This window comes from Gossypium hirsutum, chromosome D01, assembly GCF_007990345.1.
Source record: "Gossypium hirsutum isolate 1008001.06 chromosome D01, Gossypium_hirsutum_v2.1, whole genome shotgun sequence".
Taxonomy (NCBI): domain Eukaryota; kingdom Viridiplantae; phylum Streptophyta; class Magnoliopsida; order Malvales; family Malvaceae; genus Gossypium; species Gossypium hirsutum.
Genome location: NC_053437.1, coordinates 48,894,161 through 48,966,249, shown reverse-complemented (window position 1 = coordinate 48,966,249; position 72,089 = coordinate 48,894,161). Strand labels below are relative to the sequence as shown.

General features: G+C 31.7%; 1 protein-coding gene and 2 long non-coding RNA genes across 3 annotated transcripts; 1 reads left to right on the top strand and 2 right to left on the bottom strand.

The window, feature by feature from the left end:
- Positions 1-11,260: 11,260 nt before the first annotated feature.
- LOC107921498 (L10-interacting MYB domain-containing protein-like) lies at positions 11,261-11,680 on the bottom strand. The gene is made up of 2 exons (XM_016851342.1): positions 11,495-11,680; positions 11,261-11,407 (listed from the first exon to the last, which is right to left on the bottom strand). The coding sequence occupies exons 1-2, from the start codon at positions 11,678-11,680 to the stop codon at positions 11,261-11,263; spliced, it is 333 nt and encodes a 110-aa protein (XP_016706831.1).
- A 36,008-nt stretch (positions 11,681-47,688) lies between these two features.
- Positions 47,689-49,635, top strand: LOC107921923 (uncharacterized). Its single transcript, XR_001691144.2, has 3 exons — positions 47,689-47,729; positions 48,166-48,239; positions 49,482-49,635. It is a non-coding gene; the product is annotated as an uncharacterized lncRNA (long non-coding RNA).
- A 17,545-nt stretch (positions 49,636-67,180) lies between these two features.
- Positions 67,181-71,739, bottom strand: LOC107921466 (uncharacterized). Its single transcript, XR_005909485.1, has 3 exons — positions 71,652-71,739; positions 69,761-69,832; positions 67,181-67,370 (listed from the first exon to the last, which is right to left on the bottom strand). It is a non-coding gene; the product is annotated as an uncharacterized lncRNA (long non-coding RNA).
- Between the last annotated feature and the right edge of the window lie 350 nt (positions 71,740-72,089).

Sequence of the window (72,089 nt, the reverse complement as noted above, 5' to 3'; positions counted from 1 at the left end):
TTCCAATACTTTGTTTAATAATTCATACTAATCTATAAGAAATATCATGAATTTAGCAACTAATGGTCACTTAATGACCATCCAAACAACTGATAAAGTCATGGAATGCAAAGTCTCCTAATAATCTTTCAATCCCTGACATTCGAAATTCATATATCTTTCAATTCTCCCAATAAAATTGAAATTCGATTCCATATTATTTTTTCCCTAGGGACCTCAAACTATCATTATATACTAATTAATTTTATAATTTTCATCTCATACAATTAGGTCCCTAATAATCCATCAAAAGTTTCTTAACAATTACTTAAATTAAATTAATCACAACTTCACCCACTACATTACTAACATAATTTTCATCTAACTTAAACTTAATCAACTAATTAATTCATAATTTTAACTTAATCCTTCTACTCCCTCCAATGGTAACTTGAATCAACTTTAACAATTGAACAATCTAGCTTATGGTTCAACTTTACTAAGCTAAATAGATTAGAAATCTATGAAAATTTTAAAAGGAAAACTTATATACCTTGATCAATTTTGGCCGCTTATGGAGGATGAGCTTAACTCTTTCATTCTTCTGTACTCACGGTTATGGGAGAAAATGATAAAAATGTTATCATTTTTCTACTATCACACATATTTGTTCTTAGTTTAATATAATATAATAATAGTAAATTTAATCAATAGTCATTATCTTCATAGTCTTAAGATAGTGGAAAATGATGGCTTTTATTTATTCAAGCCATTAAACATATTTAAATATGGGCAAATTGCCTTTTTGATCCTTGGTTTAATTGCATATTAAGGGCTTGATGAAATTCTCAATCTAATTTCACTAGTTGATGTCACTTACAACTTAGTCCCTGTACTATACTAAATAATGTGCTTAATTAATTTAATAATTAATTATATATTGAATTATTCAGTTAATTTTTTAAACTGACTTGACTTAGGTTGTTCGATCTTGAAACCGAATTTCTCGACAGTATCATAAAACATGTCGTTACATCAATGTTCGACTCATAACACTCCATATCCTTGATATCCCTTTGACTCCCCATCATTTGTAACCCCCCAAATCCGACCTAAAAGTTACGGGTGAATTCAAAAGATTACATTGTCCACCGAATGGCCTAGTAAAACTATCAGAGTTTATAAAATAGTCTTGTTAAATCATTTATTTATTTTAATAGAAAATCTTGGTGTATTTCCAAAAAAATACAATTCCTTTCAAAAATTGATTGACTTTAATGATTACTTTGTAAAAGTTGATTTTCAATGTTATATGTTTTTTAAATCTCAGTTACATAAAGAAAAATTAAAAATAGTTTTAATGATGAAAAACCAGAATTTATGCATAATTAATTCAAAATCCATGTTTCAAAATCTTAAAATCAAATTAAATTTCATGCATGCCAAATGAACCCCAAAACTTAAGTCTCATGCCACAGTTTAAATAAAACAATACAGTTCCAAATGATAGAAATTATAATAATAAGTCTAAAATACTTTTATAAAAAAATTAACTATCCGAGCCGAGACCTTCTAGATGTCAAGTTTGCATCCTAACCTTATGGGTTATCTGTAAAGATTAGAATTAAAGGGGTGAGCTTAAGAAGCTTGATGTGAGTCCAACCATAAGAAAATCGATATAAAACAATAAACAAAGCATACGAAATAACAATTCTTAGAATAATCACAATCGTATAGCAATTCACAATATCAATTTTTTTTCCAGATCAACACATCATTATAATGTTTTAGATTTCACAATTTTTTATGCACATGCTTATGAATGACATCCTTCATAAAGGCATATTTGTAGCTTTTATCATATCTTTCATAAAGGCACATTTGATGAACCCAAATATGTTTCATGTTTCACTCATTTTGTTTGGCATGTAAGCGTCCAAGACCTTCCCATGGTATCCAAATAATTGCCTCAACCATCTCCAGTTCAATCTCTTCGAAAGGTTATTAAAAAAATTTGTCACACAATTTTTCATTATCCTTTTGTAAATTCCTTAAGCCATTGAATTGGGTTCCCACACTTAGCTTTCTATGCAATAAAGGTATTAGATTGGAAAAAACTCAATGTTTATGTCGTTGGTGCAATTCAAGTATTGAGAATGCCAAGCATTTTTTTCTAAGTTGTTTGTCTATAACTCTAATTTAGTATATGTTTATGAGATGGTGGAAAATCAGTTGTGTTGTCCAAACTCTCTCATTGTTTTCCTTCTCAATTTTTGGGAGTCTTGATTTGAAAACATAACGAAAAAATGGTAGTTATTATGTTGTGCAACGTTGATGTGACCTATTTGGTTAGTAAGAAATGAGCTTACTTTTAGCAAAAAAAATGACAAGTGGAGAATTTGTCGTGTCATCACAACGTCCCTCGTCGTGACGCCACCTCGAATCATAACGTCAGTGTCCTACATGTCGTGACGTCGTGCCTATTTCACCTCTATCTTTGTTAAGTGCCTACAAAATTTTCCATAAATGCGAGGCACTCCCCACAAATATCCACCTTAACTCGTAATTATCATACATTCTTCTGCAGGCCCTGTCACGGACTGAACTCGATCTTTGCATAATGTCAACCAAGCCAAACCGTTCTCGAATTTGAAAACGAAAGGCTCCTAGTCTTCAATTCAAGGTTGTATAATGCAACCAGGGCTAATGATACATAAAAAATGTGTCCTTCACAACAGGAGAGAAAACATCGATGAAATCAACTCCCTCTACTTAACTGTCACCCTTTGCAACCAACCTTACTTTAAACACTTTGCTTTATCCAAAAAAACTACAATATGAAACCTGTGATTCCATCGAACTTCTCAATATCGAAATTCGTTATCGTCATCCCGAAACGGGTTGATTACGAAAACATAAACTTACTCTGATACCAGTTTGTTGGGGATCGACCCGTATAAACAACGAACTAGAAAAGGTAGAGAAGATCGAACACAGATTTTACATGAAAAACTCTTCCAAAGAGGATAAAAACCATGAGCAAAGGAGGCTTCAACTTTTCACTAAATAAGTAAACAAACAAGAGTGCAGTATGGAGAAAATAAACTTAAATATACTAAATGTACAAACCCAAACCATTAAAACAAAGCCCTAACTCTCATAAAGTTCTCTCAAAGGTGGTATAAAATTCTCTCCATAATTACCACAAAAACTCTCACCAAAACTCATCTAAGACTACATCTTGTCACCCCAAAAGAAAAACCCTATAATACTACATCTTTAATTGCCTTATCGAAACAGGGATACAAGACCCCTTTAAATAGGCTAAGTTTAAAGGGCTAAAATGACTAAAATATCTCTAAAGTAATTAGAGTTCGATTGGAAGAAGAAGTCCTACTTAGTTATCAAAACGCGACTATATTACTTGAAAAATACGTCACGTCGTCGTGACGTCCCATGCATGCTCGTCACGACATCGCCCTCTCCGTCAATTGGAGAACTCGTCACAATGTCCCGACGTCCCTCAATGTGATGTCGTCCCTTGTCACGACGTCGGTGTCCTCCATGTTGTGACATCGTGACTATTTCGCCTCTGTATTTGTTACGTGTGTGTAAATTGTCCGATAAATGCAACGCACTCCCCACATTAACACAATAATCTTAACTGAAATCTCATAACACTCATTCAGGAAGTTAATAGCAATAGAAGTAATACTCAAATGTAGTTGTGACAAAAAACAAATACTTAACATAATTGGTATGATTAAGAAGATTTATAGAAACGGATAAATAAACAAATAAAGATAACTGAAATTACTTTCATAAACAATAATAAAATATTAGTTAAAATACATAATGAAAAATATAACATTTTCAATCTTTGAATAAGATAATATTCATCAATATTATTTTTATAACTTAATAAAATTAAATTTAGATAAGAAACTCAAAAAAAGAAAAGAAAAATCTTACCTTAAAATTAAAAAAAAAAATCAAACTTTGCATCCGTTTCAACACATAACCACTAAGATAAGAAAGAAGCCTCCAACTATCCTAAAGACCAATTGGTTAAGAGATTTGTATTGACATCTTAAGGTGTAGCAACATTAACCCATTTCTCACAATTTGTGATGTATCAAAAATAAAAACAATTTTTTCAGTACCAAAATAGAATAGAAGTGAACCATAAAATCACAACCACTCACCCATAGTTGACAGAGTGAACACAATTTTCAAATGTATATAAAGTAAACAAAACATGTAAAACTCTAGGTATTCTTGTATGTTTTAGAAAAATTAAATTAAGTTAATAAAATTTATTTGAAAATATGTACAAGTTTTTCTTTTTCCATTTCATTAAAGGACCTATTTTGACTTTGATTTTCTTTAAAAATACAACTATATCACTATTTGACTTAAAAATTCTTTTTTTTATAATTTCATTAAAAATCTATTTTGACCTTAAATTTTTTAAATACCAATTCTACCCCTATTTACTTTTAATGACTCCAAACAAGAGTTGATTTTATATTATACTAGGAATATAGATCAAGATTTTAATAAATTAATAAAAAGACTTTTTATACCGTAAAATTTGTGCTTTAAGGATATATCTATGAAAATAAAAAAAACCCTCATAAAATTTTTTAATAACAAAAATAATCACATTATATTGTTAGGCAATATGATACTCTTAATATGTTATTTCTTTGCTCTAAATTAATTTATGTAAAACTATTAAATTTCTTAAATTGGAAAAATCAAGTAAATAAATGTATATAATTAAAAATCACATATAGATATAATAAATTAAAAATAAAAAAATTCTTATATAATTTTTATTTAATTAAAAAAGGTAAAACAATACCACTTTTAAAAAAAGAGCTAAAGTATTTTAACTTAAATATTCCTAAAATTATTTTAATTTAAAAAACCGAAATATCATATTTCATTTAAGGAATATGTTTCTAATCTAATTAATTATTAAATAATAATGTCAAATTTTAAACTCATTATTCTTTAATTTCAATTATAAATACTTAAACTAACTTTTTTTATTTTAAAATGGAGTTTGAAACATATTACTCATAATTAGATTTAAGAAATTATATGAATTTATGTAATTAAAAAAATCAAATTAATACCTATAAAATATACCACAAACCAAAACAACTCTTAATACCAAACTTACCCTTAATAGTTAAGATGGAAGTTGAAGTATATACAAAATGATAATTGTCACTTTTAAAAAACTTAACACTCTCATTTTAGTTTGATTAATATATACTTAAAGTCAAAAATCAAAATATTTATGATATTTGAATCTTGAAATTATTTAAAATTATTAATGAGATGAAATATGAAAGGAAATGTGCAATTATGGTATAAATGCTAGAGTTACTATATTTAAAAAGAAACCAAAAATTAGTGTTTTAGGGCATGTGCTTAAGGTTTTTTCAAAACTAATATTTTTTTTTGTGCCAAAATGAGTAATTTTTGTCAAATATAAGTATTATATTGAAAAAAAAAGAAACATAAGTACCACATTAAAAATTATCAAACTCATATATCAAATAATGTATTAAGCTTTTAATTAATTATGTAATTTTAATAATTATTACAAAATGACTATAAACTCGCATAGGTGATAGGAAAGAAAAAAACAACTTATAATATCTTCAGGCCACAATAAGATTTTAAGTTGTCATTGAGAATGAGTATTACAATTAAGTTATGAAGAAGAATTGTAACACCCCTTAATCCGTCAAGGTAAATTTGGCATATAACAATGAACTAGACAGATTGCCTAATAGGCTAGGGTGTTACTAGAGGATTCAAACCTTTTTTAAAGATATTTATGAAGATATCCTTTTTAGTTAAAAACTATTATCATTCTTTTGTTTTGAAACACTTCCTTAAAGAAAATAATAGGAATTGTAAAAGAAAGATCTATTATTTTACATTGTCCAGTTTGGTGTATACATATAAGTGATGAGTTCATAAACAACAAGTTAAGGAAATTTTGGCGTACACTTTCAGAGAAAAGGGAAATTCTTTCAAAACAGAGACAGTGTAAACGACGGGGATAATTACATAAGTTGAGAACAAAACGAATCTATACGCCACTCGCCAAAATAGCCATGCATGATACAAAAACAAACAAGTGGCTCACTCGCAAGCGCAACTCTAGCGTAGTCCTCTTCAACTGATTTTTCCTCTACTATTAAACAACTGGGAAAAAAAAGTAACGGAGTAAGTTCGTTTGAACTTAGTGAGTTCCAAAAATGGACGTAAATAATTTACAAAGATACTGCTAATCAACAAGAATCTATACCCATAAGAAAAACAGTCTTATTCATGAGACCATGTGTACAGACACAAAACATCAATAATACAATCTACAGTTCATTGGCGAAAACACTTTGCCAATTTAAATATAGCACACATAGTATACGGGCATTTCCTGTCCACCAACTCATGCGTATCTCTCACAATCATGCTTGTTTAAAAATGACCCTTCCTTGTGCCAGCCTCGAACCCATAACCCAGAATTCAGAATCATAAATCAATCATATTCATTCTTTGTTAAGTTGAACACATGTTCTCCCACAAGACTAGGCCACGATCTGACAGTACGGTTTGCAATATAGCTAACCTATCGGAGGCACCAAAAACATATTTCCTTTCCATATTTTCACATATCACAATTTATTTGGTACTGGGCTGTGCAACAAGGAGGGTGTTTTTACATCAACAATGGTTATACTCACACATACAACACTGGTTTATTACGCACGCATCCAAACACAACACATCGACTCGTTTACAGTAGAGACAACTTACTATACACAACCTACATATCATGGAAGTATCATAACTCAAAGGAAGTAAGAAGGAACTCACCAGCAAGGTTCAGAATAGAATCTATTCTACTGGTTCTTTACCTCGATTGCTCGGACCTTCACTAGCTTCTTGAGCTAAATAAGAAACAGCTATAACCATCAAACCATTTATCTAATTTAATCATGCATGCACTAATGCAAACGTAAATCCCTTCGACAACAACCCAAGGGCTTTCCAAAAATTACCAATAAGTTGATACTTAACAAGGGTGTTTTGACTAATTACTAGAATCTCCTTCGTCTTCTCTAACAAAGATACCTTAAAATTTTCCAGAGGCGTAGAGAAAAATAAAGGTGAAACATGTCAGCTGTTGACATCCTTATATACCACAGACAGCGGGGACAAAGCTTAGTGGGAGGGTCAGGAAATCACACTATAGCCCTTGAAACCCGAAAATAAACTTGCCTAAAATTTTGAAACTTTATCATCTACCAAACATAACTACTACCACTAATCAGCTTAGTGAGTAATAAAACATTGCTTGCACACTAAAACAAGTCAACTAAACAAATCATTCAACTACCTCAACACATCAAGTTGTCATCTAAATTACTCTAGTTCAACTCCAACTAGGTCTTCAACTAAACTCTGACAATACTCATCGAGCCATCATTTTCATGGAAAACAACTCTAACTATCTTCGAACTAACAAGTTTGTCCAAAATATCTAGGTTTGACGGGTTGTCTCACAAAAGAGTCAGCCAAACCCTAGAGTCAACCAAATGGCTAATTCCAGCGAGGCGTTCCGCAAATAGGCATACTGTTGAATCCACACAATACGCCACACAGACACTTAATGGATAATTCACCAATCTCATCCTTTTTCTATCTTGGCTTACTCAATTATACACCAAACAAGCCGAGCTGACTGTTACAAGAATAACTAAAATTGAGGAGATGTATTATAATAACATTAATTTTTAATGATGATGTTTTTTAGTGTTTTGATTTTGAAATTCCCAAATTGATACGATCTCTATTGTATTCATGGATGTAATAACTTAAAATTCTAATAAAATTATTACTCATAAATTATTTTCAATTAATTTGTTTAACCATTTTAACTTCAAATCATTTTACTAATGTATTTTAAACGACATTAATCCATTGATGACGTAATTATTTTGGAAAAAGTAGTAATGTATTTGTATTGTGCTTATAAATTTTTCATGTGACGTAATAATGCTGTATATAATATTCATATATGTGAATCTTAAGTTATCATGTTTTGGTCAAGTATTTATGTTTTTCAAAAATAATAATTTTAATATTGTATAGATTTTAGTACGTTGGTTATATTGTTTGTATTCTTTCATGTATATACTTCTTTATTTATTTTGGTTGTATGTTTAAGACAATTGGCATTTTTTATTATTTACATGTTATAAAATATTAAATTGAATTTATAATATGGTAAAACATTTATTCAGAATACCAAAAGATATTTACTCTAATTGTACTATTAAATTAATTTGGCATTTAATTTTAAATATTAAAAATACATAAATAATAATAATAACTAAAATTCAGGAGATGCATTATAACAACATTAATCTTTAAAATTCATCCGTAGTATACATGGATGTTATAACCTAAAATTGTAATAAAATTATTAGAGATAGGATTTTTGGAAAGGTGGCAAGAACAATTGCTTTATCAAGCAAGGAAAACAACTATTAACAGTTGATATGTTATAACATATATGCAATTATCCGCGTACCTAACTCTAAGGGCTAGTTTAGTATTACTTTTGAAAAGTATTGCGAAAAAGCAATTTTAACAAGTACTTTTGAAAATTTTGGTTTAGATTTAAGTGCTTAGTATTGTTGTCAAAAAAGTACTTTTGAAAAATAAAATGTTCATTTTAGGCATGGTATTATAAAGTAACAAATATACATTTAAATAATGTTCAAATTAATTAATATTATGATATTTTGACAATAATATAAAAAATAATTTATTTTAACTTGTTGTTAATATTTTAATATATGAAATATAAATTTTAAATATTTTTAAGCAATTAATGTTAATTATTTATGAAACTTAATTAGAATATATAAATTATCTTTTAAATATTTAAATATAACCATTAAATATTTGTAATTACATATTAACACATTTGTATTATTTTTAATTAATTATTTTAACACATTTGTGTTATTTTATTTTAAAATGTAATTTGAATATATAACCCATATTAGATATTAATATAATATAGAAAACATAAACCTAACAAATTAAAATATTACATGTATTTAGATTAAAGTTTCAAAAAGGGGTAATATTTATATACCAAATATAAATTTTACAAATTTTACATTAGCATTTGAAATTAAAATTGAATTCTTTAAACTAGAAGCTATAGCATCTCTTGTTAATTCTATTTCAAAACTACTTGAATTGTTTGATTCACCATCATCATCATCACTTTCTCCATCATGCACATCTTCTGGATCAATAATATTCTCATACGCCCTATTAAATTTTTTTATTCCATAAAATCTGCATCATTTCAACCAACATGTTTTTCGATAAAATTGGGTATCGTCATTGTAGCAACAACGACCATCATTTGCTTTTCAAAATTATAACTTGACATATCCTTAAAATGACCCATTTTTTTCAAAACACCAAAAGTTCATTCAACCACACTACGTAATGATGAATGTGAATGATTGAATATCTCTTCTTTACCAGATATAAGTCTACCTCTATGAAAGTTAGGTAAATGATATCATTGTCCTATATATGGTCCAATATAACCTTTCATTTAAGGATATCTAAAATTAACAAGATAATATTTTCCTACATGTCATAATATGATAAACAATTAATTCCAAGAGTTGTTTATTTGTTTAAATTATCAATTAAAGAACTTATACTGTATTATTTAAAAAAGAAATAAATGGAATATCTTACCATTTGGTGGGTGGGGAAATTTGTATTCTAGATCTCAATTTGCATCAAGAAATATTCTAGTGTCATGCGCCGGTCCTTTCCATCCAGCCATAACAAAGGTGAAACACATATTAAAATCACATACTGTCATAACATTCTGAGTCGTGAGACATTTTCTTCCAATGTAGGGAATTTGTTCATTTGGTGGAAGAATAGCAGCAATGTGAGTACCATCAATTACACCTATGCAATCTTGAACAAATAGTCATATTAGTCTCATGCATATTTTTAATCGAAAAAAATATTAGAATATAATAATATTAAATTTTAACCTTAAAATGCAACATATATCTAGAATCATTACATATTTGTTCGGGTATTGAGCTAAAAAACGATCATCGGGTGCAATTAGATCAATGGTCATCCTTAAAACTTTCTTAAGCACAATTGTAAAGTATCGACTTATTGTTGCTCCAAAACCTTTGAAATCTTTCTCGACATTGGGAAACTTTTGCAACGGTGCCCAAGATGTACAAAAATTTCCTAACATTTCACGAGAAGATATGTGTCTTGAAATTTTCAAATTGTATCTTGTCTCCAAAACTCTCACCAAACTTGTGAATACAATTTTTTACATTCTAAAATTAACCATACAATGTGATCCATGACCGTCAAGAATCTCTCGGATCCATGCCTCACATAATTTTTTTGAATCCATACATGATTACTTCAATATATACTTCTCATAATATAATTGCACAGAAGAAGATGCAACAAAAAGTAATTGGTTAAAACATTCCATGTGTTGTAAAATCTCTTTCTTCTCCCTTTCATCATCATTTTCATCACCGCTCGAATTGTCAACCATACTCATCACCTTTGAACAAATTTTATATCCAAAATCAAATATAAAAAACTATCGATAAAACTAGATTACACATAAATAAGTAGAACATAAATTCAATATCCAAAAACCAAACATAAACAACTATTGATGAAACTAGTTTAGCATTGTTGTTTAGTCACATAGTAGATATCTCTAGACCCTAGAAAATTTTCAACTCTCCTCTATTTCCATCTTTAGCCACCAATCTCTAATCTTGGGATTAATTGATAAAAACATAATTCGTTTGTCCTTATTGAGTACTAATTTTAGTGAGAAAAAGTATAGCGAACTAGCTTCAGGAACTTCCTCTGACATGCTATCAAGTAGTTTGCTTGTGGAATACCATATGGATCCATAGCAGGAGTCAAATTACATGTGGCTTGACTCATATTGTCAGATGCATTGCATAATTTTTCAATTTGACCGGATAATCTTGCAACCCTTCCAATTTGCTTTGAGGATTTCTTCCTTCCAATTTTAAAATGAGAAGTAGATATGTGAGGTGTTTTTCCTTTTTAACCGTTTCCATTAATGTGAACATCATTTCTCACATTTTCTTCCTTATTCTTTTTAGGTATGTCATTGTCAACATCCTCAAAAAAATTCACTATGGAGTGTATCAGAAGAAGGTGCCCATGTTTTATCACCAGTTGCAACTACCCTCATGAACATCTCGTCCAACTTCCCTTCAAATTCAGGATCAATGGCCAATGTTCTAAATTTTTGAGCTTTATGCAAAATCTACATATAAATTGGAAATTTAATAAGAAATTATCAATAACCTTATAAATAAGAAAAAAACAAAAATGTTAAGAATTATTAATGTACCTTTAACCTACTCTCACACCAATCATCCGATGCATAAACAGTTCTTTTTATATGATTCCACCATAGTCCAGTATCTTCACTTTTAAGTTTCTTCCAAGCCTTCCATTCTTTTTTCAAGGCATCCCACCTATTTTTAAATTGTCTTTGTGAATAAGCCTTGCCTTTTTCTTTCTCAAAGTTGGTCATTATTTTCAGTCATCCATCTTTTATGAAATGAGTATCAGGTATATTGTCTTTCAATATCTCTTTAATACAAATGTCATAGAATATGTCTGTCAATATCTTATTGTAACACCCCGTACCCGAGACCGTTGCCGGAGTCGGACACGAGGGGTTCACAGACTAAGTTCGCTTACTATTGCAGTCCATTTTAAAATTTTTCCAGGCAGTCGGCTAACTGCGTCACTGTCACCTTAAAAATCATATCTTGAGTTTCACAACTCGAAAATCAGTTTCGTGATTTTTCCCTGAAACTAGACTCATATGCCCATCTACATATTTTTTTCTAGAATTTTTGGTTGGGCCAATTAATACAGTTTATTAGTCAAATTCTCCCATGTTACAAGGATCGACTACACTGACCTTTGCGCATTACGACTTGGATATCTCCCTGCACAGAGCTTCAATACTGATGCCGTTTGTTTCTATAGAAACTAGACTCAGAGAGGAATCTATACATATATGGCATGACTCCTAATTATCTCTGGTTAATTTGTAATGAATTTCCAAATTCGGAACAGGGAGTCCAGAACCCGTTCTGGCCCTGTCTCACGAGAACCTGAATATCTCTTAACATACTGTCCATATGATCGTTTCGTTACCTTCCTATGAAAATAGATTCATTAAGGTTCGTTTACATAACTTATTCATTATTTAATTCCAATCCTACTATTTTTAGTGATTTTCCAAATCTACATCACTGCTGCTGCCAGCATCTGCCTTTAAGGTAGACTTTACCTACTTCATAGTTTCCATGATTCAACTAGCCCTTTTAGCATAAATAGCACAAATTATGATAGTGATTAACCATTCCATACCAAATGATTATAACATTATGCTCAAACATATATAAGCCATTTTCGCATGGCTATATACATTAACCAAAATATTCCTCCGCCACTAGTCTATTTTATACATGCCATAAGATAATCCAAAACATAGCAGTACCAAACAGTGGATAGTGATAGTGTGACTAGTTGCTGACGATCCCCGAGCCTGTAGCTTCGCAATGAGATCTATAAAACAGAGGAAACAGAGTAAACGGAGTAAGCATTACAATGCTTAGTAAGTTTTAAGCAGTGTCAACAGATAACAATCAAATTATAACATAGTTGTTCGTATTTTTATTTCACTCTTCCTTCGGGCATACCATCCCTTTACCGAATACGCACATCTCATAGATTACTCTCATATGCATCACATAACTACCTTATGATTTAGTGCAAATCAAGCTCACATATAAACTTGGAGTACATACCTGTTTAACCTTTCGCATTGAATATATTTATAAGCAATTCTTATTACGAAGTCTTACCCGGACATAATCTCCACACGAAGTTATCGGGTCTTACCCGGACAAAATCCCCACACGTAGTCATCGGGTCTTTAGAGCTCGGATATAGTACGAGCACGAAGCTTACGGACATTAATCAGTGATAATATTCTCGCATAAAGCCTGCGGGGTTTTAACCCGGATATAGTACTGACACAAATGCCCTTCGGGACTTATCACATTTATACACTTTCACATCCATCACGTTGGCCACTCGGCCCTGTCACATATATATACTTTCACATTCATCACATCGGCCATTAGGCCCTATCACATATATATACACTTTCACATTCATCACATCGCCATTAGGCCCTATCACATATATATACACTTTCACATACATCACATCGGCCATTAGGCCTTATCACGTATATACACTTTCACATTCATCACATCGGCCATTAGGCCTTATCACGTATATACACTTTCACATTCATCACATCGGCCATTAGGCCTTATCACGTATATACACTTTCACATTCATCACATCGGCCATTAGGCCTTATCACGTATATACACTTTCACATTCATCACATCGGCCATTAGGCCTTATCACGTATATACACTTTCACATTCATCACATCGGCCATTAGGCCTTATCACGTATATACACTTTCACATTCATCACATCGGCCATTACGCCTTATCACATATATACACTTTCACATTCATCACATCGGCCATTACGCCTTATCACCTATATACACTTTCACATTCATCACATCGGCCATTAGGCCTTATCACGTATATACACTTTCACATTCATCACATCGGCCATTAGGCCTTATCACGTATATACACTTTCACATTCATCACATCGGCCATTAGGCCTTATCACATATATATACACTTTCACATTCATCACATCGGCCATTAGGCCTTATCACATATATACACTTTCACGTTCATCACATCGGCCATTAGGCCTTACTATCATTTCATATTCGAATACTCATAAACTTACAATACCACGATTTAGAATTCAAGTATGGGTTTAATCAATAGCTTATGAGCAACTAAAACAAGTTTATCAAGGTTCACAACATAATCTCAAATTCAGCACAAGCTGTTTTTCCTGAGCAATAGTCACTAAATTATTTATAACTGGAGCTACAAAACTCCAACTCACTTTCCGTTAATTTTTCTTGAATATAGACTCGTATATCTTCCATCCATAAAATTTCCAGAATTTTAGGTTTGGCCAATCAATACCAGATTTTTCTTAAAGTTTCCCCTGTTTCACTGTTTGACTAATCTGACCACTCTTCACTACGAATCAAATTTCTCATTTTACAGAATTCGAAATGTGTTGTATTTGATTTCATTTGAAACTAGACTCATTAAGGAGTCTAAGCATATAAATTTTATCTTATAACCATTTTTGTACAATTTATAATGATTTTCTAAATACAGAACAGAGGATTACAGTGTCATTCTGCGCTGTCTCACACAACTTTAAGTATCTCATTATCGGAAATTCCTTTGCTTACACGGTTTCTTTTATAAGAAACTATACTCATTAAGCTTTAATTTCATGTCTCATTCAGCCTCTAATTCAAATCCATATATTTATGGTGATTTTCTAAAGTCACGTTACTGCTGCTGTCCGAAGCAGACTATTTCAAATTACCCTTAAATTCCCAAGCTCAAACACTTAAGAATTTACCATTTGGGCTTAGAACATATCATGGCCACATCATATCTTATTAAATCAACTCATCATGTCCTATTATAATTGAATTTACTCAACGTTTAATCACTTAAAACTTACCTCGGATGTGGTCGAACAATTTCGGCGGCTATTCGATCACTTTTTCCTTTCCCTTGTTGGACGCCTCTCCTTTAGAGTCTTGAGCTTAAACAAATAAATTAACTCATTTAACCGCTTTGCTACATATATTGGTATCCACATTTTAATGATTTTATGACATACGAAACGACATGGTAAAATTTTCATCTTGCTACTTTATGTTCTTAGCTATTCGGCTAATAACCTCATGCAATTACCATACTATCAATAATCTAATCACACATGCATATGCATACTTGGACATTCGGTAATCACCTTTGCTAATTTTAAACTCAACATCACATAAGCTCCCAAGTGATGGCCGAATGCTTCATTTGTTACCCAACTAACCATTCAACAACCTCAACCTCATTACCACCCTTTTATGCCTAATTATCTAAGTCAAGATAAGATCATCAACATGCCTAACTATAGCCGAATGAGCAACATTAATCTATCATTTCTATCTCATTTAACACTTAACATTTACCACATATCGATTCACCAAACTCTCCATCTATTCATGCTCTCATATTCGGTCACCCATACCCATACTAACCATATAACTAATTAATCCTAGGGTTAAACACAAGTGCAATATTGAAGCACCATGGCCGAACCTTCATGAAGTTGCTAAGACCCCTCATTTCTACTCCTCACACACTCTCACATCCAAACCTTTTTATTAAACACTCAAGCTCAATCATCTTCATGCCTCATCACCACAACATCAAAACACCAACCAAGAAAGACAACACCCATGGCCGAATATCATCTCCATCACATAGCAAGATTTAGACCATGGGCTAGGTAGAACTCAAACTAACAACTAAAACATGCATGCATCTCATGGAACATCATCAAACATACCTTAGTCTAGTTACATGCATGGCCGAATCTCTGCAACCTTTCTTCTTCCTTCCTCCTTCAAATTTTCGGCCAAGGTGTTAAAGGATGAACACCCTTTCTTTTTTTTCTTTTCTTTGTCTAGTTACGGCAAAATGGAGGGGGGATGGATGAGACAACTTTGTTTTCATCACCCCTCCCTTTTCATTACTTAATTACTAACCCTTTATTTATTCTTTCTAACATAACACACTAAGCCAACATGTTCCCAACATGTTTCCACCCATAGCATGGCCGGCCACTAGCTCAAATTTTGGGTAATTTGACATGCAAACCCATCATTTTCATAACATGCATTAATAGGCCACTTCACATTTGCCTAGCACATTTCTAATTTTTCTCACATAAGTCCTATTTAATAAAATTCACTTACAATTAACAAAATTCAAACATGAAATTTTCACACATGCATATATACATATAATAGACATAAAATATTATATTCAATTATTTCTGCAACTCGGTTTAGTGGTCCCGAAACCACTTCCCGACTAGGGTCAAATTAGGGGTGTCACAACTCTTCCCCCCTTTAGGGATTTTCGTCCTCGAAAATTTCTACCGATGCATAGTTTAGGATAACGTCCTCTTATTGAATTATATCCATATAAACATTAGCTCATCGATAGCAATTGTAATTCATTACTGATTTCGCATCGATCCATAAAATCATTTTCTTATCTTAAAACAAATACATAAACATTTCTACAAGTATGCACATATATCTCATTTTCTTGATTTCATAAGCAATAATCACTTAACTTAATTCACAAATGCATTTCAAACACATATTGAGCACATATTAACATGTATAATTCACATCATCAACCCACATATTTGTAACGCACATTTTCATTCATGAATAAGCTGTAACCTAACCGAAAGTACACATATACTCAAACATCCCAATAAATATCCTTTATAACTTTATCACATCTCAATATTCAACTAAACTCATTTCCAAAAGAAAAGTCAACTTCCACGTACCTGAACATTTAGTTCATTTAGCACATTCAATCATAGTTAACGTTACCCGTATACAGTAGAATAGGCATAAAGCCTAATATAATACACTGGCATGAGATTTATTCTAGCGCATAACTCGTATATCCAAAATTATCAACATTCATCAAAAATTCTTTCAAACTTTCGAATGTCGAAACTTAATCAAAATAATTTCTTGAACAAGATTAACAAAATAGTGTCCATTCAGCAATAGCACATATAGCTCTTACAATGCCATATCCTAGATATGGTCTTACATATTCTCACATATCGAGCCGATGCCATGTCCCAGACATGGTCTTACACACTATCTCAAATCAATGCCTTCGTCCCAAACGAGGCCTTACATGAACTCCACTTTTCACACTTAGTGCCCACTGACCGATCTCGCACTCATAGTGCTCGGTTAAAGGAATTCGCACACACACAGTGCCTCTAATCATTCACATACATAGTGCTCTTATTCATTCGTTAATACACATTGAAATGACTTAACCAAGTCTATAAACATCATGTATGTACACTTTTAAACATATCATCTCATTTAAATTTGAATTCGTATAGTAATGAGCACTTAAACTTTGCTCAAATTACCGGCACGAAGCCTACTAGACACGAAGGCCCGAATACACGTCACCAGCATGATTACTCTTCGGGACCTAGCCCGGATATAACACCAGCACGAATGCTCTTTGGGGTTTAGCACGGATATATCACTAGCACAAATGCTCTTCGGAACTTAGCCCGGATACATCACTAGCACGAATGCTCCTCGGGACTTAGCCCGGATATATCACTAGCATGAATGCTCTTCGAAACTTAGCCCGGATACATCACTAGCATGAATGCTCTTCGGGACTTAGCCCGGATTTAGTAACTCGCACCAATGCCTTCGGGCTTAGCCCGGAATTAGTATCTCGCACAAATGCCTTCGGATCTTAGTCCGGATATGGTCACTTAGCACAAAGCCTTCGGGACTTAGCCCGGACATCATTCGAATAACCATGCACATTTAACAATAAATCATGACACATTCGTATTTCATTTTCATTAGCAAAACTCAAACACAAGACACTTATCATTCTTGCAATTTCGGCTCAATAGCCACACACAAAGAGCATGATTTTGATTTGCTTAAAACATGATCTAATCAAATCATAATTTAAGCTCTATTACTCAAGGACTTACCCCTTTCCGCTGTCCGAAATTGACTCGGTAAGGTCGCACCCTTAATATAAATAATTGATAGAAAATATATATATAGTGGGTTCGCACACATAGTGCTTAATAATCAACCACGCACACTTAGTGCCATGTATTTTAAACTCGCACACTTAGTGCCATGCATTTCAAGCCCGCACACTTAGTGCCAATCTCACAACCGTGAACCCTTATTGCCCGCACACTTAGTGCCAATCTCACAACCGTGAACACTTATTGCCCGCACACTTAGTGCTGAAAACCAACCACTCTATACGCTTCACTGCCTTTTTACATTCGACAATTTCGTCTCTACATACATATACACATATAGCAATACACATTAGTATATCATTTACATTACTTGAATACAAACACAACATGCTTATCGACCATTCAACTTCCAGTTCCATAGCCACATACAAAAATCACATTTATAGTCATAACACTCTTTCAAAATTGCATCACTTATACCCTTATAATTCAATCCAAATCGAACTTCAAATACGAGTACATGATACGTACCTGATCAACTTAATAATTTAGGCATATCTAAATGAATTTATATCGCAAATTCTCATAGTCAGAAGCTTGCTACAGCTCGATCGGGATCAAGATTCATTACAATACAGCAAACACATTTTAATAGCCAAAAATCATCACACTATCATTTTATCACTTTATGGCATGTATAAATAGACTCACGCGTGCTACGTTAGTCCTAGAATCGACTAAACCGTAGCTCTGATACCAATAAAATTGTAACACCCCGTACCCGAGACCGTTGCCGGAGTCGGACACGAGGGGTTCACAGACTAAGTTCGCTTACTATTGCAGTCCATTTTAAAATTTTTCCAGGCAGTCGGCTAACTGCGTCACTGTCACCTTAAAAATCATATCTTGAGTTTCACAACTCGAAAATCAGTTTCGTGATTTTTCCCTGAAACTAGACTCATATGCCCATCTACATATTTTTTTCTAGAATTTTTGGTTGGGCCAATTAATACAGTTTATTAGTCAAATTCTCCCATGTTACAAGGATCGACTACACTGACCTTTGCGCATTACGACTTGGATATCTCCCTGCACAGAGCTTCAATACTGATGCCGTTTGTTTCTATAGAAACTAGACTCAGAGAGGAATCTATACATATATGGCATGACTCCTAATTATCTCTGGTTAATTTGTAATGAATTTCCAAATTCGGAACAGGGAGTCCAGAACCCGTTCTGGCCCTGTCTCACGAGAACCTGAATATCTCTTAACATACTGTCCATATGATCGTTTCGTTACCTTCCTATGAAAATAGATTCATTAAGGTTCGTTTACATAACTTATTCATTATTTAATTCCAATCCTACTATTTTTAGTGATTTTCCAAATCTACATCACTGCTGCTGCCAGCATCTGCCTTTAAGGTAGACTTTACCTACTTCATAGTTTCCATGATTCAACTAGCCCTTTTAGCATAAATAGCACAAATTATGATAGTGATTAACCATTCCATACCAAATGATTATAACATTATGCTCAAACATATATAAGCCATTTTCGCATGGCTATATACATTAACCAAAATATTCCTCCGCCACTAGTCTATTTTATACATGCCATAAGATAATCCAAAACATAGCAGTACCAAACAGTGGATAGTGATAGTGTGACTAGTTGCTGACGATCCCCGAGCCTGTAGCTTCGCAATGAGATCTATAAAACAGAGGAAACAGAGTAAACGGAGTAAGCATTACAATGCTTAGTAAGTTTTAAGCAGTGTCAACAGATAACAATCAAATTATAACATAGTTGTTCGTATTTTTATTTCACTCTTCCTTCGGGCATACCATCCCTTTACCGAATACGCACATCTCATAGATTGCTCTCGTATGCATCACATAACTACCTTATGATTTAGTGCAAATCAAGCTCACATATAAACTTGGAGTACATACCTGTTTAACCTTTCGCATTGAATATATTTATAAGCAATTCTTATTACGAAGTCTTACCCGGACATAATCTCCACACGAAGTTATCGGGTCTTACCCGGACAAAATCCCCACACGTAGTCATCGGGTCTTTAGAGCTCGGATATAGTACGAGCACGAAGCTTACGGACATTAATCAGTGATAATATTCTCGCATAAAGCCTGCGGGGTTTTAACCCGGATATAGTACTGACACAAATGCCCTTCGGGACTTATCACATTTATACACTTTCACATCCATCACGTTGGCCACTCGGCCCTGTCACATATATATACTTTCACATTCATCACATCGGCCATTAGGCCCTATCACATATATATACACTTTCACATTCATCACATCGGCCATTAGGCCCTATCACATATATACACTTTCACATTCATCACATCGGCCATTAGGCCTTATCACATATATACACTTTCACATTCATCACATCGGCCATTAGGCCTTATCACATATATACACTTTCACATTCATCACGTCGGCCATTAGGCCTTATCACGTATATACACTTTCACATTCATCACATCGGCCATTAGGCCTTATCACATATATATACACTTTCACATTCATCACATCGGCCATTAGGCCTTATCACATATATACACTTTCACGTTCATCACATCGGCCATTAGGCCTTACTATCATTTCATATTCGAATACTCATAAACTTACAATACCACGATTTAGAATTCAAGTATGGGTTTAATCAATAGCTTATGAGCAACTAAAACAAGTTTATCAAGGTTCACAACATAATCTCAAATTCAGCACAAGCTGTTTTTCCTGAGCAATAGTCACTAAATTATTTATAACTGGAGCTACAAAACTCCAAATCACTTTCCGTTAATTTTTCCTGAATATAGACTCGTATATCTTCCATCCATAAAATTTCCAAAATTTTAGGTTTAGCCAATCAATACCAGATTTTCTTAAAGTTTCCCCTGTTTCACTATTTGACTAATCTGACCACTCTTCACTACGAATCAAATTTCTCATTTTATAGAATTAGAAATGTGTTGTATTTGATTTAATTTGAAACTAGACTCATTAAGGAGTCTAAGCATATAAATTTTATCTTATAACCATTTTTGTACAATTTATAATGATTTTCTAAAAACAGAACAGAGGATTACAGTGTCATTCTGCGCTGTCTCACACAACTTTAAGTATCTCATTATCGAAAATTCCTTTGCTTACACGGTTTCTTTTATAAGAAACTAGACTCATTAAGATTTAATTTCATGTCTCATTCAGCCTCTAATTCAAATCCATATATTTATGGTGATTTTCTAAAGTCACGTTACTGCTGCTGTCCGAAGCAGACTATTTCAAATTACCCTTAAATTCCCAAGCTCAAACACTTAAGAACTTACCATTTGGGCTTAGAACATATCATGGCCACATCATATCTTATTAAATCAACTCATCATGTCCTATTATAATTGAATTTACTCAACGTTTAATCACTTAAAACTTACCTCGGATGTGGTCGAACAATTTCGGCGGCTATTCGATCACTTTTTCCTTTCCCTTGTTGGACGCCTCTCCTTTAGAGTCTTGAGCTTAAACAAATAAATTAACTCATTTAACCGCTTTGCTACATATATTGGTATCCACATTTTAATGATTTTATGACATACGAAACGACATGGTAAAATTTTCATCTTCCTACTTTATGTTCTTAGCTATTCGGCTAATAACCTCATGCAATTACCATACTATCAATAATCTAATCACACATGCATATGCATACTTGGACATTCGGTAATCACCTTTGCTAATTTTAAACTCAACATCACATAAGCTCCCAAGTGATGGCCGAATGCTTCATTTGTTACCCAACTAACCATTCAACAACCTCAACCTCATTACCACCCTTTTATGCCTAATTATCTAAGTCAAGATAAGATCTTCAACATGCCTAACTATAGCCGAATGTGCAACATTAATCTATCATTTCTATCTCATTTAACACTTAACATTTACCACATATCGATTCACCAAACTCTCCATCTATTCATGCTCTCATATTCGGTCACCCATACCCATACTAACCATATAACTAATTAATCCTAGGGTTAAACACAAGTGCAATATTGAAGCACCATGGCCGAACCTTCATGAAGTTGCTAAGACCCCTCATTTCTACTCCTCACACACTCTCACATCCAAACCTTTTTATTAAACACTCAAGCTCAATCATCTTCATGCCTCATCACCACAACATCAAAACACCAACCAAGAAAGACAACACCCATGGCCGAATATCATCTCCATCACATAGCAAGATTTAGACCATGGGCTAGGTAGAACTCAAACTAACAACTAAAACATGCATGCATCTCATGGAACATCATCAAACATACCTTAGTCTAGTTACATGCATGGCCGAATCTCTGCAACCTTTCTTCTTCCTTCCTCCTTCAACTATTATATAATAGACATATAATATTATATTCAATTATTTCTGCAACTCGATTTAGCGGTCCCGAAACCACTTCCCGACTAGGGCCAAATTAGGGGTGTCACACTTATCCCACATTGCTTTGACCTTTTCACCAATAACTTCAGTCGCCGAAGTACTCATCTATTGTGTATATAAACATATTCGTTTTAACCAGTAAAACAAACAAGAAAATCATATATAGAGACCAAAGCCATTTACCTCTCAAGGAGAAAGTAAAAAAGGAAAAAGAAAATAAAAAAGCATACCTTGAAGGAACAAAGATAAAAAGATGTATCTTTGAAGAAGAAAGGCAAGTCCTCTTCCAATTTGCACTAGTTACAATGAACATGAGTACTATAAGTATTACATAATATTGCACAATCAATAAAAAGAAATATATTCTCACCAAAAATTTATGTGCAGAATTTATATAAAATTTTATCTTCTACCTGCACTTTGGACACAAATGATCAAAAATTTATGTGTAGAATGTATATAAAATTTTACATAATGTCAATGAAGGCTGTACGAAGAGAATGGCAGAGTAAGAATCGGTGATTTCATAATTAAATGCTTTCACAGAACAAACATCAAATTACATAAATAAAAAGCACAAATATAGGATGCTAAATAGGGTATCAAGGGAATGGAATGGAACATTTGACATGGTGTTTTAGAATAAAGCAGACACAATAAACAAAGTTGTATAAAAGTTGGAATATGAAGAAGCTTTTTTTTCAATGGATCCAAGTAGTCTTATATATAAAATTATTACTAAATCTCTCTCAACTTTCATTTCATTACATGTAAACTTTTTGTCTTCTGTCAAATAAAAAGAAATCTTTAGTGTCAATTATTTTGTTTTCCCTATTTTATTCGATGGCTAAATATAGCATTTAAAACGAGAACAAATATATGAAAAACTTAACATGATTGAGAAAATCTAAATTTTGAGAATTTATAATAAAATATTAAAAGAAAAGCAGGAAGTACCTTGATATAAAGAAGCAACCTGTAGAAGTAGGAAAAATAATGAAAATGAACTAGGGATCTAAATTTAGGCCAATATGAGTTTTGTTGCCTTACTCTATTGTTAATTAAATCTGCCACTACAGTTTAAACCCTGAAACAATGAGTATGTTTTTTTTTTACTTATGGCTTTGGATAAAAGAAGTTTCGTTGGGAAGTAAATGGACTTTGAGCAAATGGGTAATTTAAGCAAACTGCAAAAAAAAAGAAAAAAGAAAACATGAACTTTAAGCAAATGGGTAATTAAGAAAAAAACACAAGGACAAGTTTTTAACAAAATTTCGGATCAAAAAACATACCAAAAACACAAAAAAAAAAGGAAATGAGATTTTGATGATCAATAAGTGTGATAGTAAATCTTCAGCTGCATCTCTTCTATGAATTTTTTTGGTTCTTTCTCTCTCCAAATGAGTTTCTTAGCATTATATTTTTAGATTTAGCAGAAGGACAAAATGAGATAGAAAAAGAAAGTAAAAAGAATAGAAAAAAGTAAACAAGATTGACTCTGGAACGATAAGGTATGTTCCTCTGGAACAAATTGAAGTCAAATACCTGTCACAGAAGGTCTGGGAATTGCTTCTAGGGAAAAAAAAGAGTGGTCCATTGAGTCTAAACAAGCACTTTTAAAGGAAATAATAAGGAGATTCGAGTGTTAAACAAGATTGAAATAGAAGAAGTTTTAATCATTCATGTTCTTTAGAAGTTTCAACATAACATCAAACAAATCTCTAAAAGATACTGATGGGATACAATCCAACAAATCAAAGGAGAAAAAAATAGCAAAAGAATCAAAGTGAAATGGGGAAAAAGGAAAAACCCAACAAAAGAATCAAACTCAACAATCAAATAGAAAACCCGAGAAAATCAAAGGTGAAACGAGAAAGTTAACTTGAAATGGGGAGCAACCAAACTTAGCAGGAACCAAAAAGAGCTTAACTTGAAATGGGGGGAAATGAGAAAGTTAAATGGGGAGTTGAAATGAAAGGATGGTAGAAAGAAAGAGAGGGAGAGAGCAAAAAATACCTTAAAGAAAATGGAAGAAGCAAAGAAAATGAAAGAGAAGGGAAAGTACCGTGACTCGGAGGAGTGAAAAATTAATTAAGCTTTGAAAAGTGTTTTTGGGAGAAAGAAAAGCTAAAAATTTTAGCTTCTCCATTTTGCCAAAAATGCGTTTGAAAAGCCAAAAATTTCAGCCAAAAGTTTCTTATTTAGCATTTTTTTTGCTTCAAAAGTGCTTTTCATGTCAAAAGTGCTTCTAAAAAGCATTACTAAATACAACCTAAATTGCATACGAGAAGAAAACAAGCAAAGAATAGTGAGAGCACGTATTCCCTACCAACGTCAATGTCAGCTAATGTAGTAGCAGTTGCATTAGCACTTCTACTCAGGGACAGATCCAGGATTTTACTTCAAGGGGGTGAAACTTCTAAATTCGAACGACCTTTTTTTTAACATTTTTTTCTTCTTGGATACATTTTTTCTTATCAAAAAAATTAATTTAATGTGTTCTTAAAAAGCATAGACGATTTAACTGCAAAAAAATGAAAAGAAAAAAATCACACTATATAAGATTAAATATTTCTTTATATGCAAAAAGGAATAAATAATACTATACTCAAAATTTCATAAATATCATTATAATTCAAAAAATTAAATTAAAGAAGCTTGGCCTTAGTCCTATTTCTTAATACTAGGTATCTTAAATTGCACCCTCCGTTTTTTCATAAGATCGAACTCATCAATGATAGAATCTGTTGAAAAGTCTCGAGCTATCTCTTTTTCGATGTATGCCACCAAGTAAGTTGAAAGAAAATCATCCTCCATTCTATTGCAAAGTCTTGTCTTCACAATTTTCGTGGCTAAAAATGCTTGTTCAGTTGTTGTAGTAGACATAGGAAGAGTTAGCACAAGATGAATAATTCTATTAGAAAGAGGATACATACTTAACTTATTTGTCTTAGCTAACACTTGACACAACTCAACAACTGTAAGAGCTTTTTGCAACTCCGTGCTTTAATGAGCATCAAGTTGAAAATACTCCAATTGAATCTTCATGTGTAGCTTTTCTTACTTTGTAAAATTTTCCAGATAAAAATCATTCATAAGCTTGCAAATATCTTCCACCCAAAAAGCTTTGTAATTATCGCGTAGATCCAAACCGAAGCTAAGAACAAGTAACTTCACTATCCTATCATTAAAGCAAGAATTAATTTATGTTAGCAATGAATCGATACCAACAATGAATATATTCAAATCGATAGTGATGCTCAATTGTGAAGTTATCTCTCTAGATGCGAGACCAACCTCGACCAGCTTTGTACGAAGCACTTAAATTGGGGACTTCTATCTTATGATCTTTACAAAATAACTTCACTTTCTCAGAAAAACGATCCCACCCATGTTCTTTAAATTTCTGGAGAAGTGTGTTAGTTGATAACACCAGCTGCATCGCGTTTAGTATATCTTGTGATTTATACTGCAATACTTAACAGAGATCATTAGTGATTCCAAGCATCTCAATCATGAAATGCAAGACGAAAACAAATTAAATGGATATCATGCATCATATATTCCACCAACTTCCCTCCTTTGAGTCAAGTTGTCGGACTTGATGATATCTTGTAATACAACACAGATGGAATCAATGTAACAACTCGTTTTTAGTAGTGTCAAAAATAGTGGTTTCGGGACCACAATTCCAACGAGTTATTATTATAATATTTATTATATTTCTACGAGATTATATAAAGGTCGTATTAAATTTTTGTTAAGAAATTTTGAAGTGTAAATGGTTAATTAGGTAAAAAGGACTAATTCGTAAAAGGTGAAAAAGTTTAGTTTTATTAGTTAAAGGGGTCAAATGGCTATGGGAATGAAATTTAATGGACTTTAGTGGTAAATATACCATATTTAAAGTTATTGGATGTGCATGGATAGGTTTTATTGAAATTTTGAATTAGTAATAAGGTTAATATGGTAATTTAGTAAATAAAAGAAAAACAAGTTAATAAAACATAAAATAAAGATGATATCTTCTTCATTTTTGTTTCAAACCCTAAGTTAGCCATTGGATAAGAAGAAACTTTTGGTCAAGCTTCTTTTGTTGCATGTAAGTGAATTCAAGCCCCGTTTTTAATTATTTTTATGTTTTTTAGTTCATTTTAGCTTAATCTAGCTAGCCCGGGGGTTAATTTGAAAATTTTTTAAAGGTTTAGAGACTTAAAATGGATTTTTTGAATAGGTTTTTATGTTATTTGATAGATTATTAGTTTTGGTTGTAAAACAAACATGTTTTGTTACGTGATTTTTGGTGAAATTGTAATTAAGGATTAAATTGTTAAAAGTTTAAATCCATGGGTTTTATTATGAATTTTTGATAATTAAGAGTTTTTTAAATGTCCCTTGTAACATTGGCTAACATGGATTTAGGTTAAAATGAGTTATATTCAAGTTATGAGCTTAAGGACTAATTCGTAAAAAGTTAAAATATTAGTGGTAAATTTGTAATTTTACATAAATATGAATTATGGATTAAATTGAATTCTAGAAATACTTAATTGAATGAAATTATTTATTTAGATCAAGATAAACCACAATCAAACTTAAACCGAGGAAAAGCTAAAGCTTTGGCTTAGTGTTTGATTCTACTTCTACGCCCTAGTCATCGAGGTAAGTTCGTATGAATTAAGATCGTTTTGGTGTTAGCTAAATTGACTATTTGTTATGTTATTTTAAAATAAATGAATCTATATATAAATGTATCCATGTTATGGTGAATTGACGGATAACTAAGAATTCTTAGGATACGAATGACATGTTATTAGGGATTTCATGTTTCGGGTGCTGGTCTTGAATGTTCTACCGATACCTGAAGTCCTGCATTTGTTACCGATTCTCCATAGCTCGTGTGAGCAGCATCTTGTCGCATAGATTTTGACCCATAACTCATGTGAGCAGGCCCATTTCACAGCTCATGTGAGCTTTGATGTAAAGGAAATGTTACAATTATGTAACACCCCTTAACCCTAAAACCGTTGCCAAAACAGGGTTACGAGGCATTACCGGACATCTCAGACAATTTACAAAAAATTCTTAAATAAATAACAAAAATATATAATGTAATTCTTAAATAAATAATTCTTACTAGTTCACTTCATTCATTTTTTTTTAAAATTCAATATAACCCCTTTATAAATATTGAACCTTCCCTCCAAATTTCAAATCGCAACCAAACCAATTCCAGTAATTCAACCAATGCATTTATACACTCAAATATGCTTAAATCATAATAGACATATTAACTTAACAATTTAATTAATGAAAACCCTATTATCATTTCTAATTAACTCATAAAACTATTCAAGCCATTTCTATTCAATACCAATGCCATAAACAATTTATACCATTTTATTAATTTAATCATCAAAACATCAAATACCTTTCTTTACAACAAAATTATATAACAAACCAAAATAACCATTATAATCCCTATGTACATGCCACTTTCACTTAAAAGAAGAAAACATCACCAAAATCTTTATGCCGGAGTCGGGATTGTTCTGGATGCTGAACCGAGACTCTGAACTCCTTTCAACCTGAGCACGGAAACAACCGTATTTTATACTCAGTGGTAACATAATTCAAATTATAATAGCAATAAAGAATTATAATTACCAAGCATGTAACTATCCAATTTCTTAAATATCAATTAATTCTTAAACTTTCATTAATAACAATAACAGCAAAAATTTGTTTTAGCTATTCTTTAATTTCAATCACATATAACATGTAACAATTTCAATCACTACATGAACATTAAGTTCATGCCTTTCATTTTCAATCTCAATTTCAATCCACAATTTTAAATTTTCTCATATTCAATACTACAATCGATCAAATTCATTTGATTTTCTCATTTCAATTATTCACCCTATTAACAATCTGCACTTTGACGGATACACGGATTTCAACCCAAACACACCAGTACGACACATTATGCCTAAAACGGTACATAGTACCTAATCAATATACGGCACATAAGTGCCTGAAGCAACACACAAGGTGCCTGATACGACACACGAGGTGCCTGAAATACGACACATAAAGTGCCTGATCGGCAAAACCGATAAATCTCATACTCTTCCAAATCCTATGGCATGCCAACTATATCCGACTCAGCCCGACTAGTTAATAGAGTATTCCAATTCTCAATTAAAACTCAATTCAGCCACAATTTCTCACATTTTCAATTGAATCATTTTCCACTTTTCAATCAATTTTCAATTCACATAATCCTAATTCAATACACTTTCTCAATTCAATATCCATTTCAATTGTTCACATATAATCACAATTCAATTTTCACTTTTATTTCAAGAATTCATTTTCAATATCAATTATACTCTTCCATTCACTAATCAAAACACAATTCAATACCAACACATACTTTTTTCATTCAATTTAATTTTCCAAATTCAATTCCAAATTTATTTTTCATTTTCAAGTCAATATTCATTTCATTTCTATTTATATATATATCCATTATTCAATTGAATTTCTTCCAACTTCATAATAGTACTTACCTTATTATTTGCTTACCATACACATAATTTAAATTTAACATTAAATAATAAATCATTTGAATTATAATAATACAAACCCGAATTTCCTCGATTATTCCTCAATGACCTTCTCATTTCCTTTGTGTGCCGATGTCTCGAGTTCCTTGTTAGCTACGAAAATAATAATAATTTACACTATTAATTAAAACATTAATTTATAATAATAATAATAGAATTTCTATCTAATTTATACTTTAATTCCAATTTAATCCTAACTAAATTTATTTAATTTTCTAATTTAATTCACAATCTATTTCTATTCAAATTTCTTCCAAACTCAAATTTATCTACTAATTTTTCAGCATTTTTCACTAATTTCGAATTTTCCTCAATTTAGTCCCTACAACATAAAACTTATAGCTTGCTTTACAATTTAACCCATTTTATCAATTCTAACTAGAAATTCTATCAATCAAACCCCAAATTTAACAATTTTTTCAACATAAATCATATTAAAAAATCTAAGAACTTTCAAAATTTTAACTTAAATTCAACAAAACTTTGTTTTAAGACCTCTAAAACATCAAAATTAAAATAAAAGGACTTGATTGACTTACCAAATTAAAGCTTAAAGCCTCAAACCCTAGTTTTCCCCTTTCCTTTTCTTTCCCCTTTCCTTTCTTTCCTTTTCATCTATTCTTTGTTTTTTTTACCTATTCTGTTTCTATTTCTCCTTTTCTATCTTTTATTTCTTTTATTTAATTAGTTTAATATAATAATAATAAAATGATAATTAGTCTAATATATGTATTTCATTTTTCCACATGTCATCATATGCACCATACATTTGTCAAATTTTTTTGTTTATTTAAAATACAATAATATAATATGTTTTATAATAAAATAATATATTAATATATTTAAAGCATAAAAAAAATCTAAGATTTTTATCATACTTATGCAGCCTTATTTTTTGTTAATAGCTTAATTGTTATTTTAATCCTTTTTATTTTTTATTAATCTATAATTCAACTTTTATCCCTAATTCAATTTAGTCCTTTTTCCTAATTTCTCTTAATTAGACTAAATTCATATAATTAAAACTTAATCGGACACATTACTAGACTCATAATTACTCCTAATAATTATTTATGGACTCGATTTACTAAGACGGAGGCCCGATATTGCACTTTTTCGATGCCCGTGAATTTTGGGTCATTACAAGTTAAATGTAAAGGCACACTATGTGTGAGCTTTCCCGAATATCCGATGTAATTCTAGATGGTTCAACGGGTAAGAAAAGGAAATGAAATGGTAAGTATCCAAATGGAATGAATCATGATCTTATGAAAAGATTTATGAGCTAAATGATGTATTTACATATGGAAAACTACTTATTTTATGGTTGAATTCATTTGTATCATGAACAAGTGTACTAACTTGTGAGTTTGATGATGTTGTATAGGCTTATACTAAGCTTATGGTATTGATAATGATATATGCCTAATTTATAAATTGTATTAATGAAATGGTAAGTTATGTTTAAAGTTTATACGAGCTTACTAAGCACTCGTTGCTTACGTAGTTACTTTCCTTTATTTTATAGCTTATCGGAAGCTTGATCGGTTGGAAGCTCATTGGAGACCTATCACACTATCCAGTAATCATTTTGGTAGAATTTGTGTATTTTGGCCAAAGTTAACAATGACATGTATATGATCTTTGTAATGTATGTTTTGGTATGTTTAAGCTTTTGAGGTTATGTTGGTTTGGTGCACTTTAATGCCTTACCAAGTTATGTCATATTGGTCACTTTTAAGTGCTTGTAGTTAAGGTTCTTTTAGTATGTTTTGATGGCTTGCAAATGGTCATGTATGGTAGTTGAGTGAACTAGGTTGCGTGTTTGAGACATGGTCAAATTGCTTTGGTCTGATTCATAATGTTTGAAACAATTGTGGTGCCTTTGACTAGCATATTGGTTAGGTGATTTAGGTTGTTTAAAATGGCATGTTTATGTGTGTTCGAATGATATTTGAATCCCTTGAATTTGTTCCCAAATGGTTTTAATGGTTAGGCATGAATTGGACTTGAAATGACTTGATTTTAGGTGCATTTTTAGGTTCACACGGTCGTGTGACACACACGGCCTGGTGACACGGTCGTGTGTTATTTGTAAAATTTTAATGTTTCAAGTCAGTGAGTTACACGGCCGTGTGTGGCAACTTAGAGAGTTACATGGCCTGCGACACGATCGTGTGACCTTTATCAGTGAGTTACACAGGTGAGGACATGGGCTGGGACACAGCCGTCTATCCTTTGTTCAAATGTTACACAGCCTGGCCACACGGCTGTGTGACCTTTGTTTTCACATTTTTGCTTCTTTTTCTTAAAACTTTTTTTTGTTTTGATTTTGTCCCGAATTGCTTTTAAGCTATTTTTACGGCCTCAAAGGCTCAATTTAGGGACAAAATGCATATGAATGATTGGTTTACAATAAAATTAATTTATGTTATGTTATAATGTTAAATGATTTCTGGTTGAACGGTAATGTTCCGTAACCGTAATCTGGAGACGGAGACGGGTTAGGGGTGTTACAATCAAATATCCTCATCAAACTATAAGAGAAACTAAATGAGATCCCCATTGTGTATTGCCTGGACGTTGGAGATTACCGACTTGATTTTTCCCTTTGCCAGTTTCAAACTCACCACTATCAATCAATTCCACGATATGAGATACCCCAATGTCTCTTAATTGATCATGTTGCTTGCTTCAATAAGCAACCAAATTGATTATGCCAGTCAAGTATAAAAAAAATTGACAAATAGGAATAACCTCCTTGGATGTAGCTACTAGATTTAATTGGAGACGATAAGCGAGACAGTTAACATAGAATGCAAATCGAAACTTTTTAGCAAATAACGCTTGCAAGTTATTCCATTCTCCACGCATATTACTTGCACCATCATATCCTTGACCGCGAAAATCATCCACATTAAGGCAATGATGTAAAAGAAATTCACAGATTGCCTTATCCAAAGCTAACGATATGGTGTCCTTTACATGAACCAAATAAATGAATTGTTCAAGTATAAAACCTTATATCGCAATACAATTACCATTTTTTCTTTGTTTAACTCATCACGAGCTTTATCCACTATAATGAAAAACTTTGAATCTCCAATCTCTTTTCGAATGAATCCCTAGATTTTACTCGCCAAAATAGAAAGAATATTCTTCTAAATAGTCAATATTGACATGTTGTGCATTTTGAGGGGCATTTTCTAAGACAATTGCCCCTACTTCTTCATTAGAAGAAGCCAGGAGTTTTATTAGTTCAAGAAAGCTACCTCAATTTCCTAAATCTTATGCTTCATCTCGTCTCTTAAAGGAACAACCTTGAAATACAAGCCACTTAACATCATCTATTGACACCTTGAGTTGTAACCGATTTCTTGCAACTTGTTTAGAATTTTGTTTCTCAATAACCCTCTCAATATTTTGCAAGGAATTTTGAAGGTCGAGACAATTTTTCATTGCATTATTATGTAAAAAACTTGCATCCTTATCCATATAAGTAACAAAAAGACATTTATATCTTTCATTGACCTTCCATTCTAACACCCTAAACCCAGTGTAGACGACCAAACCAAGTCTCGAGAGTTACATTATCGATATGACAAATACCACATTTATAACACAGTCAAAATGAACCATTCATCACATAGAATCCATCACAGCTCATAAATAAGTATATAATCTTCCCAAATACCATAACATCATAAAATACAAAAATTTTTAATAGTAATACTTAGAAGAAAGATAAAATCTTGACCGAGCTCTTGCGATGCTGACCCATTCAAGTTTGAGAACCACCTGAAATCCAATCAATAACAAAGTGAGTTGTGAACTCAATGCGTAAAAGAAGTTGGTTTAATTAGAACATGTTTATAAGATAGTTTACAAATTCCAAGATCCGGTTTGGTAATAGAAGCAATTTTAGTTCAGATTCAGGAGAAATTAGAACATATGCAAAAGCAATTCAGTATCAAATACAAAACATATCAGATTCAGATGTAGATATTCCTATCCCCATCCGCTACACACCATCTTTGGCCATCCCAACACATTGTTAAGGGCGTTCAATACCCAATCAACCCTACACACTACAAAGTGTCTGTCTAACACATTTACAGAGACACAATTTAGCTATTAGATCGAAATGCAAAAAAGCACCAGATTCAGATTTATACGCATTGTGGCTTAGTCACTAATTCAAAACAGCTTACTTCCTTCTTCACAACATCCCAACCCATGCAAATGCAAAGTACAAATGTACACAATATGTGTTCAGTCATTCTAAATTATCTCACAATTAGATAATACAGTTCAATACCAAAATAACTATCACAGTACACATACATTTATGTTACTCATATGTCAATCACAGAGCATCAATAAGTTCTCGTACAACCAGATGCAGATCATTCATACATTGGGGAGGTCAATATCAGTGTTAGGCAACACTCACGGCCTCAAAAATAGGATTCGGAACCTATTTATATGCCACACGGCCTGGACACACGCCCATGTCTTCAGCCCATGTGGTTCCAAAGTATAAACAGTGAGTTACACGGTCTGGACACCCGTCAGTGTCCCTGCCCATGTGACCTACACGGCCTGGGCACACACCCATGTCTTTGGTCGTGTGGTCCTAAGTCACGAATAGTAAGTTACACAGCCTAGACACACACCCGTGTTCGTTGCCCGTGTGAACTCTACACTAACATGGTGACACACAACCTGGACACACGCCAATGTGCCTTGCTTGTGTGGCTCTCATTCGATTAACAGTGAGTTATACGACCAACCACACGGCCTAACACACGGCCGTGTGGTGTCAACAGTCATGTTTTTTTACGACCGAAATTCGCATAAAATAAGGTTTTCGGCATGCACCTTAAGTAGTTTTGATTTAGAAACAACGTAAGGGACTTTCAAAGCCGAACGCAACCATTCAATTACAAAAATAAGCCAGTTAATTGATAAGAATTCCCAATTACGCTATGTTGAAAGTTTCAACATGAAACCTTCAACAAAACTGTTACTTACCGAAAACTTAACAACGATCGCTGGAATTGGCGTGTTGATGTTCGTTACTTCCAATACTTTCGGCTAATAGTAAAACAAATCATCGTCTATCAAAAATTCTCATAACACATTCAAACGCTTGATTCAAAGCAAAATACGAAGAACAAAAGGAAAATCGTGAAACAAATGAATTGACAGTCACTTACTCAATAACCTTTCGATTAATACAATTTACAGCATTTAACTTCGTATTTGCTTTCAACCACAATCCGAATTAAGAAAAATAAAATAATTGAAAAAGAAAAAGAGGAAGAAATGATAAAGAAGAGAGGAAAAATAAAAAAAAGATAAAAATTTAAAATTTCTGATAACTTCCCATCAGACTTCTAACCCTTAGCAAAATGTTCCCTATCGCATACTCCGGGATTTGAACACGGGACCTAACAGAATACAAACGCTAAACCAATGAACCAGCAGGCTCATTCTGGACATAAGTTTACACTAAATTGAACTTAACTATGTAATGCATGATGAAGGGGACTTTTTTTAAAAAAAAATAGCAAACTTTTAACGCTGCGACTCGAACTCCAGACCTTAAACACAAAAGAAGAGCACAGAACCACAGATACAAAGATTTAATTACTGTAGAGTCTCATAATTAAATCATCAAAATTTTGGGGCGTTACATGCATGATCGAAATCCTTGACTTGTAAGAGCATTTCCATGACACCCAAATGGCTTGTTGAAGAGAAAACAAGTCAATGTGCGACATTCTTAGTGAACGCTCGAGCCAATCTGGGAATAACTTGTACCAAGATGGGAGAAATCGACATTTATTCTTGTCAACATACTAAAGAGATGTTGGAGCCTCACTTGGAGGAATCGGTTGATATGGCCCAAACTTAATGTAAGCTCAACGAACTTCGTTCTGTTGATTTGGAGGGTAATCCCAAATAGGTTTTCAAAGTCTCGGATCACGCTCTAAATAAGAAGAATCAAACTCATTTGTTTCGACTCTTAGCACCTTACGAGGATGTTCAGGAACTTGAAAAGACCCTATATCTCATTTAGAAGCTTGGGAAAACTCGATATCTTATTCAGGATCTTGAGATTGAGAAGACTAGATATCTCATTCAGGAGTTTGAGACTAAGAATACCTAATATCTCTTTCAGGAGCTTGGGAAGATCTAATATTTGATTTTTCTCTAGTAATAATAGAAGGTTGAGGAACCGATTGATCATTATTGCTTTCTAACACCCTTTTCTTGAAAAAGATTCGATCTTTTTTTTACCATAATTTAATTTAAAAACCTGAAGACTGTAACAATATATTAAACAACATATTAGGAAAAAGAAAAAATAATAAGTCAAATAAATAAATAACATAATTTATGCAAAAATATTTACCGAGAGGTCTTCTGCATAAAGAGCCGAGAGAAATATAATTTGTTTTTTTTTACTTGTGCTCTCAGTCTCGGTATCAAACTCCTTTCTTTTTCTCTCAACAGTGTCAACACCTTACAAAAATAATATAATTCCTTAACAAGACATACAAATCAAAATACAACAAAGCCCCTAAACTAATATGGATGGGTATGAATCAAATCAATTAATTATGGAATTTACCTTTAAAGTCCATATTAGGCCTCTAAGTTTAGTATTTCAAGGCCCATCATACATTAATAGTTTATTTTTAAAGTTATATAATTAAAAACTGAAAAATACTTTTTTAATATTAAGTATAAGGTTATGGCTTAAGGGACGAATTATATGAAATAAAATTTGGCCAAAGGGGTGAATGTTATACAATGTGGACACCAAATCTAAAATACATGATCATTAATGTCACACCCCTAACCCGAACCCATCGCTGGAACAGGGTTACGGAGCATTATCGGAGTTTACAAATCAAACAGATAGAGAATGAAAACATTTCATATCATATAGCATTCATGTAAAAAAATTATCAAAATCATACATATTGTCCCTTATACGAGCCCTTGAGGCCCAAAGTACACATTAGAAACAAATCAGGCCTAAATCGAAAACTTAGAGATTTTTCCAGAAACACTTAAAATTTTCAAAACTGTAGGGGTCACATGGTTATGTGGCCAAGCCATGTGGCTCACACGACCAAGAGACACGCCTATGTCTTAGACCGTGTGGGCATTTGAAATAGGGACACACAGTCGTGTCCCAGCCCGTGCTCGTGCCCCTGTGAGTATACTGACTTGGGTCACACGGCCAAGCCACACGTCCGTGTGCTAGGCCGTGTGAACATACTAACTTGCAAACCTTTACAAGCTACAGAGGATACATGGCCGTGTCACCTGGCCGTGTGTCACACACGACTGAGACACACGTCCGTGTCTTTGTCCGTGTAAACGAAAATAGGCTATTTTACAAGCCACTTTTCTCACCCAACAAGGCATGTACCTACAGTAAAAAATGCACATGTATACCAGCCATAACAATGCACCAAAATCATGCATAATCTAGTTTTATACATAGAGTATAACCAAATTCAACTAATATGCACATAGGCATCTCAAATAACAACTTACAAACATGTATAACCAAGTACTCCATTTGGTCAAAATAAACAACTAAGTTCCAATTTGATTTGCATCCATACATACCATAAATCTTACTTACCAAAACACAAATCATTTGGTACCAAAATGTCATTCTTTAACTAATATCAATTAACCAAAATACCTATACATAACAAGGTACCAAATCACCACATATACCACATATCATAAAGCACATATGACATGTGCATATTCAACTACCATTTCATTTTTTATCATTCAAACAAACAAGCCAAACATTAATCATAGTAAGGCTACTCACATACATGCCAAACTTTGCCATTATACCATCAATATACCAAAATTCAACCAAGTCAAATGACCATTTCAACATTCAAATACATAGGACAACATTAACCAGAATACCTATACATGCCATTATAACCAAAATCAAAACATCCAAAAGTACCGATAGAACTACTGGATAGTGTGATATAACTCCGACAAGCTTCCAACCAGATCGAGCTTCTGATAATCTAAAAAGTAAAGAAAAACAATTACGTAAGCAATGAATGCTTAGTAAGCTCGTATAAACTTTAATCATATCAATCCATTTCCAATATGAAATTTATACATATCAAGAATAATCATATACCGATACCACACGATTCATGAAACCAAATTCAACAACTCACAAAATGAGTAAATCCACAGCATCACTTATACATATTATCCCTATCATAGTAGGATTTTAAACAACTTTAAACTCTTCCAAATTTCTTTATTTTCATTTTCATTTCATTACTTTCTACACCCGCTCCATATGCATAGCACACAAGTCATAAGCATATCATTCAACCATAACCACAAGCTAATGCATTTAAACATAGCCCTTTTCGAATTAATCACATGATAAGTCAATTCATAAGAAATTGCATAATTTAAACCTTACCCCTTTTTTATGAGTACAAGCATATTTTCATTTGAGCACTTACCATTTCAGTACAACATACAAGTAAACATAATACCATTCAACTAATAGCTTGGCACTTACCTAAGCATCAAACAACAACACATGTTAGCATACTTGAACATATTTCATATAAATTCAACATTGATAACCTTATTTTCTCAACATGTCACACTTGAGTTTATTACTAGTCTCAACTTACATAATTTCCATGTATCAACATATCAAAGATATTCATATACGTACATGTCATGATACATATCATTCTCTTATCGTTTCTCCATATACATATACCATCCATTTCAATATATCAATATATCATGTACCATCATTTCTATTTATTTCAAGTATATACTTGTGTTAGTTCGCATCGAACTCATATCGTCTCGTAACAGAACATTTCTCGTTCAACTGTTTAGAATATCTTTGGATACTTGGGTAGCACACACGAGGTGTACTGAACTATAATCCATCAATTCCTGTACATGTATGCTCATACGAGCTTTGAATCGGTATGCTCTTACGAGCTGTAATGGTAAGCTCTTTCGAGCTGAAAAATGATAAGCTCATGCGAGCTGAGTAACGGTAAGACCAAACGAGCTAAAATTGGTAACCCTAATGATATTCCATTTGTATCCTACGAATTCTTAAGGTTCAAACGGGACTCGGTAATCGTCGTACGTCGTTGGATTTACGTCGTTTCATAACACGATAAATTGCATACTAACATATATATTGATTTAATCATAATATAATCACCTACTAGCATTCACTTTAATCAAAATTATACAGACTCTAGTTCATACGAACTTACCTGGCTAAATTGTGGAAATACCAAGGTTTAGGGGCATTTTGGTAATTTTTATTTTCCTCGATTTTCCACCCGATCTTGATCTAAATTAATAATTTCATTCAATATATTCATTTCATGCAATTTGGTCTTTTTGACATTTTTACAAAACTACCCCTAAAGTTTTACTTTTATTCAATTTAGTCCCTAAGCCCAAAACATGCAAATTAACCATTTTTAATGCAAACCCAAGCTAGCCAAATGTTCATAGTATTCAAAAAATCCCATTTATGCAACAATTTCACATTAAATCATTTTACTTTTATTAATTTAACAAATTAGTCCCTAATAAAAAATTCATCAAAATCACTTAACAAAATACTTTTAAATATAAATCAACATTCCAAATTCATCATCTAACATAAAAAAATCACAAGATTCATCAATGGCAACATTAAAAATCTTCAACAGTTTCAAAATCGAAGGTACAGGCTAGCTAGATTTGGTTGCAACGATCTCAAAAACATAAAAATTATTAAAAACGGATAAAAAAATGGCTTACCATTTTAGAACTATACATTTTAGAACTATACATTTTTATTATTAACATGTTACAAAATATCAAATTGAATTTATGATATGGTAAATTATGTATTCAAAATACCAAAGGATATATACTTGTACAAAATTAAAATTTAAAAAAAAAATTGGTTAATATAAATTAATTCGACATTTAAGCTTAAGTAAAATTATAAAATCTAAAATAATTTTAAAATATTAAAAATAATTTTAAAAACTTCATAAAAGTATATTTATTTAGAGGTTATAAAATATTTAATAGTATTCATTAGGTAATAAATTATGAAATGTTACTTTAATTTATATATAACTGAAATGTTAGAAAATATTATGTTGATTAATATTAATTAAAATGGTTTTTGTTAGAAATATACTACTGTAAAATGAAAACTATTAGCATTGACAGGAAAAAAACTAATTGAGCATAAATAATAAAAGAATCATTGTGTCGTAGAAGAACCACTACCATAGAAGTGAATTCGTCCAGACTAGTGTAATTGTGTAGTGAACGTCACCCCCAAGGTTAACACAGTACTTCAATATTTGTACACCAGGATAAAGAAGGTGGAACACAATTGGTATTGCTCTTCTCACAAAGGAATCCAAACCGGAAAACAAAAGTTGTGAAAGAAACAGACGAGATGTGGAAGAAAAGATTGCTTGTTGTTAAAAATGAAAAGAATGACATGCTATTTATATTATTTTCTAAAGGGGAAAATGGTAAAATAGCAGTTTCAATTTTAAAAAAATAACAAAGGATTAATATTCTGCAATTGTCAAAGGATTTACTTAACTATAAATATTCTGCAACAGTTAGAGGATTTTTCTCAACTGGAAATATTCGAAAAAACAAAAAGAATATTTCTTTGCATTACAAACATTCCCCTACTAATACAAAGGAATTGAAAATTTTGTAAACATGAGGAAAGGTAAAACACGAAAAGAGTAATAGTGAAACTAGTCGCTTAAGCACTAGTATCTTGTGGATTTGAACTAGCACATAGTGAAATGAGTAATTCTTCTCTTTAATAAGTGAACAAATCTTGAACTTATTAAGATAATGGTTAACTCATGACACACGACTAATCTCAGATCCAATTGACGTTTCGCGATAGATCAACAAGTTTTAGCCAATATGCCTTGGGTTGTTGGTCAGTGCTTTAGAAAGACTATCCAATGTCTTTCATAAAAGGTGGCTAGTTCTTCACACTTACATAGGTGATTTCATCAAGTCTATCTCAATATAGATCACCCGAATCAGAACTATCAAATCATTAAGAGCATTTATTAAGCTCATCCTCTCAAATTTAAGTTCAATGAATTCATCAAGTTCGTCTCAATAGGACCACCCAAATTCTAGAATATGAACTCATTAAGAGTAAGAAATTCAACCTCACATGTTGATGAATTCATCAAGTCCGTCTCAATAATACCACCAAAACTTTAGGATATGAATTCATTAAGAGAAAGAAGTCAACCTTATGCATGTACATCGTTCTCCATAGGGATAGGTAAAATGTATATTGTAACCTCTCCAACCCGGCCTAGACGTTAGATTTGAATTCGAGAGATTACATCGGTCGAAATGGCCTACTAATTATCGAGATTAATAAAGCAGTTAATATAAAAAATTCCTTTATTTTGGAAGAAAACATAGTCTATTTTCATAAAAACCCATGAGTTATTAAAAATCGATTTAATTTAACTTTCCTATGTAACGGTGACTACTTTTAAGAAAACTTAGTTAATTTTCCATTTATTTATTACTCAAAAATTTATCTACAATCTAGCAGTGGAAAGTGGTTTTTTTACTTGGTTTTAATAAAACTATATTTCATGCCTTAATTAAATAAAACCTTATTTTAAAATTAAATTAAATGTTATGCATGCTAAATAAACCCTACCCAAATCCCATGCCACAATTTTAAAAATAAAACAACGCAGTCTCAGAATAGCTGAAATTTTAAATAATAATCTAAAATACTTTTATATAAAAACAAATCTGAGCTGAGCCCTTTGTATGTTGAATCCGTGTCCTAACCTGGTGCGTTATTTGTAAAGATAAAAATAAAAGGGGAGTGAAATATAAAGCTTAGTGTGAGTTCCATCATAAGTAAACTAGTGCAAATGCTTAAGTATACAGAAACACAATGCATAGAAAAATACACAATAGTAATTTCAGAATATCGATATTTCAGCCCATTTCAACAATGTATACATATAAATATATATATGTCATCTCAATAAATCCAGTTTGTATGCACATGCTTTATGAATGCCATACAGTTTTGGTTTAACAAAAAAGATCTTACGCCACTGTTACACACCATAATGAGAGTTCCCCTGAACTCCAACCTCCTACACACCGGGTTGTAGTTTAACCACCACTAGTTTTGCAAATAAAATCTTCCACTAGGCTGTGGATACAAAGTAAAAATTCATAGATGAAACCTGCCACTAGGTTGTGGGTACACAGCAAAATATCACAGATAAAATCTGCCACTAGGCAGTAGATGCACAATATATTTGCAGGTAAAAGCTGCCGATGGGTTGTGGATGTAAAACATATTTGCAATTAAAGGATAAACATCACCATTAGGCTGTGGGTGCATAGCAAAATATCGTAGATAAAATCTACCACTGGGCTGTAGATGCACAACATATTTGCAGGTAAAAGTTGTTGATGGGTTGTAGATGTACAACATATTTGCAGTTAAAGGATGAAAATTGCCACTGGGTTGTGGGTGCACAAAAAATTTGGAGATAAACTGCCACTTCTTCCTCCATACATATCGTCCCACCCCATGCAATGCAATATGACAAGCTAAAAATGGATTAATACGATAACATTTAATTATGCTTTTAAAAAAACATTACAATAGCAATCAATATGCCTATAATAGTTCAATATGGTAGCAAATAAAACGCATATAATAGATCAAATCAGTAGCAAAAGTCATGCTTATTAAGTGTTCGATTTAAAGGTAACATAAGGCATGTTATATAGGCAATTACAAATACAGATACAATAGACATATGTATTATTCACAATTCGTTCAAATATTTATATAATATTAACTCAGCCAATTAGATCATGGATTCTAACATTATTCATATTATTAAGGACTCAATTGAACAAAATAAAGCATTAAAAATAGTTAGGGAATCAATTAAGGAGTAAACTGAACATATCATAAAATTCTGGGCAAAGTTGTAATTTGTAAAGTAGGGGGAAATTGTAAAATCTAAAAAATAAGGGTAAAACTATAAAATCTAGAAAATAGAGGCAAAACTGCAAAATCTAAAAAATAGGGCAAAACTTTAAAATCTACAAAACATGGGCAAAATTGTAAAATCTAGAAAATAGAGGTAAAATTGTAAAATTTGAAAAATAAGGGCAAAACTGTAAAATTTAAAAAATAAGGGAAAATTTATAAAATCTGAAAATAGGGGACATACGACCATGTGACCGAACCGTGTGGAGGGGGTACACGGTCATGTGGCTAGACCGTATGGTATTTGCAAAATCAACCTGCAGTGGAGACACGACTGTGTGGTAGGCCGTGTGGAGGTCTTAGGCCGTATGAGAAACGAAAAAACTAGGGTTTCAGAGGGTACATGGCCATGTAAGGAGTCGTGTGGTCCACATACCCGTGTGGCCCTATCTTAAGTACGATTTTTCCCCGATTCACCTGTAAAAGAACACACACCTTTCACCGAGATTCTGAGCAACGTCCTTCATGTTCAAATCTGGTTCGATCCACTTGTAATGGGCCCTTCAAATGACATTTGTATATAGGTTAGGGTTTATTTTCTAACATTTATCAAAATTCAACAATATTAACTTAAGATTCGTCAAGAACCGTGAAATTAATTTATTTGAAATATCAATATCGAATAGAATTTCTACGAGATTTGGGGTCCTAAACTTTAGATCAAGATGCACTTACTGAACTTGATGGAATTACGAAGGCTATTAATGATGAATTCAACAATCGCTATAGAATTGATTTATCAAGGATTGATTTGATATCGAGAGTAAAAGTAATTTTAGCAATTGAATGACCAATTTGATGAAAAGAAAAGGGAGAATAAATAGAAAGATAGAGAGAAATTCTATTAGGATTTAAAAAGGGGAAATTGAAATTCTAATTAGCTAAAGAAGATAAAAAAGATAGTAGAATTCTAATTCTATTGGAATTTTTAGAAAAGGTAAGATATTAATTCTAATTATGATAGAATTTGGTCAATTCCTAGGGTTTGTAAATCCTAGGGCAATTTTCCTAAGATTTTACCGAAACTTGAAATTAAAATCAAATGGGAGGAGGAAGAGGCTCAAACTTTGGTCACTTGAGGAAGCTAATGCCTTAACCATTAAGCTATTACTCATTTCTTGTTTGTTTTTTACTCTTAATTATATTAATACATTTTTAGGGTGTTTTTGGTGAAATTATAAAATAAAAAAGGAAGAATGGATTTGAACTTGAGTTAATTAGGAAGGGAACTAACTTGCTAACCATTAGGCCTAAGCCCATTTCTTGTTTAATTTTTACCTCAAGTAATATTTGTTTTAATGTGGATTTTATCCTAGGTTGCTGAAAATTAAAAGGAAAAGAAATGCGAGGAGTGAGGTTTGAATCTAAGCTCTCTCGGGAAGGAAGCTAACACTTAACCACTCAATTTATGACTTAATTCTTGTTGTATATATTTATTTTGATCTCAACTTAAATATTCTTTATTAGCTTACACATTTACTCAATTTTTTTCTTATTGAGTTATTTAACTTTATAGTTTTTAACACATTCCTATTTTAGTTTATATACAATAATTAATATTCATAGTCAAGTCTTCATTATTAATATTTTAATTCATTTTACCCCTATCCTAATTAGGTTCTAACTCAATTAAACACATTATTTTCAAATTAAACCTCGTAATCAAGTTTTATTTTAGATTAATATAATAATACCTTATTATATTATTTCAGTACTTTAATTAATTATTTATAACCCTAATTTCAGTTTTTATTTCAAACCCTAAATTTATAAATACACAAAGATAGTCTTATAAATTAGGGCGTAACCTTTCACAAACTCGATTCTTCTAACCCAATTTTTGAGGTGTGAAATACACTATGAGTCTTTCCATGGTTTCGTTTGACCATATTGAACTTAGAAAACTGAGTTGGGTATCCACCATAAATTCCTCAACCACTGGGCTTAAGACCCACCCCCTTGATGAATCAAGGACCTTTTTTCCTACTTAACCCTTTGGTTAGTGGATTAGCTAGGTTCCTTTCAGACCTCACGTACTTCAAAGCAAGTATTCCATTCTCCCATAAAGGAATCTTTGTAAGTAGATTCTTAAGCCACTCGGCTTCTTGCCCGACCCAGTCAAGAGTAATATTTCTCAATTACTGAAAGGGCTAAGGTAAATGATCACTACTTTAACTTCACTTAAGACCATTTGGGGAAAGCTCAACATTGATAACTAGAATAGTAACTTGCAGACTGTAACACTCTCCCCTACTTACTATGTCGATGCTCTCATCAACACGGAGTCACACCTTTAGTAACCTTATTGTATCGAGTTGACATTTTAGACTGAATATTACCATATCTTTGATACTAAAAAAATGCATCCCTCTAGATATGGCACCAACCGCACTCTTGCGGCATCCCACTAGATGCGTTCCTCTAGATGTGGTTTATGTCAACATGGGAAAATCAGACATATTGGTTCTCCAAGAAACAAGTATATTCCCTAAGAATTGACATGTCTTGAAAGCACTTTTTTTTAACTTGCATCCTCCAAAATCTGCATCAGAGTAAGCATGCAAACTAAAAGATGAATCTTTTGAATACCAAAGCCCCTAAGTTTGGGGTGCCCTTAAGGTATCAAAAGATTCTCTTAATGGCTTGTAAATGTGACTCCTTAGGACATGATTGATGTAACACCCCAAACTCGGCCTAAAAGTTATGATTGAATCTTGAGAGTTACATTGACTACTTAAAGCTAGATTGTTTATTTCCCAAACCGTTGCTTATTATATTATTAGTAATTTTGCAAAAAAAAAAAAACATTTCTGTTTATTTCCTAAAAAACTTAATTATTTTTAAGCAAATGTTTTCGAAAACATACATTACATTCCATCAAATCAAACTGAAAATCATAATATTAACTTATTTTATCTTTTTGAACAATGAAAAAAACTAATTTGCTTATTCTGAATTTGCAGCAGTAAAAGTTCTTAAACATTTCAATTTTGAAAATCATACATCTTTTTTAAATAACAGAAAAATTACATGGTAAATTAAAACTAATTAACCAAAAACCCAACAGAAATCCAAAACCAAAAGTAAAGTCCAAAAATTGTCCATAGTCCGAATCAAAATCCATAATTTATATATATAAACTTTTATAATCTATTCAATTTAGAGAATCTGAATCAATGCTCTCAAACGTCGCCCAATCCTAGTCCTAAGTATTACCTGAGAAGATAAAGATAATTGGATGAGCCATGAAGCTCAATGTATGCCTTAGCCCAAAAGCATAACAAATAGCAAAAATAATGCACAAAAATATCATATCAAAAAAGATAGTAGATGGCATGGCATGCTAAGTAATTCATAGTGTCAAGAATAGATTCTACCCCCATTTGTTACACACTATCTCTGTCCATTCAACACACCAAATAAGGTTATGATAGATCCATCCAACCAACACACCAAATATGTGGACATATGCCACTAAGAATTATGCAGTCAAGTTGTTAGATATATTTACCGAAATTCCACCAGAAATAGATATACATGGTCAAGCCACGTGAAACACTTAAATTGCCAGAATAGATATGCGGCTAAACCCTAATAGCACAGACCATTAAATTGCTATAACTTCCTCCATATCATAATCACATCCCACCCCAATGCACATGTAACATCATAACTCATATACAGATATATTCAGATTAAACATGCTTATTTATATGCCTATTACATCAGAACATGCTAACGATACTATCAGATTTATAAATTATATATATAATTTATATGGAAAGTATGCGCACACAACAGAAACAACAGATTTCTTTGATCGAACAATCATACATATCATTCACCATAGTCTACAAAATCACTAACCTCGTATACACAATCCAAAACTCGGCCCCAACTATACTTGATCAAAATGGGCCTACACGCCCTACCTAGCATAACCTGTGCGGCATCGACAATTTCAATATTCTCACTATTTTTTAGAATTTCGAGTTAATGCCACACATATAGATTGTGCAAGGTTAGGTCACACACTTGATGATTCTGAAAAGCAACGCTATGACACACTTTCAGAACCTAAAAATAACATTCAAAACAACTAATTAACAATTATTTACTAAATCCAAATCCCTAATTCGGCCACAAGCACTAGACATTCAGCCTTAACAAGAAGAACCAGTCCCTAGCAAAAGGCATTTGATCACTTACCCAACAAAACATCAATCCTACAATCCCTTAAATTGCAAGAGATAAATCACGCTTCTCACGATCTTCTCCTAACAGTGCACCAAAATAATCAAATTAAGAACTAATAAACTAATTAAAAGATTATTTCCTCACCATAGAAACTTAACAATTGAAAATACTACATCACCAATAAGAATTCCATACTCTTATCCGACACCTTAATCACGCACAACCAACACCAAAATAGAGAAGAGCGCCAACGACACCAAATTTGGGACAACCAAAAAGAAATTGAACAAGAGAACTCACGCCAAACTAAATTAGAAATTGAAATCAATAAAGACAAAAAGGCCAGAAAAGTTGTGAGAAACAAGCAATTTTGGCAGAAGAGAGAAAAGAGAATGAAAACTGAAACAAGAAAAAGATGGGGAAGTGGGGAAGTGGATGGTAACAAAAGTGGGAGATATTTTTAGGGACTATTTTTTATAAACTATATTTTTAAAAACTAATATCTCAACTAACTAGATTTATCCACTAACTGTAACAGCTCAATTTTTAGTAGTGTCAGAACAATGATTTGAGATCTCTAAATTCGATGAAAAAGTTAGAAAAATTTATTACTTAATAATTATAAGTTAAGCGTGAATTTTTTTAAAACTATTTTTGGATTAGTGAATTTTGTGATTTAAAAGAAATTATTAGGTATATTGGGTAAAAAAACGAGGTATCGAGACCTCGATATTATAAATTGAACCGTAAATACTTTTATAAATATTTACGAAGTTAGTTATGTAGTTAATTAAGTTTTAATTAAGTGAATTTGTCTAAATTGGGGTTAATTATGAGAAAAGATTAAATTGCAATAGAGATAAAAGTTTAATTATAGATTAAAAAAAAGTTAAAAGGACTAAATAGGTAAATATGCCAAGTCCCATAAATGAGGCGGCATATGCATGATAAAATCTGAGATTTTTTTTAAAAGTATATTATTATTTTATTATATTGTAAATTATATTAATTATATTATATTATTATATTTCAAATAAATAAAATTGTTGACAAATGCATGGTGTATATGATGACATGTGGAAGAATAAAATACATGCATATTAGTAATAATTACATATTTACTTATTATTTAAGTAAGAAATATTATATTATTATTTTATTGTTATTATATTAAACTAATTTAATAAAAGAAATAAAAGATAGAAAAAGAGAAATGAAAACAGAATAGGCAAACGAAAACAGGGGAGAAATGAAAGAAAAAGAAAAAGGGAAGGAAAGAAAGAAAGAAAATTTGGGGTTTCAAGGTTTCAAGCTCAATTGGTAAGTCAAATTAAGTTATTTTCTTATAATTTTTGAGTTTTTGGAGTTCTAGAACAAAATATTTCATGGTTTATGTCGAAATTTGGGAAGATATTATATTTCTAGACATTGATTATGTTGAATAAATGAAAGAATTAGGGGTTAAATTGATTAAATTTCAAGTTAGAAGTTAGTAAAGGGTTTAATTGTAAAATAAAGTGTAAGTTTTGAATAGTAGGGACTAAATTGAAAGAATCCCGAAATTAGGGATTTATGGTGAAAATGAATAGTTAAAATGAGTTTATAGTAAGAATTAAGAGAGAATATGAAGTTAGATTGGGAAAATAAAATTAGTATTGATAAGGGATTAAATTAGAATTTAGGTAAAGTTTAGGTATAAATGGAAATGTTTTGATGAAATTGTGTATTAATAATTTTTAATTGTTTAATTACGTAGCTAATGTCGTGCAAGAGTCATTGCCGAGAAAGGAAAGGGGAAGGTGATCAAGGAGTGACTCGAGAAAATTTACGGTTAGTATTACCATAATTCGAATTTAATTATTAATTGTTAAAATTTAAATTAATATACATGATAAGAAAATTGAGGTGAGTATCATGATTGAATCGAATGAAATATATATATACGTATTGATATTGAATTTATTGATAGTAATTGTCGAATTTTGAATAATATGTTTAGTAAATAAAAATAAGGAGAATATTGATATTTAATTGAATGAATTAAAAATATGAATTGAATAAAAGTAAATTAAATTATGAATAAGTGTGAATACGTGAATTGAGGATTGACTGAAAAGTGGTTTGATTCGAATCGAAGTATGATTTGTGAAATATGTATTGGTACTGAATTGTATATTGATTTGAAAGTGGGAAGTGAATTTGAAATAGAAAAATGTATTGAATCAAATGGTGATTAAATTGGAATGATTTGAATTGAAAGTATGAGAAAGTGATTGAATTGAAATGTGATTCGGAAACCCTATTAACTAGTCGGGCTGAGTCGGATATAGTTGGCTTGCCATAGGATTGGAAGTGTTCAAGGATACTTCGACCTTAAGTCGATGAGACACTGGGTGTCATACTGTTACTTCGGATAGATTCGATGAGGTATTGGGTACCAACTTACTTCGGCTTTGCCGATGAGACACTGGGTGTCAATTATTGCTTCGAACTATCCGATGAGGCACTGGGTGCCATTCTGGTGTGTTTGGTTGGATCCGTGTATCCGCCAAGGTCCGAGTCTTGTTAATAAGGGTAAATAATTGAAATGAGAAAATTGAATAAATGTGATTGATTGAGCTATGGGAAGAAATGAAAAAGTGAAATTGTGAATTGATGTGTGAATTGGAAATCGAAATAAGAGATTTAAAGATATAAACCCAAAGTTCATGATGTGATAAAGAGTAAATTTTGTTATATGATATTAGTGAGTACAAATTGCAATAGAATTGATACTAAATATAGTGATAAATTGAATGAATTTCATATGAACTGAAATGAATTATTGAAATGAGATATGAAAAATCCAATAAAATTTAGATAGTGAAATAAGGTATGAATACCATTAAATATAAGACTGAAATATTGCTTATTGTTATTAATGATCAAGTTGATTTAAAGTATGAGATAATTAACAAATAATTGTAGACATAAATTAACTGTATATAATTTATTGATTAATGTTATTAATTTGAATTATGGTAATACCACTGAGTATACCCATACTCAGCGTACGGTTGTTTTCGTGCGCAGGTTAGTAAAAAGCTAGTGTCTGGTCCAGCATCCAGAGCAATCCCGGCCTCAGATAAATTTTAGTGATGTGCCTTTCTTTTGATATTGTGGCATGTATCTAATATCTAGGTAATGTATTGATTAAAGTATGCTATGTATGTCATTTATTTGTGAATTAGTGATAAGTTATCCGATATGTCCAGTAATGCTCCGTAACTCGATTCCAGCGACGGATTTGGGTTGGGAGTGTTACACTAACCCTATCAGACTTATCAAAATTTGAATTTAACCCAATCTCTATCACATAAGCGACACAAACAGGGAGAAACAAAAAGAATTCCAATTTGCACACGCACAAGATTCAAACTTGGGACCAAAGGGTAAGTAAAAACCTTACCACTGAGCCAACAAGCCTTACGAACAAATCGGATATGGAACCAAAATTAATTAAGAAAATCCTAAGGGAAGGGAATTGAACACAGGACCTCAAGCACACAATCAGACACCTAATCACTAAACTAGATCAATTTACTTGACATAACTCCTACAACATTTATTTAAAAATAGGGTGTGACCACACTCTCGGTTCAAGCCCATGTAGACAAGATGAGAACTATTAGGATATAAATGACATGCCATTAAAGAGAATTAACGCACCCTCTGTTCTGTTAAGCACTACAGTGTTGTTTTGTTCTGATAACACACCTCGGTGCGATTAGGCATTTATTCTGTATATCCTAAATATTCTGTTTAGTTTACAATGGGCTGCAAAATGAAATGTGATCAGAATGAATGGTTAATGTGACAAGGTTTATAATGTCATATATTAGTCTAAATACATCGTTAAATTTTTTTATTAATTCAAATCTATTATAATATTTTTTTACACATAATTATTAAATAAGTATTTTAAAAAAATTAGAGTGTCAAATCTAATAAAAAATTAAATATTATTAACATTGTAGCTAAATTTTACATAAAAAATACAAACTTAAAATAATTTATAATTTTTGAATTTTAACTATATAAAATAAGTAGTATCTAAGCTAATCATAGGCTTACTAGATCAGACGGGTTCGGAGGTGATGGTAATAATATGGGCTAGGCTGGCTAGCTAGCTAGCTACAGAAACACCACAGCTAATGCTATTGCGTGCAAACGATGCCGTACGGTCTCTTTGAAATTGTATCCCCTGCACTAAAAATTAAAATTTTAATTACCTTAATTTTCGATTAAATTACCTTTGTATAGCAGAATCTATAAAGCAAACCTAATTATTATAGCATGCACATGATACAAGGCAGCTTTCTTCATCATTAATCTTCTCGAAATTAAATATTTTAATCATTTTAAATTAAATTAATTTTTTATTGGTCTAATAATAAAATTAATCTTTTAGTATTTACATATTTTTATTAATTGGATCCTAAATATAAAATAAATAAATTTAGCCTTCAATGTTTACAAAATTTTTCATTTTAGTTCTAATTATAAAAAAATCAATAATTTTGGCCCTTAATATTTATAAAATCTATCTATTTAGTCCTAACTCTAAAAATTAAAAATTATTTTTAACCCTTTATAACCTATCGACAAACCCACGTGAAGAGTGTTCTTTTTCAAGTCACTTGTAGCAATTTTTTTTACTATAGTTTAGGCTTCACACTGGATCAAATTAATTAATTTGGAACCTATCAGGAATAATTGACTACATTATTACCCTAACAAATAATGTTTTTATTACATTTATTTTCTTTTGGGTCTTTTTTTTTTTTGGTGTTTTATCTCAATTTTTTAGAGTTCTTTTGTAAGTGACATGAAGGAGAGTATTCTTTTTTTTTATTTTAATATCTCACATGGGTTAGCCGATGGGTTATAAAGGAGACTAGCCGATGGGTTATAAAAGACTAAAAATGATTTTTTTAAATATTTTTTAATTTTTAGAGTTAAGTCTAAATTGAAAATTTTTGTAAATGTTGATGGTCAAATTTATTATTTTTTAAAATTAAAATTAATTTTTAGAGTTAGAACTAAATTGATAAATTTTATAAATATGGAAGGACAAATTTATTGAACAATTAAAAATTAATATTGTATATAAATAAAATTATTTGTATTAATGTGTTGGTTTGCAGTATTTTGTTAAAAGCATAAGGCGTAGGATTGATGAATTGGTGTTATTAAAAATGATGATTAATTTGTTGAAGGGTCAGTTCTTTATTGCTGAAAAAAATACTTATGACTCTAAAAGTATTTTTGAAAAAAAAGCTATGTAGAACAAGCTGTATTTGGCTGAAATTTTTAACTTTCCATAAGTGTACTTCTGAAAATGAGAAACTAAAAATTTTAGTTTTTTTCTTTCAAAAGTACTTTTGGTGCTTAATTACTTTTTCACATCTTTAATAACATAGTACTTTCTTTTTTTTTCTTGGTGCTTAATTACAAATGTGTTAAAATTATTAATTAAAAATAAAAAAATATTTTTTAAAATACTAATTAAAAATATTTAATGGTTATATTTAAATATTTAAAATATAGTTTATATGTTCTAATTAAATTTTATAAATAATTAATATTTATTGCTTAAAAACATTTAAAATTTATATTTCATATATTAAAATATTAACAACAAGTTATAATAATTTTTTTATATTCTTACTAAAATATAATAATATTAACTAATTTAAATATTATTTAAATGTATATTTGTTACCTTATAATAACATGTCTAAAATAGATATTTTATTTCTCAAAAGTACTTTTTGACAGTAATGCTAAACATTCAAATTTTAAATTAAACTTTTCAAAAATACTTTTTAAAAGTATTGCCAAACTAGCCCAAAGTCTCCGTGAATGATGATTTGGGTATGCATAATTTTGAATAGGAGGATAAAGCAGCCCTTCACACTTACCATGCAAAATTGTACATTAAAATCAAATGGGTTTGAAATTAATTTTTGAAAGAGGTAAAAACATATAATTTTATTATTTAAAAAATAAATAAATCTTAAAAGTACAATTTATCTGTCTAATCAGCTTTCTTCCTTGTTTTATGGTTTTTGATTTAATATTTTCCAAATCCACTTTAGTTTCAGCCCACCGTTTTGCATAGGGTCAGTCACGTGTTTGGCAAAGCAATAGTGTATGAATATTTTGTTACGTCTTTTTTACCCATATAATATAAAATAAATTAAAAATATCTAAAATGGTACCCCCACCACCATTTATGGTATGTTTAGAGTGGTGCCATCATTCTATTTTAACACTGATAAGAAAACCGTTAAAATGGTGATGACTTGTCGATAGACGGCGTCGAAATGTGTATTATGTACGAGCTACAATACCGGTTTATACACAGGTTTAGATCAAGAAAGGAGGTGTCTTCTTGACAGGCAGCACTGGTTGACGGTACGCCAGAGGCGACACCAATATATGTTAAACAATTTTGTTCACATCAAATTTTTTGTCATACTATTGCATTATATAATAAACTTATTAATATTAGTTCAGTGAATAACAAAATAAAAATATTTCATAATTTTCAACTCAATAGTCTTATTTTTTATCTACATAAAAGAATTATGTTAAAATAACAGATACTATCAAAACAAAATAAACATAATGGGATTATATGTTGTTATTTTCATCTAATAATAAACCAAAAAACAATATGCCAATCAAAAATAAAACACAAACATATCTGCACACTTTCTTTCATATAACCTTCTTTTATTATAAAAAAAATTAGAATCTGAATAAATCAAAAACATTTCTGAAATAAATCAAAAGGAAAAAATAACATTTATAACCTATAAATCACAATAAACACTAAACTAAACAAATAATTTATAAATACTAAAAGAATACCTCTTTTATCTTTTCTGTTTAAACTAATTCAAAATTTTCACCCAATTGAGCACGTCTAGCATATTTTTTCACAGTAACAGGATCACTATAACTCATTCCATTGAGTTCGCCACCATAGAACTCAACAGTTACACCTACTTGTTCGACACTATACTTTGATTCTGCCCTTCTAAAAGGGACATCTGCTCTAACAATTCCGTCTCTGTCTACCAAAACAACCGGAAATATTTCAAAAAAAGTAGTCATACGACGTACAAAAAGTTCACATCTGTCTTTATCTCTAAAGATAGGGTGCCCTAACCACCCAACGGTTATTCCATCCCCATTGTCTATTGAACTCGCTCTGAATAATCCTCCTTTTGTCGGATTATTGCCAATGTAATCATAAAAAGCGAATTTTTCAAGAATTTTAGACCAAGCTTATGATAAACTTTGATTTTCGGCTAACCCAACACTAACCCCCTAAACAAAATCCTCTTTTGATTTTTTAACCCTATTTTTGGTTTAAACTCTAAACAAAACTCTCTAATCCTTTTTTATTTAAACCCTAAACAAAACCTTCTTTGATTTTTTTTATACCTCAAAACCCTAACACAAGCCTCTTTTTTAAAAAAACTTCTCCTTTCTCTTCTCTAATTCACTTTTTTTTCGTTCTCCTTTCTTTCTCTTCTATCCTCTCTCCTAATGTCTTTTATTTTTTTCTTTTTTCTTTTACCTTCTCCGTCTCTTCTCTTATTTATTCTCCTAATCTCTTTTTCTTTCTTTTTACATTGTCCTCCCCCTCTCTTCTATGATGTGTATTCTCTTTTTTTCACATTGGGGAATCATGGACCAAACCCCAAATTCACGAGATATATATTTAAATTCGGTGTTGCCTACCAACCAGCCTCGACCATCAAAAATTCAATTTTTTAATAGATTATTGACATGTGTCTGAAAAAGGGTAATTAATGGTGGTGAAATACTATTTTAGATATATATTTTTAATTTTATATTATAGGAGTAAAAAAACCTATTTTGTTTATTACTTTTAAAATTTTAAAGGCATATAAATAAAAATAAATTTATAACCAGCTTTTATAATTCCAACCGGAAAATAAAATTTGTGCCAAAAATGAAAATAATTATGATTAATGAAATATTTTTTCTTCAATCTCTATTTGACAAAAATGATATTTTGTGAATCATATATACAGAAATAATTACAAATATAATATGGCAAATACAGTTTATGATTTTGTAATATCCAACATAATTAATTAAAAATAGATATGTATTGTTTTTGTAATTTATTTTAATTATTAAACAATTTATAATTTTAATATTTACATAATATATGAAATATCTTAACAATATTTATATTTAAAGTTACAATATAAATTAAACCGTTTTAATATTTATTTACAAATAGATTAAAGTAATGCCAAACATAGAGTAAGACATAATTTGTCTTCCATTGTTCCAATTAAACTTTTTATAATATAATTAGAAAGTATTTTTTAATTAATTTTAGAACTTTATAATCATATTTTTCAAAAATAAAATATTACGAATTTACAATCTTCTTTATATATAATAAAAGTTTCTTTAAGGTTCCATTCTTAACATTTTCTATTTAGGTACAATTTTTTATAGATAAAGTACAAGTGGAAATAATATTTAATAAATGGCTAAATGAGTAGAAAAGTCCTCCAACTTTTGTAAAAGGAAAATCAATACATTCAATTAAGCTTTTAAACTTAAAAACTTTAATTAACGGTTTTCGTCATTGACCATGATTACCGTTAAATCCTATAGACATGTCACTTAACAAGAGGCAATTATATATATTTTTTTAAATAAAAAATATCACATCGACTAATGGCATGACATTTTCTTTTATTTTAAAGGAAAAATTATACCAAAATTATTAAAAAATAAGTGACTTGATTAATTACTTTTATTAACCCAAAATCCTTAAATAAAACCCTAAAATAACATCTAAAGAAAACGTATGCCTCCATTTTCTTCTTCCCCAGCAAGCTATCATCTTTGAAATATAGAAGAGTTTTTTTTCTTTTACGTTGTTGATTTAATGTATGGTTGTTGTCTCACGAACTCTTTTTTCTTTTATTATAACAATTTCAACTAGTATACTGCTAAACCAACCCAATCTCTTCATTTTATTTTTTAGGGTTTGGGAAGATGACAATGTCATCATGTTTCATCGTACGAGAGAGAAATTGTACACTATTATTGTGATGTCAAATGCCCAGTGTGGACAACATGAAAACGACCAAATATCGAGAGGAGGTTTTTCAATTGTCAGAATTATAAGGTTGGAGATTGTGCGTTTTTTAAATGGCATGATGGAGGAGTTGAAAAAAGAGAATGATAGAGGTGAGGAAGAATCTTTAGTTTTGCAAGTAAAGTTAGAGATGAAATCAATGGAGAAACAAATGGTTTTAGCAATGAAGAATGCCCATTATTGTAGGAGTAAAAAAGTTTGTATTTTTGTGGGTTGATAACTACAATGGCTTTAGTGGTGATGTTGGTTATGTGGGAGTGAATCGATTAATGGTGGATTAGTGAAAATAAGTATTGATGTTTGTAATTTCTATGAATTGTATGTTATTGTGATTTTTGTAAATTTTCTGATGTAATCATATAATCCTTAGTGGAAATCTGAATTAACAAATATAGGAAGACAATATGTTGGAAAATAAGATAAGAAACTTATTTTGAGTTCAAAAAAGGCATTGTATAAAGGTATAATCCCAAAAGAAATACTATTATAATCCGAGAATATACAACTCTTACCATGGAAATTCCCAATACCGAACCTATCTTTAAAAAAAAGCCTTATAAAAAATGCCTTCAACCCAAAAAAGTTTCATAAATGGTATTTGTTTGGCTTGATTGTGTTCCTGGGAACCAACTTTTCGGAGGCCTAGCCTTACCCTTCTTGCGTGCATTAGAAGTTTCTTGCTGAAGTTGTCTTCTAGTCACAGCTTGCTTCCCTTTCAATCTGACCACTCTTTCACTTGAGACCCCATACTGCATTAACATATAATAATTGTATTGCCCAACTCAAAAAACTGGTTGGTTACAATCACAAGTCAAGTAATAAGAAGATCTCACATTCAATATGTGTTCGCCACTGTTTATCTTGGTATATAATCCAATGCCAAACGTTCTTTTGGCTTTGTTGTAAGGTGGAAGTAAGAGCAGTTGAATCTCCTTGCTCAATGACATTAAATGTCATGCTTTTAGTTGTTGGACAATTGATACATAACTAACATAAGTTAACAATATCATAAGCCAGATTTCGAATAAGTTGGAAAGAAGAAAGTTCACATTAGCATATGTAAAAACAATATACTTTTAAATTGGCTCTAGATAGTTCTTTCTGGTTATCTTCCCTGCTTACATTCCTTGATGCCCTTACTGGATTTCTTGATAATCCACTACTTCCATTTCTATCCTGAATAGAATATCAAAGCAGATTCTTGGTCAAACATATAAATCAGGGGTGGCACAAAAGAGTTATTTTTTAGATGACTATTTGTGTGTTGGTAGTGTTGATGTTGGGCCTCTCTGGACAACGTTTCTTATTGTGGCCAACACATTTACAAAAAGTACATTTCATTTTTACTCTAGATCAGCTGAACTTGCCAAATTTATGCTTAATTTGTTCATCTTTGCCCTTTCTTTTCTTCTTTCTTGGCCTTCCAAGCATGACTTTAACCTTTGGGGGTTGAATTGGATCATGCCTCTGCATCCAAAACATTTTCCCCTAATTGGTTGCGAAACATGGTTGTAACTTGCTATGTCTTTCTTATTAGTTTAGTATTCTGAGATTTATTCTCGAGGGTCTCTAGAGTCATGGTACATAGCACATATTAAGTGGCGATAATAGATTCTAATTAACTTCCATTCTCTGCATGCGCATGTCATCAACTACAAGTCAATAGTGTGTTGGTTGTCTTGATGACTCACTTCAAATCCCCCATCACCATTCCATACCAACCTACAATGGGTGGATTGCTCCATACTTTTCTCCAAACTTCTCAAGAGCCCTTGGTGGTAGGTTTTGTAACCCCCTAAACTTGACTCAGCCGAATTTGGAAGATTACATTGGCCATTGAAATGTCCTAGTAGAACTGACTGAGTTTATAAAACAGTTGTTTTAAAACATTTGCTTTATTTTTGAAGAAAACTTAGTGTGTTATCTTTTTTTTCCTAAAAGATATAATTTTCAAAAAATGATAGATTTTAAAGTTTACTTAGCAAAAGTTAATTTACAATTTCTTTACTTTTCAAAATCTCATTTACATGAAATTGTAGCGGAAAAGTGATACTTAAAATAATTTTAATGAAGAAAAACTAGAATTTTATGCATAATTAATTCAAAATCTATATTTCAATATCCTAAGATCAAATTAAATGTCATGCATGCTAAATAAACTCAAAACTAAAGTCTCATGTCATAGTTCAAATAAATTAATACAGTTCCAAATAACTGAAATTATAATATAAAGTCTAAATACTTTTAAATAAAAAAACTATCCGAGCTGAGCCCTTCGGATGCTATGATCATCCTAACTTGGTAGGTTATCTGTAAAGATGAAAACTAAATGGGGGTGAGCTTAAGAAGCTCAATATGAATCCAATCACAAGAAAATTGATGTAAAACAATAGACAAAGCATACAAAATAACAATTCTTAGAATAATCGCAACCGTATGACAAATCACAGTATCGGTTTTCCAAATCAACACTTCACTAATATTTCAGAATTCACAATTGGTATGCACATATGGAAACACGAAAATATACGCACTTTTTCATGCCCTTTTTAACTCAAATTCATGCCGTTTTGGTAAAATTCTTATCGAAAAATATATAATTATTATAAAATAATTATTTTGTACTTAAATTATTAACATGATGAATTTTAATTAATTTTATAATTAATTTTGATTATTTTCGATAGATTTGCATAAAGGGTGAAAAACGACACGATAGATACTACTAGAAGCACAAAACCGAGAAGCAATTTTGAAGCACCAAGGCGAACTAATTTTTCAGCTTAAGACGGTCCAAATTATGTGTATTAATTCATAATATAATTAATTTTAAATTTAATCCAATTTAATTTGGGTTAAATAAATTATTGTTAATTAATTATGAAAAGGGGCCCAGTTGAGCTGAATCGAGAAAACCGATCCAACCGAGCACTGTGCAGCCAAAAACCGTCCCACATGCTGACCCAACCAGCTTGTTTGGCTGATTATTTGGCTTGCAAAATAGCCCTTGAAGACTCCTTCAAATTACATTCAAACCACTCCATTATTTATGCCTTTCTAAATTTGCCCCTACCTTAAAATAGCTTTTCAAACTTGCCACATGTGTGGCTGGCCATGGGGGGACTCTATGGCTGCTAATTTTTGCTAATTTTAGCAGCCATCTCAACCTATAAATACCCCCCTTTGCTGCTCACTTCAAACACATCTTAAAACCATTCATTCTTCACTTCTCTCTCACTTTTCTCTCTTCATTGTTCTTTATTTTCTTCCCTATTCCTTTATCGATTTCACCTCTTGAAAAAGAGCCATTCATCCACCATTTGGAGCAGCATTCAAGTGTTTGTGGAAGCCTCGGTTCAACAAGAACTAGCGGAGAAAGAGGAGCGGAGAAAATTAGTCAAGCCTCGAAGATACACCGGATTTGATTCTTGTTCCCTATCCTTCTAATTTTGTTGTTGTTATGATGAACATGTCTGTGAATATTTGTGATGTCGATCTGTTTAATTTAATTAATATGGCTTAAATTTAATTTGTGTTAGATTGATTGCATTTTGTCTACTTAATTTATTAAAATTGTGTTTGTGTTGTTATAGACCTCGGTAAGATGTTTGATTAAGTAAAACCATGACTAAGTTATTCTTGCATTACAATTGTAAGGTAACTAATGAATTAATTATTTAAACGGATTGAAATTGTAATTAATTGACACGATACTTAACCAATGCATGTTTAATCATCTAAGGTAGCTGAGGGTTAAATTAGCAACGGTATCCAACGATATATTAGCCTTGCATAACTTGTAAGATTATTGTGATTAAATTGTTTCAAGGTAGAAATACATTGTTACCTCACATAATCTTTTATGTGCTTATGAGATTGAATTAATTGTTTGAATTGGCATAGAGATATGTACAAGAGATTATTTTAATTTCTTAAGTATGTATGTGTATTAACACATTTGCTTATTAAAATTTGTTTAATCGGTTGAATTGACATAGAGATATAGTCAAGAGATAAATGGATTTTGGTAGGTAAGTATGTTCATAAGTTAGCAAATTACCGAGTTACCGTGAATTTATTCGTAACAACATAAAAATGAATTTAATAATTCTAAGTTATGAAATGTAATTAATCTAGCACAATTATGTCATCTTGATTAAAATCATCTTTTGAAATCGTGTATTGGAACTTTTATTTATTTTACTTAGTTAAAATCCTAGTTTTTAATCACCTCCTCAAATAAAAATATTTTTCTTTACCAAAGTGTTTTTAATTGCATTTATAAATAATTCTATTCACAGTCCCTGTGGGTACGATAACTCGACATTTACTTGTCACTTTATTACTTGTTGCGATTGTGTACACTTGCACTTGCACAATTCCATCGTTCCAACATGCTTATGAATGATAATGCAGTTTCAGTTTATCAGAAAAGATCCTACCCAACTCCGTTACACACCACACTATGAGTTCCCCAAAACTCATTCATCCATACACATCAGGTTGTGGATAAACCACCACTGATTTGTAGATATGTTGCCACTTTTTTTTGTAAAATTGTGGGTAAACCACCAGTATTTTTAGATAAAACATCTACAGATAAACTGTCACTGGGTTGTGGATGAACCACATATTTGCAAATAAACTGCCACTAGGTTTGTGGACAAGCCACCACTAGGTTGTAGATTATTAAAAGGCCACTCTTCCTTCGTACATATCTTCCCACCCCATGTGATGCAATATGACATGTTTTGTAACAGAACAATGCAAAAACATTAGACATGCTTAACATGTATTCAATTCAACACTAGTAGTAGACATGCTTAACATGTACTCAGTAAGGCTGTAACAATATTAACATTAACCGTTTCTTAGTATGACATTGACCGTAGACATGTAATATTCACATATCTTACGATATAACAATAGCACTTTAGTCATTAAATCACAGATTCCAAAATAAACACCATATCAAGGACTTAATTGAGCGAATAAAAAACTCTAAAAACAATTTAAGGAATATACAAGGACTAAACTGAACATATCATAAAATTTTGGGCAAAACTATAAAACAGGGGTCACACGGCGGGTCACATGGTCGTGTGGCCAGGCCGTGTAACAACCTGATGCCATGTGGAAAACGAAGACCCCAAATTTTATAGTTGCACATGGCCATGTAGTGGTCGTATGGTCCACATGTCCGTGCGGCCTTAAACTTACACACAATCATCACCGATTCACTTGGAAAAGACACATTTTACCACGGGCCCGTTGATGTTCCTCACTCTTGATTTTGGTCTGATTCACCTAAATTCGGTCATTCAAACGACATTTATACACGAATTAATGGTTGGTTTCAAGATTTTGGCAAGATAGTCAAAATATTTGGCAAGAACCATAAAAGATTTATTAATAAAATGAAAGATTATCGTTAGATAATAATGTTACGAAAATTCGAGATCTAATCATCGAAAAAGAGATGTACTTACCCTTTTTTTGGCAAAGTCAGAGATGCTATTGACGACTATCACAAAATCGATAGAAAAATGATTGAACGAGGAATGATTTGATTTGGAAAACCAAAGTAATTATCAACAATTAGGATGAAAATATGATATAAAGAAAAGAAAATAAAAAGATGAAGAGAGATTTTACTAGGATTTGAAAAGAGGCAAACCTAATCCAAATGGGAAAAGAATGGTTAAATAGTTAGGGTTTGAAACCCTAGGGGGAACAAAGGTAAATACCCCAAAATTTTGGCCGAAAATAAAAGGAATGCACTTGAGGAATGAGTGGCTCTAACCTAGGACCTCTAGGATAGGGAACTAACTCATAACAATTAGGCCTATCGCCCTTTCTTATTTATTCTTAATTCCTGATTGTATATATTTCGAGTGTGACTTTTACCTAAATTGCCGAAAATAAAAGGAAAAGATATGGGAGGAACGAAGCTCAATTGGGATATCTAGGGAGGACTCTTTAACACTTAGCCATTAAGCCTAATACATTTCTTGTTTATCCATTTCAATTAACCCCCTATATTTTGGGGCGTGACAACTTTCTCCTCCTTAAAGAAATTTCGGGGCATTACTAGTTTCATTCAATCCACATCCAATTACAAAGCCACACATATTTTACATTTTATTCAATTTAGTCCTTAAACTCGGGACAACCGTATCTTTTGATTTCTAGCTTCAGATTAAAATCTAATTTCATATTCTTTCATTAGGGACCTTATATTTTCATTTTCTATCAAAATCTCATGACAATTTTACATTTATTCAATTTGGTTCCTAATGTAACAAAGTTAACAAACTAACTAAATTAACTTTACAATTTAATCATTTTCATAATCTAAGCTTAAAATCTATTAATTTTAATCCTAATTCATCAATTTCTCAATAATGGTAACTTTCTAAAAACTCAACAATTGGATAAATTGATACATGGGCTAGCTAATTCAAGCTCCCATAATCATAAATATATAAAAATTACATGAAAATAACTAAATTACATATGAATTTGGACATGGCCGAATAGTTAAACCTCAAAAGGGTTTTCTCATTTTCTTTCTATGGTGGAACAACTAAAGAAAGACGAAGATGATGATGATCTTCTCCTTCATTCCACTAAAATTATTATATATAGGCTAATTAGTAGTTAATTAACATTGTCTAATTAATTAAATTATAATTTACTTAACATAATTAACCTTTTAATCATACATAGTGAAGTTTCCATCAACATCCACTATTTCTTATTAGAAAATGGTTTAGTTGCCATTTTGAACATTTGGCTTTAGCTAATTACTAATTAGGTCCTTAAGTCTTTGGTTAATTAAAGTTCAATGGCGATTGGACTTTTATAATTTAGTTCATGAGTTTTAATTAACTATTTTTTCGGCTAAACTACTTAGATGAATTTCAATATATTTTTATAACAACTCCATATATATTTTTATTTTATATTTACGAACTTAGTTTATGGAAATGAGGTTCCAAAATCGCATTTTTGATACCATTGAACTTTGGATTGTTACAATGTGGAAGTTGCACCATGAGTACGTAAGCTACGTTTAATATGTCTAGAAGACTGTCACAACTCACAATCATCATTATGATTGTCGATTTTATAATAAGAGGGAAGAGGTTGTTCATCATCATCACCATTAACATCCAATCAAGACAAAGTTTGGTTGAAAGTTTGTTAAACTATCTCATTATGAAGGATACAAGCCTACAATGTGTCAAACTTATTTCCTAAACCCCCTTTCACCTCAATCAAATTTTTCTAAAGTTTTTCGAACATTGTTGCAAGTTATTTTCCATGGTAATCGAGGATGTATCATGTTTCTATTCCTTACTACATTTGCATACCATTATTAAAGGCTGAAATAAAAAACATTCAAACAAGAAAAGCTTATCAAAGAAAACTAAATCACACTGTTAGCACTCCCAATAAAATAAATAACTCTAAGAGGCAAAGAAAAGATGTTAAGATTTTCTCTCGTAACTTTTAAAGAGTAATCAAACTTGATAATATTAAAAATATATGTGAGATCACTTTCTAACAAAGCTAACCTAAGACTCTAAGTAGCCAAAAAAAAACTCGACTCTAAGGAAGTAAGTTTTATGGAGAAATGAAAGGAAAATTTTTTCATACCTATTAACATAAGAAACAAAAAATGACTGCGTAATAGAATAAGAAAATTTCAAAAAAAACCCTAAAGCTAGAATCAAATAAAGTAAATGTAACACCCTTAACCCGTATCCGTCGTCAGAAAAGAGTTACGGAGCATTACCGAAATTTACAAATCAAGTAAATAGATATTTCACATCATATAGTATTCATATTAGAAGTCAATCATAAAGTCCCTTATATGAGTCCTCGAGGCCCAAAATACACATTAGAAATAGGTCGAGACTAAACCGGGTACTTAGAGAATTTTTTGGAAAACATCAAAATTTTTCCAAGGTGCAGGGGACACACGCCCGTGTGGTCAGGCCGTGAGTCTCACACAGTCAAGAGACACGCCCATGTCTCAGGCCATGCAGGCATTCGAAATAGGGACACACGGTAGTGTCCCAGCCCATGTCCATATTAGGGTGCTCTCTGACTTTGGTCACACGGCCAAGCCACACGCCCGTGTGCTGGGCCGTGTAAGCATACTGACTTGCAATAAATAGGTACAAGGGTCACACGGATAAGCCACACGCCCACGTGCTAGGCCGTGTGAACATTATATTTTGGTCAATTTAATAGATACAAGAGACACAGGGCCGTGTCACCTGGCCGTTTGTCACACACGGTTGAGACACATGCCTGTGCCTCTGCCCGTGTGGACGACATTAGGCCATTTCCAAGCCAGATTTCTCACCCCATTTGTTATCAACCTAACTCAACACTTTTACACATCAACAACCTATATCATAGCATTCAAATCAAGCTAAAACCAAGTTTTATACATATATGATCATCATAAATACTCTAATATTCAAACTTATCAAATTGATCAAATTCACATATATGTATACTTGTACTAAGTATTAACATACCTATAAGATTATCATCATTGAACTATACCAAACACTCACATCTAACATGATATAGCCTCTCATATGCACATCAAAACATGTTCATCACCAGCCATCCCTATGGCTAGATACAACAAAACATGAATAAGCCAACATTGGCCAAATTAACTTATACATGTCATTATAACCAGAATCAAATCATCCAAAATTACCGATAGAACCAATGGATAGTGTGATATAACTCCGACAAGCTTTCAACCTGTTCGAGCTTTCGATAATCTGTAGAGTAAATAAAAACAAATATGTAAGCAATGAATGCTTAGTAAGCTTGTGTAATCTTTAATCATATTAATTCATTTCAAATATGAAATCTATACATATCAAGAATAATCTAATATTGATACCACAATACTCATGAAGTTATATTCATCAACTCACAAGGTGAATAAATCCACAGCATCACTTATACATATTATCCCAAGCTTAGTAGTATTTTATATAACTTTAACTCTTCCAAATTTCTTTATTTTCATTTGCATTTCTTTACTTTCCACACTTATTCCATATGCATAACACACAAGTCATAAACATATCATTCAACCATGGTATCAAGCTAGTGCATTTAACCAAAGCCTTTTTTGAATTGATCATATGATAAGTCATTTCGTAAGAAATTGCATAATTTAAACCTTACCACTCTTTCATGAGCACTAGCATATTTTCACTTAAATACTTACCAATTCAATGCATCATATAAATAAACATATTACCATTCAACCAATAGCTTTGCACTTGCTTGAGCATCAAGAAACAACACTAGTTAGCGTACTTGCACATATTACATATAAATTCAACATTGATAAACTTATTTTCTCGACATGTCACACTTGAGTTTATTACTCGTCTCAACATACATAATTTCCTTGTATCAACATATCAAAGATAGTCACATATTTACATGTCATGATACATATCATTCTCTTGTCGTTTCTTTATAAACAAATATCATTCATTTCATTATATCAATATTTCAGTTACCATCATTTTCATGAATTTCGTGTATATTTATTCCGGTAACAGTTCATAATTATGAATATACATAATTATTAGGCAAGCTTTATATACCTGTATTTTTAATGTCATGTTTCAATATATCAAATAAATATCATTTCCATGTATTCCAAATGTATACAGGTAGTATCTCATTCAAAATTCATCTTAACTTATATTAGAACTTTGTCCGTTGAACCATTTGAAATGTCGATGGATACACAGTAATACACATGAAGTGAATGAATCTGTAATCCGTCAATTCATATTTGGGAGTGCTCATTAAAGCACATAATCGGGAAGTCCTCTCTCGAGCCATATAACGGGAAGCCAATACGGGCTATATAACGGGAAGCTCAAAAGATCCAGAATCAAGAAACTCATACGAGCCAATAACGGGTAGCTCTGAAGAGCCATTAATCGGAAGCTCCAGATAGCCAAATATCGGAAAGTTCAAGCGAGTCATATCGAGAAGCTCCGGAGAGCCATTAATCAAGAAGCTCGCAAAAAGTCTTTAATTGGAAAAATCACGAAGAGCCATATAACAGGACGCTCATAAGAGCTGCGGTGTGTCCACAACACATGCAGGATCACAACCGATCGGGATGCTCCGAAGAGCTATTAACGGGGAGCTCGCAATAACCATATAACGGGAAGCTCAAAAGGGTCATATATCGGGATGCTCATGAGAGGTAATAACGGGATGCTCTTGAGAGCTATGGTGTGTCCGCAACATATGCAGGACCACAACCAATTCAAGAATCTTGTATCCATCGAATTTCATTTATTCAAACGAGACTTAGGGTCTGTTTGATTGGCTGTAAAATGTTTTCCGTAAAATGATTTCTGGAAAATGTTTTACTTTTCTGTAAAATGACTTACTGGAAAATATTTTCTGGTGTTTGATTGAATCTGTGTAAAATATTTTCTGCTGTTTGACAGATTTCCTGAAAATATTTTCCAGAAAAGTTGTTTTTTACATATATTAATATATATTAATAAATTTTTATATTTTAAATTGTTTTTACATATATTGCAATGATTTTTTTATAATAATACTCAATAATAAGCTACAATATTGATCGTTATAAATTGAAAAAATATTATCCACAATGAGTACTAGTAAGAATATTGAATAATTATAAATTGCTTCGAAACCATAATGAGTACTAGAAATAATATTATCCAAATACATAATTAGTAGTACATCACATAGTAACAACATTGTCGAAGTGCATAATATTACACCACATAAAAGTATCAATATCTTCAACGTTGAGAAAATTTTTGAAGCCAAATTTTTCTATGCTTCTTACTTTTAACTAAAACATTTTGGCCTCTGATTCATGAATCCCTAGATAATCACACACAGAACACAAGAAGTCATCATCAAATCCTTCTTCCTCCATCGACATCACTTGTTCGTAAAGCTGTGCTGTATTGTCGGCATTAAATTGTTTCAAAGCATTAGCAATTTCGCCAAGTTGCTCACCCACAAATTTAATTTGTTCATCAACGAGACTTTCTTGACCACTTTTTCTTTTACGTTTGGATGTGCCAGATGAAGATACATTTGTTCTTATCTCTTCAGCCTCTTCATTGTCGTAGTCTACAGGCATTGAATCTTCATTACCATCATCCAAATCTATGTCAGCAAATGTTCTGGCAAAACTCCCTGTTGCCATATCTTTGCCAACAACTACAGCCATTTCATCATAATGATCAATGCTTTTATTCAAAAAAGGTTCATACTTCTTGTGTGCCTGTTGGATATTATACACAATTAGAATAACAAGTAAAAAACAATTGAAATATACTTAACATATATATACATATATTACCATCACTGTTTCATCGTATGTCGCTCTATCACATGTGATCATTTTCATGTTATCATCCCATCCAAAACCACTTTCACCTCAAATTTTGCATATAATCTGCCACTGGTTTTTTACTGTCCTCAAATGATTTTCCACATGCTTCGTATCACATTGGACTTGGAATCTAGAAGAAATGGCGTCGGCAACTCGATTAATAGAAACTGATTTGAAAGTATTAGAAGGCTTATTTCCTTTTCGAACCTCCTCTGCTAGAATTTCAAGGAAAACATGTTCCATCAGTTTTGTCCACCTGAATTGCTTGGAGGTCCCTTCTTTGTTGCCCTTACCCATTCTACATAAAATAATTGTTATTGTCAATAATTTCAATCTCCAACAAGCTTAAAACATAATAATCAATTCAATATCCAACAATGTTAAAACATAATCAATATCTAACCAATTCAAGACATATATCAAAATCCAACAATCTAAAATTTGACAATGTTATTATTCAACCAACATTTACAAAAAAAAAACAACATCAGTCTAAAACAGACATAACATAGAAATAATAACCCTAAGCCCTAAATCTACCTAATATTTCTAGCCATGTAATCAGTCCACATAGTTTCTGCAATCTCATCTCTCTTAGCAGACCATTCTCTTGCTTCTTGTCTTTCTTCTCGCTCCGTGAGAGTTTGTATTATCGAATCAAACTCAGACTCCTCGTATAATCCTTGATTAAGTAAATCACTAGGATCAACTCCCATTATATGATTATGAATGATACAACAAGCCAGAACTATATCTACTTGAGTTTGAAAATTCCAAAATGGTTCAGCATCTAATACACGAAACCGTTTCTTCAAAATCCCAAAAACACGTTCAACAGTGATCCGTAATGATGAATGTCGAAGATTAAAGAGTTCCTTTGCATTTTCAGGCCCTTCAGCATCAAACTCTTTTAAATGATATCGGACACCACGATATGGGGTAATACATCCAATTCGGATGCCATATCCAGCATCAGCAAGATAATATTTACCTACAATTTTACAATACGTAATTAATACTGATAAACCATGAGCTTACTGGAACTATTTGTGATAAATATTACCTTCTGGAATTCTTAATCCTCTTGGGCGTGAAAGTGCATCACTTAAAGATACGAGAATCATGTGCACTACCTTCCCAACCAGCTAGAACATACGCAAATTTCAAATCAAATGTAATGGCAGCCAATACATTTTGTGTCATCCCCCCTTTACGGCTACGAAATCTTCCTTGCCTGCTAAGTGGAATGGATGCACGAATATGAGTTCCATCTAATGCTCCAATACAATCTTTAAAATAAGGATAAAACCTTGGGTTGTTTCTAATTTCACTAGGAGTTGACTCATCAGGTAATCTAATAACTAGTCTATATAATTTCAAAATAGCTCTCAATACAACCCTAAAGTAATGGTGAACTGTCTGAATTGATCTATAATATCTAGATCCAATCACTCGAAACCTTACATTGTGACCAATTATATGTAAAAATATAACTACTTGCTCCCTAATATCGACAGATTTAGACGATTGTAACAAATTATTCGTACTAAGAATATCACATAAATTAAAAAAGGCGATCGGTCTCATCCTTATTATATCAATGCAATGCTGGTCACCACTATATAAAATACTATTAATATAGTTTTCTCTTTCATAATCTCGATTCACACGAGGGCGAGAAGCAATTTCCTTCCTAGTTTCTAATTTTTTAATCCAAAGAGCCCCAAACGCTAAAACTGAAGCCACAACTCCGGCAATTGCCATTTGATTTTGATTACGGTCCATCTACACAAAATAATGCCACACAAATATATGATCACTACTACAAAATATGCAAGATTTTCATAAGATCACATAAAGTTACCATGACTAAAAAAGTGCATACATACATATCAAGCTAATTATAATTGCCCAATAATAAATTTTTTAAAGTAGCACTTAAATATTGATCATAGTTAATACAATACTTCAATTGGTGCAAGAGTTTGTTATATATTATTAAGTTACCAATACATACATATATTGATCATGTATTTATAAAGAGTTTTAAATTATAATATGTTTCATGTATTTAAAGAGTTTTAAATATATTGATCATGTATTAAAGTTACCATGACTTAAAATATCTTTCATGTATTTGTTATATATTGATCATAGTTAATAATATGTTTTTATAAAGTTACCATGACTTAAAATATATTGATCATGATTTTATAAAGTTACCATGACTTAAAATTTATTGCTCAAAAGCTATAAATGTTGATGCATCTTTTTTTTAAAATATAAAAGAGTTTTAAATACTTCAATTGCTATCAAGTGTGTTTTCTTTTTTTATTTCAATATAAACAAAAAAATTTGACAATGTTATAAATTTTTTTTATTTCTATTTTTTATAATTTTTTAAATTATAAATTGATTACTTTTTATAAAAAATAAATAATGTTTAAGTACACTGCTACAATTGCTATATATACAGTTAAAATTTCGGACATAATTAACAAAAATATCAGTCTTATCATAAATATAACAGCTCATCACTGCCATTTCCCAACAAATTACAGAAAAAATGTAAATCAATAATAAACCATACCCAAACACATCCAACAACCATTTAATTCACTTGAACCGAATTATAACAACCACAAATGCATATTAGAAGGCTTCTCATAAATCAAGCACACCACAAACCTCTTATGAAAATATCGACCAAGGCCACCAACACGAGTACGAATGCTGAGGTAGAGGCTAGGACAGCAAGAACTATGCAGCTGGAGGTCAAGCATACAAAGAAATTAGAACCGTTAGGAGCAACAAAAAATAGAAGCTAAGACAACATCAGTCTTGCCATCATCAATAAACATAATCAAAATCCAAATCAATAAACATACAAAAATTGGGTCATCTTCAACAGTTTATTTTAACACAATTACATCCAACTTGTATAAATTAAAGACAACATCACATGTTTTTATCTTTTCACTTCTATAATAATTAAATTTATATCGGTATTAATTAAAAACTCCAACATTTCATCCATAATTCCTGATATAATATTAACAATAATCATCCTCAACAGCTCTCATTACCATATTAACAATATTCTGTAGAATTATGAGCTAAAAACATGTGAACTTCGCTCGTGTGAATGGAAGTAAAAAGAAAAATACATATTCATAATTTATGATTAGTTTCTTTAAAAAGAATTAACTTATTTTTAAAGGCAATTATTATATAAAATATCCAAAAGCCGTAAGCAGTATCTACATATAATTCAAACTGATTTTAGTGTCAAAACATACTAACCCAATGGAGGAAAAATACATAAAAACTGAAACTCTAATATATAATTTATAATTTAGTTTTTCAAAAACAACCTTTATTCATTTATTTTTCTTTAATTCCCACCTTTATTTCATGTTTCTTTAACCCAAATTCGATGTGTTTAATTCAGTTGATTATGCAGAGGAGAAGAGTTCAAAGAAGCACCAAATTTACAGCAAGGAATTCCAGGCTATGTTAGATGGTTTAGATGAAGAAGACAGCATAGAAGAAGGTGGTCAAGCAACAGAGAAGAAAAGGCGTTTATCTATGCATCAAGTTAAGGCTTTAGAGAAGAATTTCGATGTGGGAAACAAGTTAGAACCAGAGAGAAAAGTGAAGTTAGCTGAAGAATTGGGGTTACAGCCAAGGCAAGTGGCTATTTGGTTCTAAAACCGACGTGCTCGTTGGAAGACCCAGGTGTTGGAGAAAGATTATGCAATGCTTAAAGCTAATAGAGAGAAGGAACCTCTTTGGAAGTCTTTTTCCTAAATTGTTCATCCCCCTGCTATAGATTAGCGAACAGGCAAACCACGAGCCTGCACTTGATCTAAAGCAATGATCCGAGCTATCCCATAGATCTGGAGTGAAAAGAAAGAGTAGAGAGAAAGAAAACCGAAGCTATCTCCTATAACAACGAAAGTTGGAGTAGCAGGATTCGCATATATACCAGTGTATGTGAGAGCAAGATTGGATTCTTTCTTTATTGAATTATTCACACCTATACAATGATTTGGGTGATTTGGGTGATCCACGACTGCAGACAGGATCAAGTCAGAGACCTATTCCATATGAGCTAGGTAGCCAATGAAATGAGCTACCCATTGAGAGAGCTTAAACCGATGTCCCTTGCTAGCCTGTAGCTAAGAGTAGCTTCTCTACCGCACCTCCAAAAGCGGGTATAACCTTACTAAAAGCTAGGGCTTCAGCCGCTAGCAGCAACTTTTGTCCCGAAATACAATCTCAATTCCAATCTTTCTTTCGAAGCTCACCTTCCGGACACCAGTAAGGAAAGGTCAGTTCAGCGCATAAAGCAAACCGAACCGAAAGAAGAAGGAAAGGAGTGTATAATCATGTCGTGTAGGAGCACAAAGCAAACAAGAACAGGTCAAAACCAACAATGTAGCACAAACAATCCAACAAAAACAACCAATAACAGTTTAACTACACATGCAGTTCAAAAAACCAAATAAAACCATTTTCGACATTGAAACAGAAAATTTCCCACAGAAACAGAAAATACAAACCCAGCATGTCTTACCTGAAATTTCCCACAGATCTGACGGAAATGGTGGTCGGAGAGAACGTATTGTGGGGGAAAATCAGTCGACAGATCTTGTGGGGGTTTGGAAAGGGAAGGAAATGAAGGAATGAAGGTTTTAGAAGGCTGAAGAGAAAATGGAAAATGTCTTACCGAAATGAAGGGTGTAAGACATTTTCCCCAATTTTGTAATAGGTTTTCCCGTGTCTTGGAATTGGTTTTACAAAAGGAAAATATTTTCCTGCTATCAAACACTGGAAAATGTGTAAAACCAATTCCGGAATTGGTTTTCCCCCTATCAAACACAGCCTTAACATTTATCAGGCTTTATCGGATATGTAATCAATTTCATATAAATAGCAACTACACAAATTCACATATACAATATTTAATTCAAACATATAAATATGCATAATTTAGTTACACAAACTTACCTGG

Excerpts from the sequence above, each read along its gene's own strand:
- LOC107921498 (XM_016851342.1), bottom strand. The coding sequence starts at position 11,680 with ATGACCAACTTTGAGAAAGAAAAAGGCAAGGCTTATTCACAAAGACAA. Across the intron at positions 11,408-11,494 it reads GGTGTGAGAGTAGGTTAAAG|ATTTTGCATAAAGCTCAAAA; the intron begins GTACATTAATAA and ends ATTTATATGTAG.